Below are 72,089 nucleotides of genomic sequence, written 5' to 3'. Positions count from 1 at the left end.
CCCGGCACCCTGACGGAGGGAGGATTGACCTCCGGGAGGTTCTCCACCACCACAAACGCTTCCCGGGCGTGCCGTGAGTAGTCATCCTTGGACCATGGGTCCATGACCAGTAGCTATGTGATGTCTTCTCTCCAATCTTGTGCTTCAATGGTTAGTCCTTGTGAGCTGCCCTACTTGACCAAGGCATCTATGTAATTCTCTTGCTATTGCTATGCTCGGTTTGTTGGGATCCGATAGATTATGAGATTATGTTCAGATTGTTATGAGTTATATATTTGATTATCCTTTTATATTATGTTCCTTAGTGATTCATGCATGTTCTCCGTTGCTATTTATTGCTTTGGCCGAGTAGTAGATTGTAACTCCAAGAGGGAGCATTATGCATGATTGTGGGTTCATGCCCCTCGATGTCTAGCTTGAGTGACAGAAACATGAGACTAGGGGATGTGTTGTTGCCACCAGGGAGAAAACAACAGTGCTTGTGACCACGGTTGCAAGAATTGTTTACCTTACGCATAGTTCGTTAATGCAGCTGTCTGTTGCTTTGACTTTACACTTTGGATGGGGCTCGCAATTTAATACCGGAGAAATGTTCTGGATAGATATCTCAAGGTGGCTGATTAGTAAGTAGATGCTGATGAATAAACGGTCTACTTGTCTTGGCGTACTGCCCATTACTATTGAACCTCTAACTATCAAGTAGCATAATCAGCATTGCGGTGCGTTCATAATTCTGTCAATTGCCCAACTGTGATTTGTTTACCCAAGCATAGTTGTTTATCGTCTTTTGGGAGAAAGACATCACTAGTGAACATCACGTGACTCCGGTCCATATCACCATCATTATTTACACCTTCATCATTTGTCGCTTTCATTTACTTTCCCATTGCAATCACTATTACTTTCCCGCTTGTGTTTTGATCCTTTGCAAACTACAAGGTCCGAGAGATTGACAACCTCTATGTACTCGTTGGGAGCAAAGTTATTTGTTGTGTGTGTAGGTCTACGTCTTCTGCTAGCGCCAGGGTGGAAGACACCTACTTGTTGATCCGAGGAGTCCTCCTGGTTCGATAAACCTTACAATTCCCGTGTGAGGGAAAACTTGCTGCCGACTACATCTCAACCTTCCACTTGGGGTAACCAACGAGGTGCGAGAAGTATATACATCATCTCGTCATCAAGCAAAGTTTTCTAGCGCCGTTGCCGGGGACTCTAGTCTTCAAGATAGGGGAGTTGCACGCTATCCTTTACCTTTGCTTTTTAGTCTTGTTAGTTTGTTTTATAGTTTTTTTGCTTTAGAATCTTCTACCCAAACCCACAAAAAATAGTTGCTTTGTTCTTACTTTTTGCTGCTGCTATGGGTTCCACTGAGAACACTAAGTTGTGTGACTTTACTAGTTAGGCTTATGGAAAACTGCACTCTTAGTTCGCTGCTTGGGGAAGGCCGCTTTACCACACCCGTAGTAGAGAAGTCACCTCCACCTACTTAATGTATCCCATTCAAAATACCACTTGGGATAATTGAAATAATTAGGAATGATTGTTATGCAGGAGATGGAACAATCAATCATAGTATTCATTTGTTGAAACTTACATAATTTTGTGAGTTTATTAAGATTTCAGGTTTGACAAGAGATGGAGTCATGAGGAAATTATTTACCTTGTCACTGAAAGGAAAAGCATTGGAATGGTATAGGCTACTAGATGATTCTCACCAATGGGATTGGGAAGAGATTCAGTCTCTCTTTTACTGCAAGTTTTATCCTCTTCATGAAGTCCATGTGGATCATGGTAACAATGCTTTATGTGATACTTATATTGTTGAGTTTATTCATGATCCCACTGAAAATTATTATGAGAAGGGAACATATCCTTATAGATATTTCAATAATATCAAGTCCCCTCTCTTTATGTTGAAGGTTTTAAAGTTGCACTTGTTTTGCCTTCCTATGCTTATTGCTTTGTGCTTCAATGAATTATTCTATTGCAATATTTCTATGCATAGGAAGCATGTTAGACTTAAATGTGTTTGGTATTTGCTTCTTGATGCTCTATGTCGGGGGGATAACCCCGGGGTAGGCTCATCAAGCATGTTCCTTCATTTCCGGCCCAATGGACATGAAGGCGCGGAGATTCTCAAGGTCCAAGTCTTCTGACCGGCTAGACATCACCTGCCGGTTGGAAGACGAGGCGACCACCTTTCTGGCCGGCCAGGCAACCCCTGCCGGCTAGAATCCAGGCGGCCTCCCATTCAGACCCGGCCTGGTCCCGCCAGCCGAACTAAGGGGGAGGCGGCCACCCTCAAGCCGGCTGACCAAGCAGGCTAGCCGGCCGAGGATCACCAGTCACATCAGCTCGTAGGTCAGGAAAGGACCTCACGATTAAAGGTAGCTACGCGTCAGCAAAGGTACTGGATCAGGGCGCCCGACAGGTACGAGCGTCGGCGACCACGCTGCTGACCTACCCCGGCTCTGATCCATCACCTAGCATGATGCCGGACCGTTACACTCCCACTCCATTACTGCACTCGGTGTGGGGAACAGTGGAGGCGGTCGTACTGCCTGCCCATGAAGAATCTCGCGGGGCGACGCTTGACGTACAACGCGTGCTCAACGTCAACCTTACGCGAGAGCCTCATTGGCCAGCCGGCGGGTCCCACAGGCAATCGAGACCATGCAGCCGGCGGGCCCCTCATCGACAAGACAAGACCCTTGTGGGCCCCTGGCCAGCCGGCGAGGCAGCCAGTTGGGTCACACGCTTGTACCCTTTATCCATATTGTAGGCCGGTGGAATCGTCTATAAAACCCCCCGGTCGCCCCCCATGCAACGGGGTCGATCACTTACCAGTCATTCAACACTACACACTCACCAACCAACAGAGAGCGAGGTAGAGGCGAGCCGGCTGCTCCCCTCTTCCTCCTCCCAACACAGCTCCAGGAGCAACATTGTACTCTGTTCCCATACATCAAACACACCAGCAGGATTAGGGGTATTATCTCTACGGAGAGCCCTGAACCTGGGTACATCGTGCGTCCCATGCGTGTACCAACCTCGTTCCCAGCGCCCACCTTTATCCCTTCGGTTCTCACCGACTTTAGCCTACCCATGGCATATGTTGTGAGTATTCACCGACATTTGGCGCCCACCGTGGGGCCGATCGCGGCATCGGCTGGCTTCACGCGCTGGGCAGGGCCCCGCACCTACACCACCGGATGCATCGCGTCCGGATCAGTTTGCATGCCCGTGGAGCTCGCTTTCGACGAGGCGACGCCCATGATGATCGACGTCCCCGTCCGCCATGCGGATTCGGACGAAGATTCTGATGATGAGGCGCTCCCTAGCGTCGTCGTCGCTGCTATGGAGAACCTCAACGTTATCTTCAGCGACCTTCGCCTCAACGACGGCCCACACTACTTCGGCGAGGACTACGACGTTGAGGCGCTCTACGCCAGCTTCAGCAGGCTCTCTATCGTTGAGATGCCTGCCCACGACGTTTACCCCAGTAACGTCCTCATCTTCGACGGCCCTACGTCGTCGGTGGGGTTCTTCACCCCATACCACGTCGCTGCCGTCTCCAACGCCGTGGAGGTGATGGTTATCGGCGCCGGCATCAGCACGGCTCCCGGCAAGGCCTCCGCAGGCACTGGCGAGCCCGCTGCGGCCGCCGCCGACACTCTTCGGGATGCCATCGCTGGCCTGAAGACACCGGTCACCACTTCCGCCGATCCTGCAGACGCTCGAGCCTCACTGGAGGAGGCTCGCATGCGTATCTTGGAGGACGGCATCGCCGTGGCCTCGGCGTAACGTCGGTTGGAGGCTACACATCGTGAGTATAACTCCGCATACGGTCTTACTCCGATTTCCAAGGCCCCTAGTAGACTTGGATCGGTCCGCAACCGCGGACGGTTCGTCGCCGAGGTTCTAGGCGGGGACCTTCCCACCTACGAGACTCCTGCGGCCAACATGCGGGCGGCGCAGGCGGCCATGGAGGAGATGGCAAACCTGGAAGGCGAGGAGCGCGCCTTCCAGGAGAAGCGTGTCAAGGATCTCCTTGACGCCGCTAACCAGCAGCACGCTCGGTTCGACCCCGGCCAGGCTCATTCAGAGTCCCCGGGACCGAACTCGGGGGCTCGCCGCAACCCTAGCGGCCAGCACCACGCCGAAGGATCTTCCTCGCATCGCCCTTCCGGTTGGAGGGGCGAGGGAAGCCAAGGACGACGCTCGCAGCACCAGAGCGAGCACACTTCGGGCTTACGTCGCGGAGGCGACGAGGGCGACTCGGAGTACGGGGACCTTCCCCCGCGAAGAACTCACGCCTCCGGCTCCAGAGGCGCCTCCCCTCTCGCCACCGGGGCAGGCGCCCCCGCCTCCGAGGACGAGCGGGACGCCCACCGGCGTATCATCGCCCTGGCCAATTCGGCCCTCCTAGAGGAAGACAGACCCGTCGGTCCGGCTTGCTTCGGCCCCCGGATCCGAGGGGAGCCGTTCCCCCGAGGTTTCACCCTGCCTCGGGATACGCCGAAATACAACGGCACGGCCAAGCGAGAAGACTGGCTGATCGACTACACCGCGGCCGTAGGCATCGCGAGGGGCAACAAGCGCGTAGCGGTTCGCTACGTGCCACTCATGCTGGCCGGCTCGGCTCGGACCTGGCTTAACAACCTCCCGGCCGGCAGCGTCAACTCTTGGGTGGACTTCGAGGAGGCGTTCGTCTGCAACTTCACCAGCACCTACAAGCGCCCTGGCCGGCCCCGCGAGCTGGCCATGTGCATCCAGAAAGCCGACGAACCCCTCCGCGACTACGTCACCCGATGGACTGAGCTCCGCCACTCCTGTGAGCGGGTGCATGAGGTACAAGCCATCCAATACTTCATCGACGGATGCTGAGACGACACCCTCCTCAAGCACAAGCTCATGTGCGCCGAGCCCACCTCTTTGGCGGTGCTCATGGCCAAGGCGGACAAATACGCCACGGCCGACTCCGCAATGCGCATCAAGGTGACCGCCTTGGACAAGGTTGTGCCTGCACCCGCTACTCCCAAGCCGGCTGGGGACAACCGAGGCGGCCAGAACAACTACAAGCGCAAGGCGGATCAGATGGATCCCCGCTCCAACAACAAGCTAGTGGCCAATGTGGAGGGCAAGGCGTCGGCTTATCAAGCCAGCCCTCCACAAAAGCGTCGCAATCAGGGTAACCCCAACTGGCCGCCCAAGCAGTCTCTCGAGCAGCTACTCGACGCCCCCTGCAAGATACATTCTGGGGCGATGTTGTCTACCCATACCCTTCGACAGTGCAGCATCGTACGCCGGCTGTCGCAAGGGGAGGGCATGCCGGCTCCTCCGGGTGCGCATGTGGCGCCCCGTGCACCGGCTCCCAATCACACTCCGCTTCCGCCGCCACCGCCTCGCGATGACGGTCCTCACCCTGACGACTATCCTCATCACGACGGAGCGTTCGTCGTCTTCACCAGCGAAGGCGACGACAAACACAACATGCGCCAAAGACGGCGCGAGGTAAACGCCAGTGTCCCCCCGGTTCCCCAGTACATGCATTGGTCTGACAAACCAATCACATGGAGCCGGGTGGACCATCCTGCGGTGATGCCCAACCCGGGGTCATACGCACTCGTCCTCAACCCCACCTTCGCCTCCAAAAGGCTCACCTGCCGATTCTCCCGGGTGCTGGTCGATGGCGGCAGCAGCATCAACACCCTCTACCTCGACACTCTCCGCAAGCTCGGGCTCAAGGAGACGGGCGTCCTGCCCACCAGCACTGTCTTCCATGGCATCGTGCCCGGGCAGTCATGCTCGCCCATCGGCAAGATCCAGCTGGACGTCCTCTTCGGTGACAAGGCCCACTTCCGCCGAGAGTCCATATGGTTCGAGGTAGTGGACCTCAGTAGCCCGTAGCACGCGCTGCTCGGGAGACCGGCTCTGGACAAGTTCATGGCTATTCCGCACTACGCCTACCTGAAGATGAAGATGCCGGGTCCCAAGGGCATCATCACTGTTGTTGGCGATTACAAGAAGTCGCTCGAGTGCGCCCAAGATAGCAGCCGCCTCGCCGACGCCTTGGTGATTGCTGAGGAGAAGCGGCAGATCGACCGGCTCGTGGCCCAGGCTACCGAGCAGCCGGCGATTCCTTCTACTCCGTCCCAATCGGCCGGCAAGGGCTCTTTCAAGCCGGCTAAAGAGACCAAGCAGGTCCCACTCGACCCTGCCAACCCGAAGCAGTGCATCACCATCGGGGCTGGCCTCAGCCCCAAATAGGAAGGCGAGCTCGTCGACTTCCTTCTTGAGAATCGGGACATCTTTGCATGGTCCCCCAAGGACATGTCGGGTGTTCCGAGGAAGTACGCCGATCACAAACTTCACGTGCGATCGGATGCAAAGCCGGTGAAACAACCTTTGCGCCGCTTCACCGAGGGGAAGCGATGCACAATCGGAGAAGAGATCACCCGGCTCCTTGCAGCCGGATTCATCATGGAGGTTTTCCACCCGGACTGGCTGGCGAACCCAGTACTGGTGCTGAAGAAGAACAACATATGGCGAATGTGCATCGACTACACTAGCCTGAATAAGGCCTGTCCGAAAGACCCTTTCGCGTTGCCTAGGATAGATCAAGTGATCGACTCCACAGCAGGCTGCGAACTGCTGTCGTTTCTGGATGCTTATTCAAGCTACCATCAAATGAAGCTGGATCCATGTGATCACCTGAAGACCTCCTTCATCACGCCCTTCGGGGCCTACTGCTACACCACCATGACGTTTGGTCTGAAGAATGCAGGTGCAACATTCCAACGCTGCATGCAACAGTGCCTGCTGCCACAGATTGGCAGAAACATCCACGTCTATGTGGATGACATCATCGTCAAGACGAAGCAGCACTTCAGCCTCCTCGACGACCTACGGGAGACATTCGCCAATCTGCACGAATACAAGATCCGGCTCAACCCTGAGAAGTGCGTCTTCGGGGTCCCAGGCGGCAAACTCTTGGGGTTCTTCGTATCCGCCCGCGGCATCGAAGCGAACTGTGAGAAGATCAGCACCGTCGAGCGGATGGTGCGGCCGGCTCGGATCCTCGACGTCCAGAAGTTCGCCGGCTGCTTGGCATCCCTCAGCCGGTTCGTCAGCCGGCTTGGCGAGAAGGCCCTTCCACTCTACCAGCTCATGAAGAAGAAGACGAAGTTCGAGTGGAACGACCAGGCAGATGAAGCCTTCCGCGACCTCAAGCGGGTAATCTCAAGCCTGCCAATCTTGGCAGCCCAATCTGAAAGGGAACCCATACTCATATATATCGCGGCAACCACTCGCGTGGTCAGCATAGTGTTGGTAGTTCAGCGCAAAGAGGAAGGCAAGGCCCTGCTAGTACATCGCCCTGTCTACTACGTTAGCGAGGTCTTGTCCACCTCTAAGCAGAACTACCCTCATTATCAGAAAATGTGTTATGGTGTTTAACTTGCTGCAAATAAATTAAAACAATACTTCCAAGAGCATGTCATCACTGTGGTGAGCACTGCTCTACTCTCAGAGATCATGGGCAACCGTGATGCCACGGGCAGAATTGCCAAATGGTCCATCGCCATGGCAGACCATGATATTCGGTACGAGCCTCGCACCACCATCAAATCACAGGTGGTGGCCGACTTCTTAGTCGACTCGGCCGAGACCCAGTTCGAGCCACCACCTCCAGACTCCACGCATTGGCGGATGCACTTTGATGGCTCGAAGATGCGGACAGGGCTGGGAGCCGGTATCATCTTGACGTCTTCAAAAGGGGACCAGCTCAAGTACGCTCTCCAGATCCATTTCGCCGCCTCCAACAATGTCGTCGAGTATGAAGCACTGGCTCACAGCCTCCGGCTTGCCAAGGAGATCGGCATCCGGCGGCTCATATGCTTCGGCGATTCAGACTTGGTGGTGCAGCAGGTCTCTAGCGAATGGGACGCCAGGGACGCCAACATGGCGAGCTATCGCTTCCTCATCCAACAGCTTAGCGGCCCCTTCGAGGGTTGTGAGTTACACCATGTTCCCACGGCGGAAAATGAGGCGGCCGATACGCTGGCAAAGATCGGCTCCACGAGACAGGCCATCCCAGCCGGCGTCTCCCTCGAGCAACTCGACAAGGCGTCTATCAAGCCGTCTCCTGAGTCGGCATCAATCTTTGTACCGGCCGACTCTACGATACAAGCACCGTCGGCTCCGCCAGTTATGCCGGCTATGGACCCCACGCCGGCTGCACTAACGGCACCGGCTCCAAATGCGGCACCGACTGAGTCTACGGTGCAAGCGCCGTCGGCTCCACCAACTACGCCGGCTTCGGATCCTAATCCGGCCCCATTGGTCCAACCGACTCCAATAGCAGCACCAGCTACAACGACAACCCCGGCTTTGTCCGGGCTCGAATCCTCCCAGTGGGTGGACGTCATGGAGATAGATGGTGAACCGGCTGCAGCAATAGCACCGGAGACACCATCAAGCCCGGGGGCTGCAGAAGCCCCCAACAGTCAAGACGAAGCTGAGGCGACCCTTGTGTCGGCTCCATCATGGGCTCAGGCCATTCTGGCCTTCCTTCTTCGCGGCAAACTTCTTCAGAACAAGGCGGAGGCAAGACAAACCCAGCGCAGGTCCGCCGCCTACGCCATCATCAATCGCGAACTGGTATGACGCAACACGACCGGCGTGTTCCAACGCTGCGTCGAATCAGAAAAAGGGCAGGAGATCCTCAGAGACATCCACCAGGGGGAGTGTGGGCATCATGCCGCCTCCAGAACCCTGGTGGCCAAAGCATTCCTCCATGGATTCTACGGGCCCACAGCCCTCGAGGAGGCTGTGGATCTGGTGGACAAATGTGAAGGCTGCCAACGCTTCAGTGCACAAAGCCATATGCCGCCTTCAACACTGAAAACCATTCCCTTATCATGGACATTCGCCGTCTGGGGACTGGGCATGGTTGGGCCCTTCAAGACGACTCGCGGAGGGATGACACATCTTCTGGTAGCCGTCGACAAGTTCACCAAGTGGATCGAAGCCAGGCCTATCAAGAAGCTTGACGGCCCCACTGCTGTCAGGTTCATCACAGACATCTCTGTCCGATATGGCGTTCCCCACAGCATCATCACCGACAACGGCACCAATTTCGCCAAGGGCGCCGTGGCGCTCTACTGTTCCAAGGTAGGCATCCAGCTCGACTTGGCCTCACTGGCACACCCTCAGTCAAACGGCCAAGCGGAGAGGGCCAACGGCCTGATCCTAGCCGGCATCAAGCCAAGACTGGTGGCACCACTGGTCAGGTCAGCCGGCTGCTGGATTGAAGAACTGTCGGCTGTACTATGGAGCCTCCGCACCACGCCCAACCGGTCGACCAGCTTCACTCCATTCTTTCTAGTATATGGGTCCGAGTCTATTATCCCCACGGATGTCGAGTTCGACTCGCCTCGGGTCACCCTATACACAGAAACAGAGGTGAAGGAGGCCAGAGAAGACGGTGTGGATCTCCTCAAAGAAGCAAGGGACTTGGCTTTGAGCCGGACGACCATCTACCAACAGAAGCTGAGATACTACCACAGCAAAAAGATCAGGACTCTCTCTTTCACGGAGGGAGACTTGGTCCTCAGAAGAATCCAGCGCACTGCCGGCCAGCACAAGCTCTCACCCCCTTGGGAGGGACCCTTCATCATCAGTAGGGCACTGCACAACAACACTTACTACCTGATTGACGCCCAGAAGCCAAGGAAGCGCAAGAGGGACGACTCCGGCCAGGAAACAGAGCGCCCATGGAACGCGGCATTGCTTCGCCCGTTCTATTGCTAAAAGGCAGAAGACAAGCAAAGGAAAGAGCATGCACATGTATCTTCCTCCCTCTTCAGGGAACAACGAAGGCAATAAAAAGAACATGCTCCATGCTTCTTTTTGTCAAGAGTTTTCACTCAGTGTACAGGCTACACAGCGTACCACCTCTTGCCGGCTTAATCAAGCTCGGAGGCTACGCAGCGCGGCCCCTTGCTAGATCTAAACAAGCTCGGGGGCTCGCCAGCCGCCTGAACGTTCCACCCTTGTAGTCGGGCACATAGTGTACCGGCTGATCCCTGGTCCTTCGCTCGAACCTGCGGGTGGCTCCGGTCGCTCGGTTCGCGAACTGACGCCAGGTCAGGTCGAATACATGCACAGTCCGGCTATACTTGGGACGACCGGCTCGGGCTGGCTCGATTGTATATACGATCTCCTTCAAGACTCAAGACGGCCTCTGATTGCCGAGACTCAAGACGGCCTCTGACTGCCGGGAACAACAAACATGATAAAAAGAGCATGCTCCATGCTTCTTATTGCTAAAGAGTTTTCACTCAGTGTACAGGCTACACCACGTACCACCTCTTGCTGGCTTAATCAAGCTCGGAGGCTACGCAGCGCGGCCCCTTGCTAGCTTTAAACAAGCTCGGGGGCTCGCCAGCCGCTCGGACGGTCAATCCTTGTAGACGGGCACATAGTGTACCGGCTGACTCCTGGTCCTTCGCTCGAACCTGCGGGCTGGCTCCGGTCGCTCGGTTCGCTATGTGACGCGAGGTCAGGTCAAATACATGCATAGTCCGGCTATACTAGCGACGACCGGCTCGAGTTGGCTCATTCAAGCCGGCCTCTCATTGGCTTATGTCTTGTTCTTTATGTCTTGATGGCTTCGGATAAAAGAAATCAACAAGGAATCAAAAGACGGGATCATAAGACAACACGCTTGGTAACGAATATAATGCTGAATATCTACATTCATGAAAGCATTGGCCCACAGCCCACGTTCGTTACATCCCTCCGGCGGTAGAACCAAAAACACAAAAGGACACCCGTTACGGGACAGCGGCCTGAGTGGTCGTCCCGGCTACTCCTCCTGATGTGGTGGCATCGCCGCCTCCGGATCCTCCCGAGGTGGTTGCGCCGTCTCCCCCGTTGCGCCCCCGGCTCCGCTAATCCCGGAGTCGGCATACGCCCCACCGCTGGAGGCGGCTGCAGATTCCGCAGCCTGGACCGCCTCGTCGGAGTTGCCGTCGGCGTCATAGGGCTGAAGGCCGTGCAGATCTTCAGCGATCACGCCGCCGTCTTCACCCCGCTCCAAGACGAAGTCGTCCCAGGCTGCGTACTCGGCGACGGCGCTAGCTCTCACCCGGAGCTCCTCCTCCATGCCTTGCAGCTCCGCCTCTGAGCCGTCGCGCTGGGCAGCCAGCTTGCCCAAGTTCAGGTTATGATACCATGACTTGGCCAAGCGCAGGGCCATATAAGCCCCAGACCGCGTTGCGGAGGCACGCCAGGCGTCCAGGCGCTCTCCACCCGCTGCGAGCCAGCGGGCAAGCCGACTCATGGTCGTCGGCTCCACACCCTCCGGCCACAGGGCCGCCACCATCGACGAACCTGCAACCTGGAGCCGAGTCACAGACTCGCCCAGGACGTGCAGGCGGGCCCGAAGGCCCACCCCGATCTCCTCTACGCTCCAGCTGGAGGTAGTATCCACCTCCTGCCCGGCCGCGCGGCGCTCCTCACGGCACACCTCACCGACGGTGTCGGCTGCGACCTGGGTCTCGGGGAAGAGATCTGGGGTAAAGACAGCCAGGACGTAAGAACACAGCAAGAGGAGGAGACGGCAAAAAGACCAAACACAAAACAAGGAAAAGAGACCCACGCTGGAAGGCGCCGTCGGTCTCATGAAAGACCTCGAGGACCTCGCGCTCCCGCACCTCACTCGCATGAGTGAGGCGGGCGATTTCCTCCTGGAGGGTCGCGGCGGACTCCAGCGCCTTGGCCAGCTGCCCTTGCTTCCGGGTAAGGGCTTCGTCCTTCACCCTCAAGGCGGCGTCCTTGAGGTTCACCTCCTCAAGATGAAGCGACGCGAGGCGGTCCACGTCGGCAGAGTAGGAGGCCTCCTTCTCCTGCAGCGTGGCCTGCAGCCGCTCCAACTCGACCCGACCGGCCGCCTCGAGCTCCTTCTTCTCCGCCTGAAGAAGGTCCAGTTGCCCTTGGAGCCGGCCGCCGGCGTCGCGCAGGGCATCACGCTCCCGGCAACCTCGCCCAGCCGGGCTTCAAGATCGGCGATCCAGCTATCAGCCCCCAGGTGTTGGTCCCGAAGCTCGTTGTATGCCTGTACCTGAGCATCGTAAAGCGCCTGCCAAGGGGGAGAGAAAGGGAGCAAGATTAAGATTCGACCTGGTTAAAAGCCTAACCAGCCCGATTCTCGGGGGCTACACCCAGTGGGTGTGCTTGCACGCTCCCACTGAAGAAAATTGTGCAGGGAAAAGGGCCTCCAAGAGATTCAGACCGGTTGGCAATCAACCCGCCCGATTTCGGGGGCTACACCCGGTGGGTGCGCTGTCGCGCCCCCACTGACGTCAAGAGAAAAAAGCGCAAATAAAAACCAAAAAAGGCAAGGCCTACCTGGGTGCGGGCTTTCAGGCGCTCCATGTCGCCGCATACCACGCGGGCCCCCTGCTCCACCTTCGACCGGCCGCTCGTAAACAGCGTCACCAGCTCCGGCACGCCGGAAAGAACGGCGCCGATGGGCATTCGCAGGCAGGCCAAGCTCACTGCCCGCCATGACTTCATGGGCCGGCTCCCAACCCGACCCCCTACCCTTGGCGCAACAGGGCCCTGCTGGGACACGACGATGGCGCCGACTCCTGGTGCCGGCTCGACGGCCGGCTCGGGCACCGTCCCAGCCGGCGCTACCTCCTCCGCAGGAGGCGGATGAGCTGCGTCCGGCGCATCCATGGTCGCCCCTGGGGCATCAGGGGCCGCGTCCAGCGCGGTCAGATCTAGCACCGGCGCGTCAGGAGCTGCTTCGGCCCGGGGAGAAACCGGGATCGTCTCCAGGTCCACCTGCTCCGGGGCTGCTGGCTCAGGTGGCTGGGCCCCTTCGGTCCTCGGGGCCGGCCTGGAGGCGGCCTCGCTAGGTGGCTCCTCCACACGGGCATGTGCGGAGGGATCCTCTCTAGCCTTCGCACGCTTCTCCGCCGGCCTCTCGACCCGGCTGGGGCGAGGCTGACCCACGGCGGTCTTCCCTGCAGCCGTGTCCCACCGGCGCTTGGATTCTATCTCGAGCTCCCTCTCGGCAGCATCAGCTGCTGCCCAGCCGGCCCGCTCCGCCGCGGAGGCGGTGTATTCATCCGCATCCTCCGCCTCCCTGTCAAGCCAAGCTTCTCAGGAACAAAGCTCATCTCAAGATATGGAAGGGAGAAGAGGAGGAAACCATACCCTGCAACTACCGGGACCTGCCTTTGGCCACCGCCACAGCGCCTCTTGGCGCCGTCTGCTCGCTGCCTGGCTCGGGGACCCGGCGCCAGTTGCTTAGAGGCCGGTAGGGAAGCTGTGGCACCCTTGCCCTTCTTCCCGGCTGCCTCGTCAGCAGCGGTCGCTCCGCCACCTTGACGCCGGCCGCGCGTCAGTAGTGGGCTGGTGACCTCCTTCATCTCGTCGGAGCTTTCCTCGAAGGCTACATCAGAACAGAATGAGGCTTCCTCATCGTCGTCCGTCCAGTCTGCTATGGCGTGCCGCGGGTACTCACCAGACGGCTCGGTCCCTTCCGACTCCAGGGGATCTTCCGAGCAAGCGGAGGAGTCTGAGCGGGGCTCTATCGCATCCTCGTCCTCCATCTCGGAGGCGTCGGACACCTCCACGTCAGGAGCAGGCGGACAGAGGGACCCCTGCAGGGTCTTGAACATCTACAAGAAAGGAGTTCAACCAGGCTCAGCAAACGCCACCGGCTTCAAGACAAAACGACAGAAAAGAAGAGAGTAAGGCTACCATCGGAGGCGGATGAGCCCGGTTGAACGGGGACATCCCCCATGTCCATTCCCCGCCCTCATACATGCGGGCGGTGGAGTTCAGGTTCACCCTTCGCGCTACAGCACCCGGGGTGAACCTCTTGGTGGACAGCCGACATGGATCAAGCCGGCCGCTCATCTGGCAGACCAGATGCGCCCGCCTGTGCAGAGGCAGAATCCGGCGAACCACCATGGCGGCGAGAAGGTCGCGGCCGAGGAGGCCGCTCTTCCCCAAGATATCAAGGTGGGCGCGGATAAGCACCACCTCAGGATGCGGCTTGGGAGTATTCGCGTCCCAGTTCTGCCGTGTCGAAGGAGCGATGGCGAATGGGGGCATGTTGAGGGCGTCCTGGGCCGGGTCGGTGCTCCTCACATAGAAGAACCCCTTCTGCCAATGCTTGATGGAGTTTTGCAAAGGCATTTGGGGGAAGCCGGACTTCGGGCGGTGATGCACCAACGCGGCCCCGCACGGCGTCATGGGGCGCGGCCCCTTGAGCTTCTCCACCTCGGATTTCTCCATGGCGATGGATTGCTGCTTAAAGAAGAACAGGCTGCGCCACAGATCGACGCGAGGCTCGATCCCCACGAAGCCCTCGCACAAGACCACAAAGGCGGCCAGCTGTAGTATGGCGTTCGACGCCAGATGATGCGGCTGCAGGCCGAAGAACTGGAGCCACTCGGCGAAAAAGGAGCTAGCCGAGAGCCCCAAACCCCGGTAGAAGTGCTCGACGAAGACCACAACCTCTCCCGCGACATGTGCGGGAGAGGTGTCAAAGCTAGGAAGGCGCACCGACGCTTGGGAGGCCGGGGGCAGCAGTCGATGATGACGGAGCGCATCGATGAGCCCCTCGTCGATGTTGCTACCCAGCCAGGCCCCCTGCAAGGACGCCTGCTGCACCGACGACTTCTTCGAAGAAGATCCACCAGCCATGGCTGCGGGTGGCGAGAGCTCGAAGCGGTCGACGGAGGTCTCGGCGGCGAAGAAGAAGGAGACGAAGGGCGTGAGCTCTTCTTCTCAGGACGCAAGGAGGAAGAAAGCACGGAGCAGGACGAGAAGAGGGGGCGAATGGCCTCCTCGAAACCCTCGCGTCCCATTTAAACCCCCACGAAGCATCGTGGGGAGGGGATCCGGTGCGCGCCGGGCCCCATTAATTCCGTGTATTACGGGCGGTAATGCCCCCCTAAGCCCAACCGTCGCGGAGTAAAGCCGCAGAGGATCTCCCACGCGGAGGCCGAGGGGGCGTCGTGGCGGGACCCAGGGCCTCGGCCCGGTCCCGTCAGCAGTAATCACCATCATTATGCCAGGCGGGGCCTGGCACGTGGCGTTCTCCGGACCAGTTACGATTGGACCGAGGCATCGCTTCGAAGCTACCCAGCTTCGAAGCCGGCGTCCTTCGCCGCAAACAACAGCCAAAATATCAAGACAAATCAACAAGCCGGTGAGGCTACCCGCCAACAGGCGGCAGACCTCGCCAGCTTCGGGGACTACTGTCGGGGGGGATAACCCCGGGGTAGGCTCATCATGAAGTCCATGTGGATCATGGTAACAATGCTTTATGTAATACTTATATTGTTGAGTTTATTCATGATCCCACTGAAAATTATTATGAGAAGGGAACATATCCTTATAGATATTTCAATAATATCAAGTCCCCTCTCTTTATGTTGAAGGTTTTAAAGTTGCACTTGTTTTGCCTTCCTATGCTTATTGCTTTGTGCTTCAATGAATTATTCTATTGCAATATTTCTATGCATAGGAAGCATGTTAGACTTAAATGTGTTTGGTATTTGCTTCTTGATGCTCTCTGTCGGGGGGATAACCCCGGGGTAGGCTCATCAAGCCTGTTCCTTCATTTCCGGCCCAATGAACATGAAGGCGCGGAGATTCTCAAGGCCCAAGTCTTCTGACCGGCTAGACATCACCTGCCGGCTCGAAGACGAGGCGGCCACCTTTCTGGCCGGCCAGGCAACCCCTGCCGGCTAGAATCCAGGCGGCCTCCCATTCAGACCCGACCTGGTCCCGCCAGCCGGACTAAGGGGGAGGCGGCCACCCTCAAGCCGGCTGACCAAGCAGGCTAGCCGACCAAGGATCACCAATCACATCAGATCATAGGTCAGGAAAGGACCTCACGATTAAAGGTAGCTATGCGTGAGCAAAGGTACTGGATCAGGGCGCCCGACAGGTACGATCGTCGGTGGCCACGTTGCTGACCTACCCCGGCTCTCATCCATCACCTAGCATGATGTCGGACCGTCACACTCCCACTCCATTACTGCACTCGGCGTGGGGAACAGTGGAGGCGATCGTACTGCCTGCCCATGAAGAATCTCGCGGGGCGACGCTTGACGTACAACGCGTGCTCAACGTCAACCTTACGCGAGAGCCTCATTGGCCAGCTGGCGGGTCCCACAGGCAATCGAGACCATACAGCCGGCGGGCCCCTCATCGACAAGACAAGACCCTTGTAAGCCCCTGGCCAGCCGGCGAGGCAGCCAGTCGGGTCCCACGCTTGTACCCTTTATCCATATTGTAGGCCGGTGGATTCATCTATAAAACCCCCCGGCCGCCCCCATGCAACGGGGCCGATCACTTACCAGTCATTCAACACTACACACTCACCAACCAACAGAGAGCGAGGTAGAGACGAGCCGGCTGCTCCCCTCTTCCTCCTCCCAACACAGCTCCAGGAGCAACATTTTACTCTATTCCCATACATCAAACACACCAGCAGGATTAGGGGTATTATGTCTACGGAGAGCCCTGAACCTGGGTACATCGTGCGTCCCATGCGTGTACCAACCTCGTTCCCAACGCCCACCTTTGTCCCTTAGGTTCTCACCAACTTTAGCCTACCCATGGCATATGTTGTGAGTATTCACCGACGCTCTCTTTTGTTCTACAAATCTTATTCCTACGAGAGCATCATTAAAGTCTTAAGCCTATCTTTATGGCTATAAAGAAAGAGCTCTAGGGAGACAACCCTTGTCTTTACTTTGAGTTTTTACTTTTTGTTTTAGTGGTCTTGATGCTTGTTATTACTGTAGCAACATCACTGTATCTTTATTTTTAAGCTTTGTGCCAAGTTATAGTCTCCGTTTGCAAGAAAGTTCAAAAATTGTGACATGTTGTCCAAAAACAGATTATGTCTGCTTGACGGAAAAATTCGCCAAACATCACGAGATCATCTTTTTGATCTGATTTTTTATGACAGAATGCTCTATATAATTTCCTTTCTAGAATATGTTCTGAGTTTTTTTATTTTAGTTGCAAAAGTGCCCCGAATAAATTATTTACTACGTGTTGTTCTGTTTTTCACAGATTCTGCCATGTTTTGCGTTTCCATTGTTTTGCCAATCCTAAGCTTACTTTTTATTTGAAGAAACCTTTTCAAAATCATGAGAAGCAGTAGATTTTTATGAAAATCTTTATTTACAGCAGGTAATGAATTATTTTATTAAGGGTACTAACCACTCTAATCAGCTTATGATGAGTTTCGTATGAAGGGAGTTTTCAAGTATGCGATGGGAGATGATGAAAGGAGATACATGAGTGTCAAACGCTCAAGATTGGGGATGCCCCTGTGCACACCAAGAAATATTCAAGGAGACTCAAGCGTCTAAGCTTGGGGATGCCCTCGTGCATCCCCTTCTCTATCAACAATCATCAGTTCATCCATCTCCATGCTATATTTTTATCACTTCATATGTTATGCGCTATGCTTGGAGCGTCCCGCTATTTGCTTTTTAGTTTGTTTTAGTTTTTCTTGCTGTTCATAACAAGTCGGAACCTAGCCTACCTTGTTTGGGAGAGATACACGCTTCATTCCACTCTAGAACACAACATAGGTTTTCACGCTTATCTTTTTTGTGTGTTCATCATCTTTCCATAGCTACTGTCATGCTTAGCTCTTAGTTTTCATGCTTATATTTTTTAAGAGCTTTTATTTAGGTTGATTTTGGAACTCTCTTGAGTTATCATGCTTATCTTGTTTAGAGAGTTGGCTCGTTGCACTGAGTTGTGTGTCTTGCATGAGTAGGTAACTGAGGTTGCTATTTAAGTATAGTAGTAACTTGCAATAGTTTGAGGTACTGATTTGAGTAATGTTTAGACTATTGGTGCCAAGAGCTTGAGCCTGTTAGTGATAGGTGTCGTATTTTAGGAAATCCGTGTGTTTTTCAAAAACTAAAAAATAGTTGAGAACTCTAGCTACTAAATTGACCGCTAACCTCTCGAGGGGTTGGAATATATAGAGTACCCTCACGTTACCATGAGTCGAGGATGTACAAGGATAACCAAACCCCCAAAAACTCCTCCTCGGGGTACTTGTCTCTTTGTGAATTTCCTAACTAGATAGAGAGTTACCGATAATAAGTGTATGAGTTCTTCAGACTAATGTGAGTATTCGATTGTTGGCACTTCCACCATCCATAATTTGCTAGCCTCTTCGGTACCGTGCATTGCCCTTTCTCACATTGAGAGTTGGTGCAAACTACACAGGTGCATCCAAACCCATGACATGATACGCTCTGTCATACATAAGCCTCATTATATCTTTCCTCAAAACAACCACCATACCTACCTATTGAGGCATTTTCATAGCCTTTCCGAGATACATTGTCATGGAACATCCACCATCTCATGACTTGATCTTCATGTCAAACATGCTTTTGCTTGATCTTAGAGCCGCATGATAGTTGGGCCTTGCCCCAATTATTTCTACATGATGTGCTAGTATCATTGAATATCCTGCTACACTCGCAGATGCATACATTTGCATACATCATGATAGTTTCCACTTGTCTTTATGTTGAGTACTTCTTATAAAGTGTGATGATCTTCTTTTTATTCATGTAAAACACAGAGTGTTGCCCTTAAGTGAGGAAAAGATCCCAAAGAGGACACACAAAAGATCCTAAAGAGGACAAATGAAAGATAAAAAGAAAGAACCAAAGAGGCCACAAAAAAAAGAGAAAAAAAGAGAAGGGGGCAACACTACTATTCCTTTGAAAGATCCACACTCGTACTCCATTGCTATATTTGTACTACATAGAGGTTATCATTCATGCATGACTATGTGGGGACCCTTACACTATAGAACTTGGTTTGCATATTCCAATGATGAGCCTCCTCAAATGATCTCTAGGTCTTCATGAGCAAACAAGTTGGATGCACCCCCACTAGTTCCATTGGAGAGCTTACCTCAGCTCATATGTGCATCCGTTATGGCAATCCCTACTCCTCATATCATATCTATCATGTGGCTTTCTCTTGCCTATGGTTGTCCTCAATGATGTGAGCCTTTCACATATTTTTGTCTTCCTTACCCATCATTATTCTATTTGTCATCCTAAGTACCAACATATCTTGCTTACGCTCATCCATTGCATGAGTGCTCAAAGTCAAAAGAGAGAGGATCATTTTGACTTGTGCCTCTGCAATTACAGTAGCCTTACTCAAAGTCTCTGGAAGAGTCAAAATAAGATTCTGAAGGAGACTAAGTGTAAAGTTTAGTAGATTGAGTTCTCAATTGAAAAACATTATATTTTATGATCTCAACCCATCTCCCACTTTTTGCATGCAAGCACCATTTGGAGACATTCGAGTCATGGACAACGAGAGCTCTTGCACCTTTATGTTCTTACTTTGCTAAATTCAATACTAGATATAGACTATTGCTTGATATTGTGTTGACTTGAATTGCATATCTCATTTGCTTTACTTCCAAGTTCTTATATGTGTGTTAGCATGTCACCACATAAATTATTGTGTTATCATTTATCTACTCGAGGATGAGCAGAAATTAAGCTTGGGGATGTTGATACGTCCCAAACGTACTTATAATTTCTGCTTGTTCCATGATCTTTTGGGTGACATTGTTATATGTTTTGCTACACTTTTATATCATTTTACACATATTTGGACTACCCGACTAACTCAGTGCACACAGTGCCAGTTACTGTCTGCTGATGTCTATTTTGCAGGGGCTTTTACCCAATTTTCTGAAGCCCGAAAATTCCAGCAAAATACATAAAAATCAGCGAAACAGAAGCTTCCGGATCACCGAAGATGGGCCAGAGGGGGGCCAGGGGCTGCCCAGGCGACCTGCTGGCGCGGCCAGGCCCTAGGCCGCGCCAGGAGGCCACCTGGTGGGCCCACCTCCTCCGGTGCCCTCCTTTGGCCTATATTTAGAGTCCCGAGAGGAAACCCTTCCACAACTTCCAGAATCGCGAATTTCTCCATCGTTCCGTTGCCGCAACGCTTCCGATATCGGGAGCGTCAGGAGACCTCTTCCTGGCACCCTGACGGAGAGAGGATTCACCTCCGGGAGCTTCTCCATCGCCATGGACGCTTTCGGGACGTGTCGTGAGTAGTCCTCCTTGAACCATGGATCCATGACTAGTAGCTATGTGATGTCTTCTCTCCAATCTTGTGCTTCAATGGTTAGTCTTTGTGAGCTACCCTACATGATCAAGGCATCTATGTAATTCTCTTACTATTCTATGCTCGGTTTGTTGGGATCCGATGGATTATGAGATTATGTTCAGATTGTTATGAGTTATATATTTGATTATCCTTTTATATTATGTTCCTTAGTGATTCATGCATGTTCTCCATTGCTATTTATTGCTTTAGCCGAGTAGTAGATTTTAACTCCAAGAGGGAGGGTCATGCATGATTGTGGGTTCATGCCCCTCGATGTCTAGCTTGAGTGACCGAAACATGAGACTAGGGGATGTATTGTTGCCACCAGGGAGAAAACAATGGTGCTCGTGACCATGGTTGCAAGGATTGTTTATCTTACGCATAATTTGTTAATGCAGTTGTCCGTTGCTTTGAGTCTACACTTTGGGTGGGGCTCGCAACTTAATACCGGAGAGATGTTCTGGATAGATATCTCAAGGTGGATGATTAGTAAGTAGATGCTGATGAAGAAACGGTCTACTTGTCTTGGCGTACTGCCCATTACTATTGAACCTCTAACTATCAAGTAGCATAATTAGCATTGCGGTGCGTTCATAATTCTGTCAATTGCTCAACTGTGATTTGTTTACCCAATCATAGTTGTTTATCGTCTTTAGGGAGAGAGACATCACTAATGAACATCATGTGACTCCGGTCCCTATCACCATCATTGTTTACACCTCCATCATTTACCGCTTTCATTTACTTTCCTGTTGCAATCACTATTACTTTCCCGGTTGTGTTTTGATCTTTTGCAAACTACAAGGCCGGAGAGATTGACAACCTCTATGTACTCGTTGGGAGCAAAGTTATTTGTTGTGTGTGTAGGTCTACGTCTTCTGCTAGCGCCAGGGTGGAAGACACCTACTTGTTGATCCGAGGAGTCCTCCTGGTTCGATAAACCTTACAGTTCCCGTGTGAGGGAAAACTTGCTGCTGATTACATCTCAACCTTCCACTTGGGGTAACCAACGAGGTGTGAGAAGTATATACATCATCTCGTCATCACTTCCCCATGGCAACTCAGTGGAACTGTCGTGCCCGCATGCCTATCAGTTGCGATGTCTTCCCCATGGTAACTGCGTGGAACTACCGTGCCCGCATGCTTGTCAGTTGCCTTGTCTTCCCCATGGCAACTGGGTGAAACTACCGTGTCCGCATGCGTGTCAGTTGCCATGTCTTTCCAGTGTTACATGGAAACTGAATGAAACTAGACGTGCCTACATGCCTTTAGTTGCCATGTCTTCGCAGTGTTACATGGCAACTGAGTGGAACTGGTCGTGCATGCATACCTCTCAGTTGCCATGTCTTTCCAGTGTTGCATGGCAACCGAGTGAAACTGTCATGCGGGGGCACACGGGACCATGAGGTGGCAGGCCGGATGTACGGGTCGTGATGCACGAGCCCGGATGTGTAGGCTTTAGCTGTTTTGTCCACACGCAGGCATGTGTGCTATTTTGCTTACACACCATACGAGGCGTGTGGGCAATACCCCTTAACACCCTCACGTGTGGCCGTTATGAGGACCCTTGAACAATGTATGGTTAAAAAGAAAAAATTTGGACATAAATCAAATTGCGAGCTTTTTTTGTGAGCTTCTAATTTTAAATACAATTTTCCTTTTGAGGGTCGGGCATCGACTAGCAAAGCCCAATCACTTGCTAAATTTTCTCACTCATTAGGTTAGGGCGTCAAATCTGGTTAGGTTAATCTCATGACCCTATTTGTATCCCAAACATTGTGAACTTTCAGTAATAAAGCGATATGATCTCTTGGATATTAAAAATACATAAGTTAGGGGTGTCCCCTATGGAGTGCCCTCGGCGCGGTGCTTCAAGTGGTGTGTACCAGTTTCGTCACTAGGGATAGTATCCGTCGAGTTTGGGTATGGGTGGAGGCATTCCATACCCTTATCCGTCGTCTCAAACCTTACCCATCACTTGTATCCATACATGTCGATAGGTACAATTTTTTTCCATACCCATCGCCCGTAAGGGTAAATGGATGCCGTGGATAAAACTATCCAGATTTGCAACATATGAGTTCATCGTAGGAAGCACAATAGTGTGCTCGTTTGGAGCACATACACATAGGAACCACATGTTGGTGCAAGTTTGGAGCAAAGTTTAGTTCACATAGGGAGCCCAGCTTAGTTCCATCTAAGAGCATAGATTAGTTAATGTTGGAAGCACATGTTAGGGCATTTACACCCAGACCTCTCAAACCCGTCTCAAATGTCCGAGCAGGTCGTCCGATCACTCATCGGTCACAAAAAGGGACCGAGACGGGCGTCGTAAATAGGGGTAAAACGCACGGGCTAACCGTCACCCCTCATATCTAGCCCAAATATGGGGTGGATATGGGGGCGCCCGGGCGTGCCAAGGTGCGTCTGCCACATTGGACTAGAGGGCATGATCCCCCCCGCAAATTGCACCAAATCCACCCCCTTGACCTAACACATCCATTTGCTCTCTCCTCTCTTCTTCCTCCTATGTCTTGCCCATATCATAGCTCCGTCGCCACACACGCTCCACAACCATTTCTACTGTTTGCACCACCAACATTGACACATCATTCATGTCTCCCGTCTTGATCGCCAGGAACGTCGTCGCCGGCCAGGATGCCATTGCGGTACGCCCGACAACTCTTGAGCTCCTCTTGCACTCTATGTGTTCGACACATTATCCAACCTAGATTTTGTTTGATCTATTTAGGGGAAATGATGAATTTAGATGCTTAGTTGGACGATGAGTATGGATCAACGGAGCTTGATCGAATGATTCAAGATGAGTTCTTCAACTCCTCAAACTCGGGCGAAGAAGTGGATATGATCATGCTCATGAGCATGCAAGAAGAAATGGACTGGCATGATCAAAGGGGGAAGGGTGGTCAATTGGGATAGATTATCCGGAGCAAAGCTACTCTAAAGGGAATACTTTGCTCTGAACCCGACTTTCTTGGACGATCAATGGTTTCGTCGACGTTTTTGCATGCGACAACCATTGTTTTTGCACATTATGGAGGGAGCGGAGGCACATGATGACTACTTCAAGCTCACAAGGGATTGTTGCGGTCAACTTTCTTTCTGTACTAACCAGAAGTGCACGAATGCTCTAAGGATGCTTCCACTTGGTATTATCGTAGATGTCGTTGGTGAAATGGTGAGGATGGAGGAGAGCACATGCCTAAAGACTACTGTCAAATTTTCCCGCGTCATGGTGCAGGTGTTTGGAGCAGAGTACGTGAGAGAACAAAATGCGCAAGACATGTAGAAGTTGTTGGCTATTGGAGAGGCTAGAGGGTTTCCGGGAACGCTCGGATCAATTGATTGCATGCATTCGCAATGGAAGAACTGTCCCAAAGGTTTGCGAGGAATGTATCAAGGACGCACCAAAGAGGCCACTATCATATTAGAAGTGGTGGCATCACATGGCTTATAGATTTTGCATGCTTTGTTTGGAATGTCGGGTTCTCACAATGACATAAACGTGCTTCAACAATCTCCGGTGTCCACGAGGCTTCGCAATGGGAAATCACCACCGTGCAACTACACCGTCAATGGTTATGACTACAACATGGGATACTATCTTGCCGATGGCAACTATATTGAGTGGGTAGCATTTGTCAAGACCATACCAAACCACATGGGAACAAACAAAAGCACTTCACATCAATTCAGGAAGCAACTAGGAAGGATGTGGAGAGGGCATTCAAGAGTGCTCCAAGCTCATTTTGGAATTGTTCATGGAGCTGCAATGATGTGGGAATCAGAAACTTTGTGGCACTTGATGACATGTTGTGTTATTCTGCACAATATTATTGTCGGAGATGAGGGTGATGATGGTGCACAAACCAATGATTTTGAAGCGCCGCGAGAACAAGTTCAAATCCCGAAAGATCAAGATGCAGCTCAGCTTATGAACTTTCTACAGGTGCATCAGAATTTTCGAGATCATCATGTGCACGCGCATCTACTCAAATGACCTTGTGGACCATGTATGTACCTACAATGGAAACCAAAGAGATGATGATTGAGGTGCGCACTTTAAATAAATTTATGTAGACGCTATTTATTTTTGCTAGCAAACATTTGTTATTTATGTGAGACATTGACGTGTATGATGGATGCACATGGATTTGTGAGTATAGATTTGAGATATGTGGATGATGGGAGCAAGATTTCAGGGGTCGTATGGATGTGCCCATGGGCATGCCCGGGTGCGTTCGCGGATGTATAGGGGGTCAGATTTGCCAAGTCCGGCTGTAGATGCTCTTAGTGCTAGTTGAGACCACATGCACGTGGGAAGTACATGTTACTCCCACTTGGGAGCATATGTTAGTTCCCTTAGAGAGCACAAATTAGTGTTGATATGGAGCATATATTGGAGGCATGGAGATTAGTACTACTTGAAAGTACAACTTGGGGACTACATATTAATACTCATAGGAATTACATGTTAGTTCTTATTAAGAGCACATGTTACTGTAGTTGTGAGTACAGTTTGTCTAAAAATTCATTAAAACCTATTAACATGGTATCTCATGTCAAAGACGTCAATGTGAAAAATGCAACGATGATTTAGACCCCTAGTTGACTATCCATTGTAGCCCTAGGTACCTTCAATCTAAAACACCAAAAACCTTCTGCTTTCCAGTTCAAAATTTTCAAAATTTGCTTGACTGAAGTTTAACCAGATTTGATGTTTTTGTTAGAAACCCATCTTATCCATCTTCAAAATTTGTGAGAAAATTCAGGCAGTCTCTAGGGCCAAAGAGAAACTCCTCCAAAAAATTTCAGCCCCAAATTCATTGCCCTCATGTGTAGCATTTCGTCGAACAGGTGGTATGCACAGACCCTGTGGATGTCGAGTCGCGGTGATGGATGTCAAATGTTTTGGGACATACATTCACGAGTATAGAAACATAATGTGTTCGGTAGGAATCCATCACAGGTCCCATGGTTACGAGCTAAAGGAGCTAAACCATGTTGCAGTCACGGTGGACGGATGAGGAGGTGGATGAGGGAGGTGTTGGGCCAGCGCTAATTTTATGAGAGAGGAAATGGGTTGAGGAGGAGGTGGATGAGGGAGATGTTGGGCCAGTGCTAAGTTTACAAGAGAGGAGATGATTATGGATAGAGGATGGAGGATGGATATAACATGTGGAGCATGTATGCCACTCGAGAGTATATTGTAACCCCGGGCCAGATGAATCTTTTCCCACTACACCAAATGCGTCTAGATTTCAGATTGGTTGGGATCAATGAGTACATGTGTCTATTTCAGGGATCGAGAGGTTATGGTTTAATTCTGATTGACCGTATAAATTCAAGGTTTAAAATATACTTCAAACGATTTCCAAAGTATATGCCCACAATTGCAACACTTCGTTTGGTCCCACATGTAAAGGATAGACAGAGGGGATTGAGAGAGTTTTATTGTTGTTTTTATTTCCCTAGGGAAGGATCCTACATGTAAGTGGCAGAATGAGATAGGGGCAAAATTGTCCAATAAACATCCATAGACTGTCAAAGACCTTTGATCGAACGAAAACGTCACAAAAGGGTATTTCTATAGGGATGCATGATAGAAGATGGGTATATCTGAGCAGAAAGTACATGGTAAATTTAAATAGTGAATTCGAGTTAAGGATGGAAATAAAGTTGTACCTAATTAATAAGTTATGTTAATTACCGTAAGGAAAAAAACATACTGCAACCATTTAACTTATTTTGATGCACCAACGTATATAAGTTTAATAAGGAAATTGTATTAGTTCTTTTATTGTTCAAAAATGTCAAATGCGTGGAAAACATAATGCGTCCAGTGGGATCTATCCCAAGTCCCATCAGTGACAAACCTAGATCTTGATCATGTGGTGTCAACTTTGTCACACATAATAGAAATATCATGTATATGTATCATAAATTATACTCCCTCCGTTCCTAAATATAAGTCTTTTAAGAGATTTCACTAGGAGTATACATATGGAGCAAAATGTGTGAATCTATAATCTAAAATATGTCTATATGCATCCGTATGTAGTTCACTACTAGAAGCTTTAAAAAGACTTATATTTAAGAATGGAGGGAGTAGTTTAGCATTTCTATAGGGTGTGCCACGCTACTCATGTCACCCCTGCTAGATCCTTCTTGGATCTTGTGCTACTAGCCAAAGAAGCTAGACCATGTCCATTGGCCATTATAGCCCATACTAAGGGTCAATTCTTTTGACAGTTTGAAAAATAAGTCGTCTCCCTCCCTAGCTTTTTTTTTCATGAGCCATCTCTCTTATTTATTTACGGGATAACTAATTGAAAAGTCTCTACAATTTAGAGAGCGGTTTTTCTTAAGCTAAGAAGAGACAGATTAATTGTTAAGCTGCCTGGAAAAATTGGCCCTAGCTTGTGTTAAAATAAAAGGAAATGCTCCGTTTTACCATCCATCTCCAAGAAGAAAAAAGTTGCACCTATGAAATCGACGAATCGGCGGTTCATTCGGTTAACCGACAGGCTCATCGGTAAAAACTATGCACACCAGAAGATCATACATACAGTGGTTCGAGGAGATCTCCAGTTATAGTAGGATTTTTGTTTTCTCGATGACTCTGGAAACATAGAAGACCAGACAACGATGTGTGTTCGGGTAGAAGGGTCAAATGTACACACGAGTTCGGGAACCCACCCACAGCCAGAGACAGATGCGGCTTTGAGGAAAGATCAGATGCTGTTGAATCTCATCCGCTGGGCTCGCCAAAACCAACGCCGTCCGCTCCCTGTGCGCTGGTAGCCGTAGAAGTAGAACGAAGCGGAAAGCAGAGAGATCGAGCAAGCTTCCCGCTGCCGGCAGGAAAGAAGAAGGAGAAGGCCGAGCGAGCTGTCGTGTCCCCGGTAATGCCTACCACGCCACCTCACCCCCGTTCGTTGGCCCGCTCGCGCTTTCTCGTGAGCCGCCAGCCGCATCATTGCGAGGGTCACGACGAGGACGTGCTGCTGGCTTAGACCAACCACCACTTAATTGTCATGAACTTAGTCTAAAAGTTGTCTTTATAAATATTGTAGATGTCCAACGTCAACCTCAACTTCAACGCATTCCTAGAGAAAACAAGCGAAAGATGATGGTAGCAACTATGCGGACTGGGTTCGCAACTTGAAGCTCATCCTTGAAGCAGCTAAAAGGCTTATGTCCTTAATGCACCGCTAGGTGACCCTCCGCTCCGCGAGCAGCCCGGGACATTCGACGTCGCAACGCGGAGTGATGACTACTCTCTAGTCGGTGTGGCATGTTATACGTTTAAAAACGGGCTCCAAAGGCGTTTTGAGCAACACGGGGCATATGAGATGTTCAGAGCTGAAGCTAGTTTTTCAAGCTCATGCCCGTGTCGAGATATGAAGTCTCCGACAAGTTCTTTAGTGAAGATGGAGGAGAACAGTTACTCGTGAGCACATACTCAAAATGTCAGGTTACACGGCGACGACTTCACTTGGAGTCGAACTTCCGGATGATGCTATAATTGAGGAATTCTCAGCTCTCCCACCAAGCTACAAAGGCTTTGTGCTTAACTACAACATGCAAGGGATGGAGAAGACCATTCCCGAGTTGTACTCGATGCTCAAGTCTCAGTAGAAATCAAGAAGGAGCATCAATGTTGATGGTCAACAAGACCACTAGTTACAAAAAGGCAGGGTAAGAAGAACTTCAAGAAAGACGGCAAAGTTGTTGCCGCGCCGTAAGCCGATGCCGGGAAGAAGAAAAAGAACGGACCCAAGCCTCGGACGAGTGCTTCTATTGCAAGGAAAGGGTCATGAAGCGGAACGCCCCCAAATACTTAGCGGACAAGAAGGCCGGCAACGTTAAAGGTATATGTGATATACATGTTATTGATGTGTACCTTACCAGCGCTCGTAGTAGCTCCTGGGTATTTGATACCGTCTGTTGCTCACATTTGCAACTCAAAGCAGGAACTGCGGAATAAGCGGAGACTGGCCAAGGACGAGGTGACGATGCGCGTCGGGAATGGTTCAAAGGTCGATGTGATCGCCGTCGGCACGCTACCTCTACATCTACCGTCGGGATTAGTTTTAAACCTTAATAATTGTTATTTAGCACCAGCTTTAAGCATGAACATTGTATCAGGGTCTTGCTTAATGCGAGACGGCTACTCATTTAAGTCAGATAATAATGGTTGTTCTATTTATATGAGTGATATGTTTTATGGTCATGCTCCGCTGGTGAATGGTTTATTCTTGATGAATCTCGATCGTGATGTTACACATATTCATAGTGTGAGTACCAAAAGATCAAAGTTGATAATGATAGTCCCACATACTTGTGGCACTGCCGCCTTGGTCATATCGGCGTTAAGCGCATGAAGAAGCTCCATACTGATGGACTATTAGAGTCTCTTGAATTTGAATCATTTGACACATGCGAACCGTGCCTCATGGGCAAGATGACTAAGACTCCATTCTCAGGAATAATGGAGAGAGCAACCGACTTATTGGAAATAATACATACTGATGTGTGTGGTCCAATGAACGTTGAAGCTCGCGGTGGTTATCGTTATGTTCTCACTCTCACCGATGATTTGAGTAGTTATGGGTATATCTACTTGATGAAGCACAAATCTGAGACGTTTGAAAGGTTCAAGGAATTTCAGAGTGAGGTTGAGAATCAACGTGACAGAAAAATTAAATGTCTACGATCTGATCGTGGAGGAGAATATTTGAGTCACGAGTTTGGCACACACCTAAGGAAGTGTGGAATCGTTTCACAACTGACGCCGCCTGGCACACCCCAGCGCAACGGAGTGTCTGAACGTCGTAATCGCACTTTATTAGATATGGTACGATCTATGATGTCTCTCACCGACTTACCACTATCATTTTGGGGATACGCATTAGAAACTGCAGCATTCACTTTAAATAGGGCACCGTCTAAATCCGTTGAGACGATACCGTATGAACTATGGTTTGGCAAGAAACCTAAGTTGTCGTTTCTTAAAGTTTGGGGCTGCGATGCTTATGTGAAGAAACTTCAACCAGAAAAGCTCGAACCCAAAGAGGAGAAATGCGTATTCATAGGATACCCTAAGGAAACTATTGGGTATACCTTCTATCTTAGATCCGAAGGTAAAACCTTTGTTGCCAAGAACGGATCCTTTCTAGAGAAAGAGTTTCTCTCGAAAGAAGTAAGTGGGAGGAAGGTAGAACTTGATGAGGTAATTACACCCCCTCTCGAACAAGAAAGTAGCGCAGCGCGGGAAGTTGTTCCTCTGGCGCCTACACTGACTGAAGAGGAAGTTAATGATGATGATCATGAAGCTTCGGATCAAGTTACTACTGAACCGCGAAGGTCCACAAGGGCACGCTCCGCACCAGAATGGTACGGCAACCCTGTGATGGAAATCATGTTGTTAGACAACGGTGAACCTTCGAACTATGAAGAAGCGATGGCGGGCCCGGATTCCAACAAATGGCTTGAGGCCATGAAATCCGAGATAGGATCCATGTATGAGAACAAAGTATGGACTTTGGTGGACTTGCCCAATGACCGGCGAGCCATAGAAAATAAATGGATCTTCAAGAAGAAGACTGATGCCCAATGACCGCCCACAAAAACTTTTGTGTTCTACTCGAGAAGACATCTACGCATGTACCTAGCTCATGATGCCACTGTTGGGGAACGTCGCATGGGAAACAAAAATTTTCCTACGCGCACGAAGACCTATCATGGTGATGTCCATCTACGAGAGGGGATGTGTGTGTTGGAAATATGCCCTAGAGGCAATAATAAAATGTTTATTATCATATTTCCTTGTTCATGATAATCGTCTATTGTTCATGCTATAATTGTATTAACAGGAAACAGTAATACATGTGTGAATAAATAGATCACAATGTGTCCCTAGCAAGCCTCTAGTTGGCTAGCTCGTTAGTCAATAGATGATCATGGTTTCCTGATCATGGGCATTAGATGTCATTGATAACGGGATCACATCATTGGAAGAATGATGTGATGGACAAGACCCAATCCTAAGCCTAGCACTAGATCGTATTGTTCGTATGCTAATACTTTTCTAATGTCAAGTATCTTTTCCTTCGACCGTGAGATTGTGCAACTCCCGGATACCGTAGGAGTGCTTTGGGTGTATCAAACGTCACAACGTAACTGGGTGAGTATAAAGGTGCACTACGGGTACCTCCGAAAGTATCTGTTGGGTTGGTACGAATCGAGATCGGGATTTGTCACTCCGTATGACGGAGAGGTATCTCTGGGCCCACTCGGTAGAACATCATCATGAGCTCAATGTGACTAAGGAGTTAGTCACACGATGACGTGCTACGGAACGATTAAAGAGACTTACCGGTAACGAGATTGAACAAGGTATAGGTATACCGACGATCGAATCTCGGGCAAGTTCTATACCGACAGACAAAGGGAATCGTGTACGGGATTGATTGAATCCTTGACATCGTGGTTCATCCGATGAGTTCATCCTGGAGCAAGTGGGAGCCACCATGGGGTCCAGACCCCGCTGATGGTTATTGGCCAGAGAGGTGTCTCGGTCATGTCTGCCTCTCTCCCGAACCCGTAGGGTCTACACACTTAAGGTTCGATGACGCTAGGGTTATAGGGAATTGTTATACGAGGTTACCGGAAGTTGTTCGGAGTCCCGGATGATATCCCGGACGTCACGAGGAGCTCCGGAATGGTCCGAAGGTAAAGATTGATATATAGGACGGATGGTTTCGGATACCGGAAGTGTTTCGGGCATCACCGGTAACGTACCGGGACCACCGGGACCACCGGAGGTGGCCCCGGGGGACCACCGAAGGGGGGCAACGACCCCGGGAGATAAGGTGGGCCAAGTGGGGGTGGGAACCAGCCCCTAGGTGGGTTGGTGCGCCTCCCCACTCAGCCCATAGCGCAAGGGAGAGAAAGGGGGGCAAACCCCACGCCAGGTGGGCCTAAGGCCCACCAGATGGTGCGCCACCCCCTCCTCCCCCTTCTGGCCGCCGCACCTCCCATCTGGGGGGGCTGCCGCACCCCCTAGGGTGGGAACCCTAGGGGTGGCACCCCCTCTCCCCTTCCCCTATATATATCGGGCACTTTTGGCCATTGAGACACACGGTTTTTTCCCTCTCTCTCGGCGCACCCGTGTTCTCCTTCCTCCTCCTCTCCGCCGGTGCTTGGCGAAGCCATGCCAGGAGGCCTCGTCTCTCCATCGACACCACGCCGTCGTGTTGCTGGAGTTCTTCCCCAACCTCTCCCTCCTCCTTGCTGGATCAAGGTGTGGGAGACGTCACCGGGCTACACGTGTGTTGAACGCGGAGGTGTCGTTGTTCGGCACTAGATCGGAATCACCACGATTACGACTCCATCAACCGCGTTATAGCAACGCTTCCGCTTAGCGATCTTCAAAGGTATGAAGATTCTCTTACCCCTCTCTCGTTGCTGGTCTCTCCATAGGAAGATCTGAATATGCGTAGGAAAATTTTGAATTTATGCTACGTTTCCCAACAGTGTGATCTACGTACCCTTGTAGACCATACAGCAGAAGCGTTAGTGAACGCCGTTGATGTAGTGGAACGTCCTCACGTCCCTCGATCCGCCCCGCGAACCGTCCCGCGATCAGTCCCACGATCTAGTGCCGAATGGACGGCACCTCCGCGTTCAGCACACGTACAGCTCGACGATGATCTCGGCCTTCTTGATCCAGCAAGAGAGACGAAGAGGTAGAAGAGTTCTCCGGCAGCGTGACGGCGCTCCGGAGGTTGGTGATTATCTCGTCTCAGCAGGCTCCGCCCGAGCTCCGCAGAAACGCGATCTAGAGGAAAAACCGTGGAGGTATGTGGTCGGGCTGCCGTGGAAAAGTCGTCTCAAATCAGCCCTAAAACCTCCGTATATATAGGTGGGAGAGGGGGGACCTTGCCTTGGGGCTCAAGGAGCCCCAAGGGGGTCGGCCGAGCCAAAGGGGGGAAGGACTCCCCCCCAAACCGAGTCCTATTTGGTTTGGTGGGTGGAGTCCTTCTTTCCTTTCCCACCTCCTCCTTTTTTTTCTTTTCTCTTTGATTTTTCTTCCAATGTGCATAGGGCCCTTTTGGGCTGTCCCACCAGCCCACTAAGGGCTGATGCGCCACCCTCAAGGCCTATGGGCTTCCGGGTGGGTTGCCCCCGGTGAACTCCGAACCCATTCGTCATTCCCGACATTCCTAACTCCGAAACCTTCCGGTAATCAAATGAGGCCATCCTATATATCAATCTTTGTTTCGACCATTCTGAAACCCTCGTGACGTCCGTGCTCTCATCCGGACTCAAAAACATTCGGTAACCAACCATATAACTCAAATACGCATAAAACAACGTCGAACCTTAAGTGTGCAGACCCTGCGGGTTCGAGAACTATGTAGACATGACCCGAGAGACTCCTCGGTCAATATCCAATAGCGGGACCTGGATGCCCATATTGGATCCTACATATTCTACGAAGATCTTATCATTTGAACCTCAGTGCCAAGGATTCATATAATCCCGTATGTCATTCCCTTTGTCCTTCGGTATGTTACTTGCCCGAGATTCGATCGTCAGCATCCGCATACCTATTTCAATCTCGTTTACGGCAAGTCTCTTTACTCGTTCCGTAACACAAGATCCCGCAACTTACACTAAGTTACATTGCTTGCAAGGCTTGTGTGTGATGTTGTATTACCGAGTGGGCCCCGAGATACCTCTCCGTCACACGGAGTGACAAATCCCAGTCTTGATCCATACTAACTCAACGAACACCTTCGGAGATACCTGTAGAGCTCTTTATAGTCACCCAGTTACGTTGCGACGTTTGATACACACAAAGTATTCCTCTGGTGTTAGTGAGTTATATGATCTCATGGTCATAGGAACAAATACTTGACACGCAGAAAACAGTAGCAACAAAATGACACGATCAACATGCTACGTCTATTAGTTTGGGTCTAGTCTATCACGTGATTCTCCTAATGACGTGATCCAGTTATCAAGAAACAACACCTTGTTTATAATCAGAAGACACTGACTATCTTTGATCAACTCGCTAGCCAACTAGAGGCTTGCTAGGGACAGTGTTTTGTCTATGTATCCACACATGTAAATGAGTCTTCATTCAATACAATTATAGCATGTATAATAAACGATTATCTTGATACATGAATTATAATAATAACTATATTTATTATTGCCTCTAGGGCATAATTCCAACAGTTCTGGTGTTGATCATGCTTTGCCCGTGGAAGAGGTTTAGTCAGCGGGTCCTACATTCAGATCCGTGTGCACTTTGCATATATTTACGTCCTCCCCCTCGACGTAGTCGCGGTTGAGGTTGAAGCGTCGTTTGATGTTTCTGGTCTTCTTATGAAACCGTGGTTCCTTTGCTAAGGCAATGGCACCCGTGTTGTCACAAAACAAGGTTATTGGATTCAGTGCGCTTGGCACCACTTCAAGATCCGTCATGAACTGCTTCATCCAGACACCCTCCTTAGCCGCCTCCGAGGCAGCCATGTACTCCGCTTCACATGTAGAATCAGCTACGACGCTTTGCTTGGAACTGCACCAGCTTACCGCACCCCTATTAAGAATAAATACATATCCGGTCTGCGACTTATCGTCGTCCGGATCTGTGTCAAAGCTTGCATCGACGTAACCCTTTACGGCAAGCTCTTCGTCACCTCCATACACGAGAAACATCTCCTTAGTCCTTTTCAGGTACTTCAGGATATTCTTGACCGCCGTCCAGTGATCCACTCCTGGATTACTCTGGAACCTGCCTGCCATACTTATGGCCAGGCTAACGTCCGGTCTAGTGCACAACATTGCATACATGATAGATCCTATGGCTGAAGCATAGGGGACGGTGCTCATATGCTCTCTATCTTTATCAGTTGCTGGGCACTGAGTCTTACTCAATCTTGTACCTTGTAAAACTGGCAACAACCCTTTCTTGGTCTGTTCCATTTTGAACCTCTTCAAAACTTTATCAAGGTATGTGCTTTGTGAAAGTCCTATCAGGCGTTTTGATCTATCCATGTAGATCTTAATGCCTAGAATGTAAGCAGCTTCTCCTAGGTCCTTCATAGAGAAACTTTTATTCAAGTAATCCTTTATGCTCTCCAAAAACTCTACGTTGTTTCCAATCAGTAATATGTCATCCACATATAATATTAGAAACGCCACAGAGCTCCCACTCACTTTCTTGTAAATACAAGATTCTCAAACCACTTGTATAAACCCAAATGCTTTGATCACCTCATCAAAGCGTTTATTCCAACTCCGAGATGCTTGCACCAGTCCATAAATGGATCGCTGGAGCTTGCATACCTTGTTAGCATTTTTAGGATCGACAAAACCTTCGGGTTGCATCATATACAACTCTTCCTTAAGGAATCCGGTAAGGAACGCCGTTTTGACATCCATCTGCCATATTTCATAATCGAAAAATGCAGCTATTGCTAACATGATTCTGACGGACTTAATCATCGCTACGGGTGAGAATTTTTCATCGTAGTCAACTCCTTGAACTTGTGATAAAACCCTTTGCCACAAGTCGAGCTTTATAAACGGTCACATTGCCGTCAGCGTCCGTCTTCTTCTTGAAGATCCATTTGTTCTGAATAGACTTGCGGCCCTCAGGTAGTACTTCCAAAGTCCACACCTTGTTTTCATACATGAATCCTATCTCGGACTTCATTGCCTCCAGCCATTTGTTGGAATCTGGTCCCACCATTGCTTCTTCATAATTTGTAGGTTCATTGTTGTCTAACAACATGATTGACAAAACGGGATTACCGTACCACTCTGGAGAAGCACGTGGTCTCGTCGACCTACGCGGTTCGATAGGAACTTGAACCGGAGTTTCATGATCATCATCATTAACTTCCTCCTCAACCGGCATCGCAACAACAGGGGTTTCCCCTTGCCCTGCGCCACCATCCAGAGGGATGAGAGGTTCGACAACCTCATCAAGTTCTATCTTCCTCCCACTCAATTCTCTCGAGAGAAACTCCTTCTCGAGAAAAGCTCCATTTTTAGCAACAAACACTTTGCCCTCGGATTTGAGATAGAAGGTGTACCCAACTGTCTCTTTTGGGTAACCTATGAAGATGCACTTTTCCGCTTTGGGTTCCAGCTTTTCAGGCTGAAGCTTTTTGACATAAGCATCACATCCCCAAACTTTAAGAAACGACAACTTTGGCCTTTTGCCATACCACAGTTCGTATGGTGTCGTCTCAACGGATTTTGATGGTGCCCTATTTAAAGTGAATGCAGCTGTGTCTAATGCATAACCCCAAAACGATAACGGCAAATCGGTAAGAGACATCATAGATCACACCATCTCTAATAAAGTATGATTACGACGTTCGGACACACCATTACGCTGTGTTGTTCCAGGCGGTGTCAACTGTGAAACAATTCCACATTGTCTTAAGTGAGCACCAAACTCGAAACTCAGATATTCACCCCCACGATCAGACCGTAGGAACTTGATCTTCTTGTTACGATGATTTTCAACTTCACTCTGAAATTGCTTGAACTTTTCAAATGTTTCAGACTTGTGCTTCATTAAGTAGACATAACCATATCTACTCAAATCGTCAGTGAAGGTGAGAAAATAACAATATCCGCCGCGTGCCTCCACGCTCATCGGACCGCACACATCGGTATGTATGATTTCCAACAAGTCACTGACACGCTCCATTGTTCCGGAGAACGGAGTTTTAGTCATCTTGCCCATGAGGCATGGTTCGCACGTGTCAAGTGAATCAAAGTCAAGTGACTCCAAAAGTCCATCGGTATGGAGTTTCTTCATGCGCTTTACACCAATATGACCTAAGCGGCAGTGCCACAAAAACATGGCGCTATCATTGTTAACTCTAACTCTTTTGGTCTCAATGTTATGTATATGTCTATTATCACTATCAAGATTCAATATGAACAATCCTCTCACATTGGGTGCATGACCATAAAAGATGTTACTCATAGAAGTAGAACAACCATTATTCTCTGACTTAAAAGAGTAACCGTCTCACAATAAACAAGATCCAGATATAATGTTCATGCTCAACGCAGGCACTAAATAACAATTATTCAAGTTCATAACTAATCCTGATGGTAACTGAAGTGAAACTGTGCCGACGGCGATTGCATCAACCTTGGAACCATTTCCTACGCGCATCGTGTCACGCCCAAGATGCGACCCTATCCTCAATTTGGCACGAAGGCCTCGTCAGGGATAGAAGCGCATCTTGTCGTGTCGCAAGAATGGATATCGTTACAAGTACATATACTGAAAAGAAGAGTTATATATACAGAGTTGGCTTACACTCGCCACAAGCTACATCAGAGTCACATCAGTACATTACATAATCATCAAGAGTAAGAGCAGGGTCCGACTATGGACGAAAACAAACAAAAAAAGAAGAACGATGTCCATCCTTGCTATCCCAGGCTGCCGGCCTGGAACCCATCCTAGATCGATGAAGAAGAAGAAGAAGAAGCAAACCAAATGTACAATCAAAGCGCTCGCGTCAAGTAACCTTTACATGTATCTGCAACTGGTGTTGTAGTAATCTGTGAGCCACAGGGGACTCAGCAATCTCATTTCCAAAGGTATCAAGACTAGCAAAGCTTACTGGGTGAGGTATGGTTAAGTGGTGAGGTTGCAGCAGCGGCTAAGCATATATGAGGTGGCTAAACTTACGAGTACAAGGAATAAGAGGGGGAAGATCTACGCATAACGGACGAGAACTACTGATGATCAGATGAATGATCCTGAACACCTACCTACGTCAGACATAACCCCACCGTGTCCTCGATCGGAGAAGGAACTCACGAAAGAGACAGTCACGGTTACGCACACAGTTGGCAAGTTTTTAATTAAGTTAACTTCAAGTTATCTAGAACCAGTGTTAAACAAAGTTTCCACGTTGCCACATAACCGCGGGCAAGGCTTTCCGAAAGATTTAACCCTGCAGGGGTGCTCCAACTAGTCCATCACAAATTACCACAAGCCGCATAGAAATCCTCAATCACGAAGCTCGCGATCTCGTCGGATTCCCTAGTGGAAAGCTTCAACTCTGAGATTACCCAAAGCATCAACGGAATCCCGATGCACAAGATATCTCGTCAAAGGTAAAACTAATCCAGCAAGGCCGCCCGGCGTGTCGACGATCCCGATAGGAGCCGCGTATCTCGTTCTCAAGACACGACGGATAAGCGACGCGTACGAGTGCCAAACCTCGAGTTTCCTCGTGGTGGCCCCTCACAGTGCTCTGTTTTGGACCAACACTCATGAGGAGCACTGGCCCGGGGGTTGATTAAATTATCCTCGGGGCCTGGGAAGTCCCTATGCAATTTTTATTAGGTGATTAGGCAAATGTAGTACCAAAGTTGGGCCTTGCCAGACCAGCTTTAATATAGAACGAATTATCAAGGGGGTCCCCATAACAACCCCGATCGTGTTAGGAGCGCTCAATTATGGAACATAACACCGGTAGCCGGAAACTAAGGGGGCAAAGGTGGAACAAAACACCAGGCTAGAAAGGCCGAGCCTTCCACCTTTTACCAAGTATATAGGTGCATTAACTTAAATAGCATTTAAATATGGCGATATAAGAAGGAACCCATGCTTTCACATGGAAGCAACTGCACCTGCAACTAGCAACGCTAACACAGGGTTAAGCAAGCGGTAACATAGCCAATCAGTGGTTTGCTAGGTCGAACAGGTTGAAGGTTTTCATGGCATTGTTGAGAGGCTGAAATTTAACATGTGGTAGGCAACGAGACATAAACGATAGAAGCGGTAAACTAGCATGGCAATGATAGTAATGGTATCTGGGGAAATGATCATCTTGCCTGAGATCCTGCTTGGAAGAAGAACAACTCGGAGAACCAGATGAACGGACGTAGTCAAACGGGTCCTCACATACCGACACGCTTGCGGAACTCTATCGGAACAGAGCAAACTGGAAACAAACATCAACACAAATATTCACCACACGATGCACAACATGATGCATAACGCTCTCTATGCGGCAACCGCGGGGGAGCACTCCCTATGTCATGTAATGAGCGCTTCACACACAATGAATTTTTGTTCAGTTTTTGTGTTTTCGCTTGTTTTTTTTTTTCCTTTTTCCTGTTTTTTCTATTTCCTAGTTCTTTTCTGGAACAAGGTTGTAGTGTGCATTGTATCCCTATGATGAATCACTAGTTAAAGGGAGCCACAAGTGTGCTTCACGGGCGACTACGAGTATGCCCTGCGTTGAATCACTAGTTAATGAAGAACACAAATGTGCTTCACGAGGAATCACATACACGCTCTCAGGGAAAGCATAAGTGTATTACACGGGGAAGCTCAAAAGTGCTCCATGGAAAAAAGCACTAGTTAAAAGGAAGGGCAAAGTCCACTACACACGAAGCACACAATGTAAGTTTGGGGAGCACACGATGTACTACATGGAGAGTACAAAATGGAATACATGTAAAGAACAAATGCATTGCATTTGAGAGCATAACTACATTAACACGAGAAATACAATTTTAATACATGGGCCATGGGGCCTATATACTTTTAGGCCTTCTTTGATTCATAGGATAGGATTATCTAGGAATAGGAAATTTGTAGGAAATGAGATGACATGCATCTCAAATCCTATCAGTAGGATTAGGAAAAGAGATGCCATTTGGTTCACATCATAGGAATTTTTCCATTGAGTCTAGGCTCTTTTTTTTTTCCTATGAAATGTGGAGGATAGGAACCAATCCTACGTACGAATAGGAATGCATTCCTATGAACCAAAGGGCTCTAAAGAAAAAAATTCCTACAAGAATTCTATCCTATAAAATTCCTATGAAAATACTCTAAACCAAAGAAGGCCTTAGTGGAGTATGGGGTCTAATTTAAACATCACGACAAAACAAAACAAAAAAGTCACGGTTCACAATTTGTACCACTGTTCAAGAGGTATTTCATTTTGAAAAAAAATCCCAAAAAACATGCACCCAACCCTCCAGTCAGCTCCCGTGGAAAAAAATGTCATCGAAGCTCTATGGGGAGGATGATCAGTGGAGTAATGTTTGTCCTCACTAAAGGCGTTTGAGACTAACCTATGCAAAAGGTACCCATCCTTTTTACCGTTGTTTTATTTCAACCTTGAGAATCCTATTCTACCACGGATTCTCACCAACTAGATAATTCCATGCACGTTGCTATGGATTTTTTTTCATAAATTTTCTGATGAAGGTGAGGATCCAAAGTAAACTAACAAACTGGACAACTAACTTCACATTCTAAAGAGCTAGAAATCTACATTAAGGTAGTTCAAGAGGCTAACATATGAATCAAAGTGAAAGTTTGCAGAAGAAAACGTGTAGGTGATGTTGAGAGTTGTGGCGGGTAAATATAGTCCCACATCATAACATATGTTTAGTTTTGCATCGCTAACATACATGTATAAGTATGAGAGTGTTTCTCACTTAGAATAGGAAAAATATTCAGGACACAGAGTGTAATGCCGCTAGGATAATGCTGTACTATAGAGGTAACTAGTATGGAAGGCAGTTAAGCACGTATCTTAATTGTAACAAAGCCTGTTATGGCCCTGCATGGTGCACAATTTGTAACATCGTTATGAAGGTATTAAGTGGATAGAATGGTGAACATTTACATCCTAAAGAACTGGTTCAATCTGCTAGATCTATGTGGTGCATAATACCTTGATATTTTTTTCCTAGTGGCATTACTCCGCCTGTCCTAAAAAATTTCTTGTGTTCTTTTTGTTTGTACTGCAACATAAAGACGTATGATGTCAACTGTCCTTCCCCTTTGCAACGGCACCAGAATAATGTTGTTAGCACTCTCCGGCAATCGAAACTAGAAGAATGTTGTTGACGCCCACCAGCGCGTGGGATCGTAGCAATTTTCGAGGGTAGAGTATTCGACCCAAATTTGTTGATTCGCACGACGGGAGGTGAGAGAATATTCTCAAGTATTAGCAGCTGAATTTATCAGATTCAACCACACTTGAAAGATTAGTATCTGCAAGCAAAGTAGTAACAACAAAGTAGCGAGTAACGACAGTGGCAAGGAACAGCGGTAGTGATAGCAGTAGCAAGTAGCAACAATAGCAAGCGACAGTAGTAGCAGCAGCAGAGCAAAACAAGTAACAACAGTAGTAGCAGCAGTAGCAACAGTAGTAGCAGCAGTAGCAACAGTAGGACAAACTCGTAGGCAATGAGTCGGTGATTTGTTTGGATGATATTCATCATGCAACAGCTATAACACGGAGAGATATGTGGCTAGCTCCCGTTCGTCAATGTGATGTAGGCATGCATTCAGTGTGTCTTTATACGTGCTTAGGGAAAAGAACTTGCATGACATCTATTGTCCATCCCTCCTGTGGCAGCGGGGTCCAAAAGGAAACTACGGGATATTAAGGTTCTCCTTTTAATAAAGAACCGGACCAACGCATTAGCACTTGGTGAACACATGAACTCCACAAACTATGGTCATCACCAGGAGTGGTTCCAGTTATTGTCACTCCGGGGTTGCCGGATCATAACACATAGTAGGTAACTACAACTTGCAAGATCGGATCTAAAACACACATATAGTGGTGACAACATAATAATTTCAGATCTGAAATCATGGCACTCGGGCCCTAGTGACAAGCATTAAGCATGGCAAAGTAGTAGCAACATCAATCTAAGAACATAGTGGATACTAGGGATCAATCCCGATCAAAACTAACTCGATTACATGATAGATCTCATCCTACTCATCACCGCCCAGCGAGCCTATGAATGGATTACTCACGAACGACGAAGAGCTTCATGGAATTGGAGAGGGAAGAAGGTTGTGTTGGAAATATGCCCTAGAGGCAATAATAAATTAGTTATTATTATATTTATTTGTTCATGATAATCGTTTATTATCCATGCTATAATTGTATTGATTGGAAACACAATACTTGTGTGGATACATAGACAAAACATTGTCTCTAGTAAGCCTCTAGTTGACTAGCTCGTTGATCAAAGATGGCCAAGGTTTCCTGGCCATAGGCAAGTGTTGTTACTTGATAACGGGATCACATCATTAGGAGAATCATGTGATGGACTAGACCCAAACTAATAGACGTAGCATGTTGATCGTGTCATTTTGTTGTTACTGTTTTCTGCGTGTCAAGTATTTGTTCCTATGACCATGAGATCATATAACTCAGTGACACCGGAGGAATGCTTTGTGTGTATCAAACGTCGCAACATAACTGGGTGACTATAAAGATGCTCTACAGGTATCTCCGAAGGTGTTTGTTGAGTTAGTATGGATCGAGACTGGGATTTGTCACTCCGTGTGACGGAGAGGTATCTCGGGGCCCACTCGGTAATACAACATCACACACAAGCCTTGCAAGCAATGTGACTTAGTGTAAGTCACGGGATCTTGTATTACGGAACGAGTAAAGAGACTTGCCGGTAAACGAGATTGAAATAGGTATGCGGATACTGACAATCGAATCTCGGGCAAGTAACATACCGAAGGACAAAGGGAATGACATACGGGATTATATGAATCCTTGGCAGTGAGGTTCAAACGATAAGATCTTCGTAGAATATGTAGGATCCAATATGGGCATCCAGGTCCCGCTATTGGATGTTGACCAAGGAGTCTCTCGGGTCATGTCTACATAGTTCTCGAACCCGCAGGGTCTGCACACTTAAGGTTCGACGTTGTTTTATGCGTATTTGAGTTATATGGTTGGTTACCGAATGTTGTTCGGAGTCCCGGATGAGACCACGGACGTCACGAGGGTTTACGGAATGGTCCGGAAACGAAGATTGATATATAGGATGACCTCATTTGATTACCGGAAGGTTTTCAAAGTTACCGGGAATGTACCAGGAATGACGAATGGGTTCCGGGAGTTCACCGGGGGGGGGGGGGCAACCCACCCCCGGGAAGCCCATAGGCCTTGGGGGTGGCACACCAGCCCTTAGTGGTTTGGTGGGACAGCCCAAGAAGGCCCTATGCGCCATAGGAAGAAAATCAAAGAGAAAAGGAAAAAAAAGAGGAGGTGGGAAAAGGGGGAAGGACTCCTCCTTCCAAACCTAGTTGGACTCGGTTTGGAAGGGGAGGGTTGCCCCCCTTGGCTTGGCCGAAGCCCTTGAGGGTCCTTGGACCCCAAGGCAAGGCTCCCCCTCTTCCCCCTATATATACAGAGGTTTTAGGGCTGATTTGAGACGACTTTTCCACGGCAGCCCGACCACATACCTCCACGGTTTTTCCTCTAGATCGCGTTTCTGCGGAGCTCGGGCGGAGCCCTGCTGAGATAAAATCACCACCAACCTCCGGAGCGCCGTCACGCTGCCGGATAACTCATCTACCTCTCCGTCTCTCTTGCTGGATCAAGAAGGCCGAGATCATCGTCGAGCTGTACGTGTGCTGAACGCGGAGGTGCCGTCCGTTCGGCACTAGATCGTGAGACTGATCGCGGGACGGTTCGCGGGGAGGATCGAGGGACGTGAGGACGTTCCACTACATCAACCGCGTTCACTAACGCTTCTGCTGTACGGTCTACAAGGGTACGTAGATCACACATCCCCTCTCGTAGATGGACATCACCATGATAGGTCTTCGTGCGCGTAGGAAATTTATTGTTTCCCATGCGACGTTCCCCAACAGTGGCATCATGAGCTAGGTTCATGCGTAGATGTCTTCTCGAGTAGAACACAAAAGTTTTTGTGGGGGGTGATGTGCATTTTTCTGCCCTCCTTAGTCTTTTCTTGATTCCGCGGTATTGTTGGATTGAAGCGACTTGGACCGACATTACTCGTACGCTTACGAGAGACTGGTTTCATCGCTACGAGTAACCCCGTTGCTCAAAGATGACTGGCAAGTGTCAGTTTCTCCAACTTTAGTTGAATCGGATTTGACCGAGGAGGTCCTTGGATGAGGTTAAATAGCAACTCATATATCTCCGTTGTGGTGTTTGCGTAAGTAAGATGCGATCCTACTAGATACCCATGGTCACCATGTAAAACATGCAACAACAAAATTAGAGGACGTCTAACTTGTTTTTGCAGGGTATGCTTGTGATGTGATATGGCCAACGATGTGATGTGATATATTGGATGTATGAGATGATCATGTTGTAATAGATAATATCGACTTGCACGTCGATGGTACGACAACCGGCAGGAGCCATAGGGTTGTCTTTATACTAACGTTTGTGCTTGCAGATGCGTTTACTATTTTGCTAGGATGTAGCTTTAGTAGTAATAGCATGAGTAGCACGACAACCCCGATGGCGACACGTTGATGGAGATCATGGTGTGGCGCCGGTGACAAAGAAGATCGTGCCAGTGCTTTGATGATGGAGATCAAGGAGCACGTGATGATGGCCATATCATGTCACTTATGAATTGCATGTGATGTTAATCCTTTTATGCACCTTATTTTTCTTAGAACGACGGTAGCATTATGAGGTGATCTCTCACTAAAATTTCAAGACGAAATTGTGTTCTCCCCGACTGTGCACCGTTGCGACAGTTCTTCGTTTCGAGACACCACGTGATGATCGGGTGTGATAGACTCAACATTCACATACAACGGGTGCAAAACAGTTGCACACGCGGAACACTCGGGTTAAGCTTGACGAGCCTAGCATGTGCAGACATGGCCTCGGAACACATGAGACCGAAAGGTCGAGCATGAATCGTATAGTTGATATGATTAGCATAGAGATGCTTACCACTGAAACTATTCTCAACTCACGTGATGATCGGACTTGAGATAGTGGATTTGGATCATGTACCACTCAAATGACTAGAGAGATGTACTTTTTGAGTGGGAGTTCTTAAGTAATATGATTAATTGAACTAATTGTCATGAACATATTCTAATGGTATTTGCGAATTATGATGTAGCTTGCGCTATAGCTCTACTGTTTGTATATGTTCCTAGAGAAAATTTAGTTGAAACTTGATAGTAGCAAACTTTGCAGAGGATTGTCCTCGTTGCTGCGCAGAAGGCTTATGTCCTTAATGCACCACTCGGTGTGCTGCACCTCAAGCGTCGTCTGTGGATGCTGTGAACATCCAACATACACGTTTCTGATGACTACACGATAGTCCAGTGCAAAATACTTAATGGCTTAGAAGCAAGGCGCCGAAGACGTTTTGAGACGTCACAGAACATAAGTGATGTTCTAAAGAGATGAAATTGTGATTTCATGCTTGTGCCCTTGTTAAGAGGTATGAGACCTCCGACAAGATTCTTTGTCCACAAAGTAAAGGAGAAAAGCTCAATCATTGAGCGTGTGCTCAGATTGTCTGAGTACGACAATCGCTTGAATCAAGTGGGAGTTAATCTTCCAGATGAGATAGTGATGGTTCTCCAAAATCACTGCCACCAAGCTGTGAGAGCTTCGTGATGAACTATAACATATCAAGGATAGATACAATGATCCTTGAGCGATTCGCGATGTTTGACACTGCGAAAGTAGAAATCAAGAAGAAGCATCAATAATTGATGGTTAGTAAAACCACTAAGTTTCAAGAAAGGCAAGGGCTAGAAGGGATACTTCATGAAACGACAAAACAGTTGCTGCACTAATGAAGAGACCCAAGATTAAACCCAAACCCGAGACTAAGTGCTTCTGTAATGAGGGGAACAGTCACTGAGGCGGAGCAACTCTAGATACTTGGTAGATAAGAAGGCTGGCAAAAGTCGAAAGAAGTATATTTGATATACATGATGTTGATGTGTACTTTACTAGTACTCCCAGTAGCACGAGGGTATTGGATACCGGTTCGGTTGCTAAGTGATTAGTAACACGAAATGAACGCTACGGAATAAACGGAGACTAGCTAAAGGCGAGGTGACGATACGTGTTGGAAGTGTTTCCAAGGTTGATATGATCAAACGTCGCACGCTCCCTCTACCATCGGGATTGGTGTTAAACCTAAATAATTGTTATTTGGTGCTTGCGTTAAGCATGAACATGATTGGATCGTGTTTATTGCAATACGATTATTCATTTAAAGAGAATAATCGTTACTCTATTTTCTTGAATAATCACCTTCAATGGTTTATTGAATCTCGATCGTAGTGTTACACATGTTCATGATATTGGTGCCAAAAGATACGAGGTAATGATGATAGTACCACTTACTTGTGGCACTGCCGCTTGAGTCATGTTGGTATAAATTGCATGAAGAGGCTCCATGCTGATGGATCTTTATACTCACTTGATTTTGAATCACTAGTGACATGCAAATCATACCACATGAGCAAGGCCTTGTTTTCATTAAGATGAAATAAGATAGTAACTTGTTGGAAGTGATACATTTTGATGTATGCAGTCCAATGGGTGCTGAGGCACGCAGTGGATATCATTATGTTCTTACTTCAATGACAATTTGAGTAGATACTAGAGTATTTGCTTAATGAATCACAAGTCTGAAATATTGAAAAGTTCAATTCTGTTCCGGAGTGAAGTTCGTCGTAACAAGAGGATAAACTGTCTACGATATGATCATAGAAATGAATATCTGAGTAACGAGTTTTGGTACGCAGTTAAGACAATGTGGAAATTGTTTCGCGGTTCATGCCACCTAGAACATCATAGTGTGATGATGTGTCTGAACGTCATAGCCACACACTATTTGGTATGGTGCATGCTATGATGTGTCTTATCGAATTACCACTATCGTTTATGGGTTATGCATTAGAGACAACCGCATTCACTTTAAATAGGGCACCGCGTATTTCCGTTGAGATGACACAGTATGGACTGAGGTTTAGAGAAATCTAAACTGTCATTTCTTGAAAGTTTGGGGCTTCGACACTTATGTGAAAAACTTTCAGTCTGATAAGCTCGAACCCAAAGCGGATAAATGCATCTTCATAGGATATCCAAAACAGTTGGTTACATCTCCTATCTCAGATCCGAAAGCAAAGTGTTTGTTTCTAGAAACGGATCCTTTCTCGAGGAAAGGTTTGTCTCGAAAGAATTGAGTGGGAGGGTGGTAGAACTTGATGAGGTTATTGAACCATCACTTCAACGAGTGTGTAGCAGGGCCCAGGAAGTTGTTCCTGTGGCGCCTACACCAATTGAAGTGGAAGCTGATGATGGTGATCATCGAGCATCGGATCAAGTTACTACAAGCCTCGTAGGTTGACAAGGTCACGTACTACTTCAGAGTGGTACGGTATCCCTGTCTTGGAGGTCATGTTGTTGAGCAACAATGAACCTACGAGTTATGAAGAAAGCAATGGTGGGCCCGGATTCCGACAAATGGCTGGAAGCCATGAAATCCGAGAGAGGATCCATGTAAGAAAACAAAGTGTAGACTTTGGAAGAACTACTTGATGGTCATATGACTATTGAGTAAAGATGGATCTTTAAAAGAAGACAGACGATGATGGTGATAAGTCACTGTTAAGAAAAGCTCGACTTGTCGCAAAGATGTTTCCGACAAGATCAAACAGTTGACTATGATGAGACTTTCTCACTCGTAGCGATGCTAAAAGTCTGTTAGAATTATGTTAGTAGTTGCTGCATTATTTATGAAATATTGCACACAGGATGTCAAAACATTGTTTCCTCGACGGTTTCCTTGAGCAAACATTGTATGTGATACAACCAGGAGGTTTTGTCGGTCCTAAAGATACTAGCAAGTATGCAAGCTCCAATGATCCTTCAATGGACTGGTGCAAGCATCTCGGAGTTGGAATATACACTTTGATGAGATGATCAAAGATTTTGGGTTTGTACAAAGCTTGTGAGAAACTTGTATTTCCAAAGAAGTGAGTGGGAGCACTATAGAATTTCTGATAAGTATATGTGGTTGACATATTGTGGATCAGAAGTAATGTAGAATTTCTGTAAAGCATACAAGGTTGTTTGAAAGGAGTTTTCAAAGGAATACCTGGATTGAGCTACTTGAACGTTGAGCATCAAAGATCTATGGAGATAGATCGAAAACGCTTAATGGAAGTTTCAACAAGATGCATGCCTTGACAAGTTTTGAAGGAGTTCAAAATAGATCAGCAAAGAAGGAGTTCTTGGTTGCGTTGTAAGGTGTGAATTTGAGTAAGACTCAAAACCCGATCACGACAGAAAAAAGAGAATAGACGAAGGTCGTCTTCTATTCCTTAGCCGTAGACTCTAAAGTATGCCATGCTGAGTACCGCACCTGATGTGTGCCTTGCAGCAAGTCTGTTGAGAGGTACAGAGAGTGATCCATGATTGAATCACTAGCAGCGGTCAAAATTTATCCTTAGTAACTGATGGACTAAGGAATTTTTCTCGATTATGGAGGTGGTTAAAGAGTTTGTCGTAAAGGGTTACGTCGATGTAAGCTTTGACACTAATCCGAATAACTATGAGTAGTGAAACGGATTCGTATAGTAGAGTAGATATTTGGAGTATTTCCGAATAACACATAGTAGCAGCATCTATAAGATGACATAAAGATTTGTAAAGAACACACGGATCTGAAAATTTCAGAACCGTTGACTAAAACCTCTCTCATGAGCAAGACGTGATCAGACCCCATAACTATATGGGTGTTGGATTCGTTGGAATCACATGGTGATGTGAACTAGATTATTGACTCTAGTGCAAGTGGGAGACTGTTGGAAATATGCCGTAGAGGCAATAATAAATTAGTTATTATTATATTTCTTTGTTCATGATAATCGTTTATTATCCATGCTATAATTGTATTGATTGGAAACACAATACTTGTGTGGATACATAGACAAAACACTATCTCTAGTAAGCCTCTAGTTGACTAGCTCGTTGATCAAAGATGGCCAAGGTTTCCTGGCCATAGGCAAGTGTTGTTACTTGATAACGGGATCACATCATTAGGAGAATCATGTGATGGACTAGACCCAAACTAATAGACGTAGCATGTTGATCGTGTCATTTTGTTGCTACTGTTTTCTGCGTGTCAAGTATTTGTTCCTATGACCATGAGATCATATAACTCACTGACACCGTAGGAATGCTTTGTGTGTATCAAACGTCGCAACGTAACTGGGTGACTATAAAGATGCTCTACAGGTATCTCCGAAGGTGTTCGTTGAGTTAGTATGGATCGAGACTGGGATTTGTCACTCCGTGTGACGGAGAGGTATCTCGGGGCCCACTCGGTAATACAACATCACACACAAGCCTTGCAAGCAATGTGACTTAGTGTAAGTCACGGGATCTTGTATTACCGAACGAGTAAAGAGACTTGCCGGTAAACGAGATTGAAATAGGTATGCGGATACTGACGATCGAATCTCGGGCAAGTAACATACCGAAGGACAAAGGGAATGACATACGGGATTATATGAATCCTTGGCAGTGAGGTTCAAACGATAAGATCTTCGTAGAATATGTAGGATCCAATATGGGCATCCAGGTCCCGCTATTGGATATTGACCAAGGAGTCTCTCGGGTCATGTCTACATAGTTCTCGAACCTGCAGGGTCTGCACACTTAAGGTTCGACGTTGTTTTATGCGTATTTGAGTTATATGGTTGGTTACCGAATGTTGTTCGGAGTCCCGGATGAGACCACGGACGTCACGAGGGTTTACGGAATGGTCCGGAAACGAAGATTGATATATAGGATGACCTCATTTAATTACCGGAACGTTTTCGGAGTTACCGGGAATGTACCAGGAATGACGAATGGGTTCCGGGAGTTCACCGGGGGGGGGGGGGGGGGCAACCCACCCCGGGGAAGCCCATAGGCCTTGGGGGTGGCACACCAGCCCTTAGTGGTCTGGTGGGACAACCCAAGAAGGCCCTATGCGCCATAGGAAGAAAATCAAAGAGAAAAGGAAAAAAAAAGAGGAGGTGGGAAAAGGGGGAAGGACTCCTCCTTCCAAACCTAGTTGGACTCGGTTTGGAAGGGGAGGGTTGCCCCCCTTGGCTTGGCCGAAGCCCTTGAGGGTCCTTGGACCCCAAGGCAAGGCTCCCCCTCTTCCCCCTATATATACGGAGGTTTTAGGGCTGATTTGAGACGACTTTTCCACGGCAGCCCGACCACATACCTCCACGGTTTTTCCTCTAGATCGCGTTTCTGCGGAGCTCGGGCGGAGCCCTGCTGAGATAAGATCACCACCAACCCCCGGAGCGTCGTCATGCTGCCGGATAACTCATCTACCTCTCCGTCTCTCTTGCTGGATCAAGAAGGCCGAGATCATCGTCGAGCTGTACGTGTGCCGAACGCGGAGGTGCCGTCCGTTCGGCACTAGATCGTGAGACTGATCGCGGGACGGTTCGTGGGGCGGATCGAGGGACGTGAGGACGTTCCACTACATCAACCGCGTTCACTAACGCTTCTGCTGTACGGTCTACAAGGGTACGTAGATCACACATCCCCTCTCGTAGATGGACATCACCATGATAGGTCTTCGTGCGCGTAGGAAATTTATTGTTTCCCATGCGACGTTCCCCAATAGGTTGATGATGACGATGGCGACGATTTCCCCTCTCCGGAGCCCAAGATGGACTCCAGATCTGCCCTCCAGATGAAGAACGGGTGGTGGCGGCGCCTCCGTATCGTAAACGTGGCGAAAACTTCTCTTTTTATTTTTTCTGGGACGACAGGGGACTTATAGACCTGAGGTTGGGGGCGGCAGAGCCGTGTGGGCCCCAAAAGCCTGCCCACCGCCACCATGGGGGTGGTGGCGGAGCCAGGGCTTGTGGCCCACTGGCCCACCCCCTCAGGTGGAACTTGGCGCATATATTTTTTATATTTTCCAAAACTGCTCTCCGTAGATTTTGAGGACGTTTGGAGAACTTTGATTTCTGCACAAAAATAACACCAAGGCAATTCTGCTGAAAACAACGTCAGTCCAGGTTTGTTCCATTCAAATCATGCAAATTAGAGTCGAAAACAAGGGCAAAAGAGTTTGGAAAAGTAGATACGATGGAGACGTATCAACTCCCCCAAGCTTAAAACCTTGCTTGTCCTCAAGCAACTCAGTTGACAAACTGAGAGAGAAAGAAAAACTTTGACAAACTCTGTTTGATCTTGTTGTTGTAACTATGTCTAACTCATAACCAGAATTTCAGCAAGATTACAAGTTAACCACATAAGCAAGTGACACAAAGGTCTCACGGTAAACTAATATCAATGGCATAATCAGCTAACGAGCAAATAATAATAAGTTTCAAATACCAACACTTCAATCAAAACAAGCATGAAGCAATATGAATAGGTGGTAGCTCGCTAGCTCTTTCTGAGACCGCAAAACATAAATGCAGAGCACTTTCAAAGATCAAGGGCTGACTAAACATTGTAATTCATAGCAACGAATATCCAGTCATAGTCATACTCAATATCAATCAAAAGCAAAGCATAAAAATGACAGATGTGCTCTCTAATTGGTGCTTAAATAAGAGGTGGATGACTCAACAGGAAAATAAATAGACAAGCCCTTCGCAGAGGGAGCATTGATTTGCAGAGGTGCCAGAGCTCAAGCTTTGAAAACTGAGATAATAATTTTGGGTGGCATGCTTTCATTGTCAACGCAATGACCAAGAGTTCTCAATATCTTCCATGCTACTCATGCTATAGGCGGTTCCCAAACAGAAAAGTAAAGTTTTAACTCCCCCACCACCAATCAATCACACTCCACGGCTAGCCGAATCCTCGGGTACCGTCCATACTAACATCAATCCGGGGGGAGTCTTGTTTTACAGTTATGTTTTCGATTTAAGCATGGAACTGGGCATTCCAATTACCGGCCCCTTTCTCGTGAATGACAGTGAATAAACACATGTCGAGGATAACACTCCTAGCATGGAAGATACCAATAGCCCCCTGTCACCACATGAGCGGTTCGGGCATGCAAAACAGATTATTTCTTGAAGGTTTAGAGAGTGGCACATGCAAATTTACTTGGAACGGCAAGTAGATACCGCAAATAGGTAGGTATGGTGGAATCTCATGGAAAAACTTTTGGGTTTATGGAAGTGGATGCACAAGCAGTATTCCGCTTAGTACAAGTGAAGGCTAGCAAAAGACTGGGAAGCGGCCAACTAGAGAGCGACAACAGTCATCAAGATGCAATGAGTTTGACTAACATTGAATACAAGCATGAACAGGATATTAATCACCATGAACACGAACATCATAGAGGCTATGTTTATTTTGTTTCAACTACATGCATGAACATGCACCAAGTCAAGCCACTTGAAACATTCAAAGGAGAATACCATCTTATCATACTACATCATAGTCATCTCAAAATCTATGTTGGCATTCAAGACAAACCATTATAAGCTCTCAGCTAAATAAGCATGGCATCAGAAACTATGATCTCTAAGTTGTCATTGCAAACATGGTTCTCTCACAACAAAGCTAAATCTGGGTCGACAAGCTAGTCATATTTACAAAAACAAAATAGATAGAGTTCATACCAGCTTTTCAGTCTCAGTCACTTCATCATATATCATCATTGTTGCCTTTCATTTGCACGATCGAACGATGTGAACAATAATAAGCGCATTGGACTAAGCTGAATCTGCAGGCAAACACAAAGGAGAAGACAAAGTAATATGGCTCTTTTGAAAGCTAAACAGGTAAGCATGCAAGAACCAATAAACACTGTAACCAATATCTTCTACCTTGACCCAAAGAAAAAGAAAACTATTTACACGGGAAAGCTCCCAACAAGCAAAAGAAGAAAGAAAAATCTTTTTGGGTTTTCTCAAAAGGACACAAAACAAGAAAACGAAAATAAACTAGCATGGATAATACAGTGGCAAAGTGTAAACACCGGCTAACAAAGTGAAAGCATAAGCATGAATGTAAAGTAGTTGAGAACACGTACTCCCCCAAGCTTAGGCTTTTGGCCTAGCTTGGTCTACTCCCAAGGTGGGAAATCACCAGCTCTAGGATACTCCGGAGCAGACTGTGGATGCCACTGCTGTGTGAGCTCCTCTGGCTCCCACTGATAAACTGACGTCTGGTACTCGACTGGCGGCTCGGGCACGGGCGCCTGTGGTTGGACCAAGCCCCAATATGCGTAGATGTCCGCGGGCATAATACTGTACCTGCCTGCATGAAGATCGAACAAAGAAGGAGCAGGCAAAGTAATAGTCTCTCGAGTACCCTGACTAAACACCAGGTTATAAATCATCCGTCTACTAGCATCTCTATCCAGAAAATCATGGCGAACCATGCTGTCATAATCTAGATATTTCTCAGAGAGAAGCATCTCTCCTTCCTCTCCCAGTCTAATGGGTATCTCAAAGTGTGTGGAAAGACGGGTAGCATAGATAGCTCCATAGACGACTCCTTTAGAACGGTTCAGGTTCAACCGTTGAGCTACTATAGCGCACAAGCTATAAGTCTTATCGTTATAAAGGCCTTCGCGCAAAACTGCAAGGTCTGGAGAACTAAGTGATCCAGCCTTCCCACGGCCAATCAAACATTTTCCCACAAATAGTGAGAAGTACCAAAGCACAGGAAAATGTATGCTAGCAATTCTAGCGTGAGACACTCCTCTCTCCTCTCCAACAGCAATAGAACCAATGAAATCCTCCAAGTCCCGTGGACGAGGGTCACGGATATCCCCAACATAAGGTAATTTGCATACATTGCAAAAGTCCGGCAGCGTCATGCACTGGGGGACATCGTATATCATGAACTCAACCATGGGAGGATTCTTCCTCGGATAAAAGTTGAAGCTTTGAATGAAAATATTGGTGAGGAGGAGGTATTGTGGGCACTTATCTTCAACGAACGCAGTAAGACCTGCGTTCTCCACCAAGTAATAAAAGTCTTCATAAAGTCCGGCGGCGCGCAAAAATTCATCACTTGGCCACTCGCACGCTCGAACTTCTGTGACTCGAGGAACTACGTACTTGGGGTGGTTCTTCTCATCCTCCTTGGGGTTACGGCTTGAAGAGCCTGTCAAGAACCTCCTCATCTTTTCCTTTTTCTAGCTCTGAAAAATTCTGAAATTTTTAGAGACTTCAAAAGAAAAGTGAATAAGGATTAACCCAACTTGTAGCAACTACTCCTACTAGTGCCTAGAGACCGTATCACGCGCTAAAACTACTTGGGACCAGCTAAAATCAACATTTCTAGGTCAAGAATAGGGTCACCAAGGTAGCAAGAATATGCGAAGGATAAAGCACTAGAGCAAAAACTAATTGGACCAGTGGAGGAGTCACTTACCAAGGAGTAATGTCCCCAAAATGGTTCGGAGAATGGTGCTTTGAGAAAGGAGATCGAAAATCACAACCAAATGAGCAAGAACGCGGGTTTGAGCTGCGAAACAATTTTTTCTAGAGGTGGAAGAAGAGGCTGAGAGCTGGAATGAGTGGAGGGGGTGCCTGTGGGCCCCACAAGCTTGCACCCCGCCACCAGGGGGGTAGGTGGCGGTGGCAGGGCTTCTGGCCCACTGGTCTGGCCCCCCAGGTCAGCTCTCAGGCCGAGAAATTTTCAAAAATTCCAGAAAAAATCATACTAAATTTTTAGGACCATCGGAGAACTATTATTTTCGAGGTATTTTTCTCCGGGACGATAAAACAGAAAACAGGAAAAGCTAAACTAATTCTATCATTGTTCTTCTAAGCAACAGAAAATGAAAGCTTAAAACAGAGGTATGTGACTCTTTAATTCATCCGTTTCATGGTCATCGAAAGAAATCGGTCAATGGGTTGATCAAGTCCTCATGACAAAACCTTCTCGAATCTCAAGAAAGAACGAAGAATTTTCTTATAGCCATTAAGTCACCTCAATGGGGATATGTATCTCCCCAACAAGCAAATCATACTTCATCTTGACACGAGGAATAGGGCATTCAAAGCTCCCAATAAGAATCGATGAAGTCTTTTCGATAGCATTGATGCAATGTACTTGATATCGTTTCTTCGGAAGTGCACGGTGTGCTCATTACCGTTGACATGGAAAGTGACATTGCCTTTGTTGCAATCTATAACAGCCCCTGTAGTGTTTAAAAATGGTCTTCCGAGGATGACAACCATGGCATCATCCTCGGGAATATCCAAGATAACAAAGTCTGCTAAGATAGTGGTGTTAGCAACCACAACAGGCACATCCTCGCAAACGCCGATAGGGAAAGCAGTTGATTTGTTGGCCATTTGGTGAGAAATTTCAGTGGGTGTCAACTTATCCAATTCAAGTCTACGATAAAGAGAGAGCGGCATAACACTAACACCGGCTCCAAGGTCACATAAGGCAGTTCTTATGTAGTTTCATTTAATGGAGCAAGGTATTGTGGGCACTCCGGGACCACCAAGTTTCTTAGGAGTTCCACCTTTAAAAGTGTAATTGGCAAGCATGGTGGAGATCTCAAGATCTGGTATCTTCCGTTTATTAGTCACAATATCTTTCATGTACTTGGCATACGGAGACATCTTGAGCATATCAGTTAACCGCATCTGCAGAAAGATGGGTCTTATCATCTCAACGAAGCGCTCAAAATCCTCATCATCCTTTTTCTTGGATGGCTTAGGAGGAAAGGGCATAGGTCTCTCAACCCATGGCTCTCTTTCTTTACCATGCTTCCTAGCAGTGAAGTCATTCTTATCGTATCTCTTAGGTTGTGGGTTATCAGGATTAACCGTAGGTTCAATCTCCACATCCTCATCATTGCTAGGTTGAGCATTATTATGAACATCACTGTCCATATTGTCACCAGGTTCATGTTCATCACCAGATTGTGTTTCTCCATCAGACGCAGAAATATCATTAGGTTCTTCAGGTGTGACAGTATTTGGTGAAATGGCATGTAGGCTTCTATCATCCTTCTTCTTCTCCTTAGGATGACTGGGTGTATCAGCATTGATTCCTTGAGAATGTTGATCAATTCTCTTAGGATGACCATCAGGGTACAAAGGTTCCTCAGTCATTTTGCCTCCTCTAGTAATGACTCTGAAAGAGTTGTCATTTAATTCATTGAGCAAGTCATTCTGAGCTTGAAGTACTTGTTCTACCTGAGTAGTAATCATAGACGCATGTTTACTCAGAAGCTTCAGATCATTGACATTTCTGTCTACACAAGCACTTAAATGCCTAAGCATACGAGTACTTTGTTCCAAATGTCTGCTAACATAATCATTGAAACTCTATTGTTTGGCAACAAAGCTGTCAAATTCATCAAAGCATAGGCTAGCAGGTTTATCAAAAGGAATATCACTCTCATCAAACCTACGCAGAGAATTCACTTCTGCTACTTGTATCGGGTTATCGAGACCATGGATCTCTTCGATAGGTGGTACATTTTTGACATCTTCGGATCTAATGCCTTTCTCTTGCATAGATTTCTTCGCTTCTTGCATATCTTTGGGACTGAGGAATAGAATACCTCTTTTCTTCGTAGTTGGCTTAGGTGGTGGTTCGGGAATAGTCCAAGCATTATCGTTGATCAAGATGTTATTCAGTAGAGTCTCAGCTTGTTCTATAGTTTGTTCCCTAAAAACACAACCGGCACAACTATCTAAGTGGTCTCTAGAGGCATCGGTAAGTCCATTATAGAAGATATAAAGTATCTCGTTCGTCTTACGAGGGCGATCAGGCAAAGCATTCTGTAGCTGGACGAGCCTCCCCCAAGCTTGTGGAAGACTCTCTTCTTGGAGTTGAGCAAAGTTGTATATTTCCTGCAAGGCAACTTGCTTCTTATGGGCAGGGAAATATTTCTCACAGAAGTAATAGACCATCTCCCGGGGACTACTCACACATCCAGGAGCAAGAGAGGTGAACCAGGCTTTAGCATCATCCTTTAGAGAGAAAGGAAACAACTTAAGGATATAGTAGTGGCGGATCTTCTCCTCATTAGTGAAAAGGTTGGCTATTTTGTGTAGTTTGGTGATACGTCTCCAACGCATCTACTTTTCCAAACTCTTTTGCCCTTGTTTTGGACTATAATTTGCATGATTTGAATGGAACTAACCTGGACTGACGCTATTTTCAACAGAATTGCCTTGGTGTTATTTTTGTGCAGAAATCAAAGTTCTCCAAACGTCCTGAAAATTTACGGGGAGCAGTTTTGGAAAATATCAAAAATATCTGTGCCAAGTTCCACCTCAGGGGTGGGCCAGTGGGCCACAAGCCCCTGCTCCGCCACCACCCCCTGGTGGCGGTGGGCAGGCTTGTGAGGGCCCACAGGCACCTGCCGCCCCCAACTCTAGCTCTATAAGTTGCCTTTCGTCCCAGAAAAAATAAAAAAGAGAAGTTTTCATCGCGTTTTCGATACGGAGGCACCGCCACCTCCTGTTCTTCATCTGGAGGGCAGATCTGGAGTCCGTCTTGGGCTCCGGAGAGGGGAAATCGTCCCCATCGTCATCATCAACCTTCTTCCCTCTCCAATCCCATGAAGCTCTTCGTCGTTCGTGAGTAATCTATTCGTAGGCTCGCTGAGCGGTGATTAGTAGGATGAGATCTATCATGTAATCGAGTTAGTTTTGATGGGGATTGATCCCTAGTATCCACTATGTTTTGAATTTGATGTTGCTACTACTTTGCCATGCTTAATGCTTGCCACTAGGGCCCGAGTGCCATGATTTCAGATCTGAAATTATTATGTTTTCACCAATATATGTGTGTTTTAGATCCGATCTTGCAAGTTGTAGTTACCTACTATGTGTTATGATCCGACAAACCAAGAGTGACAATAACCGGAACCATTCCCGGTGATGACCATAGTTTGAGGAGTTCATGTGTTCACCAAGTGCTAATGCGTTGGACCGGTTCTTTATTAAAAGGAGAACCTTAATATCCCGTAGTTTCCTTTTGGACCCCGCTGCCATGGGAGGGATGGACAATAGATGTCATGCAAGTTCTTTTCCCTAAGCACGTATGACGACACACGGAATGCATGCGTACATCACATTGACGAACGGGAGCTAGCCACATATCTCTCCGTGTTATAGTTGTTGCATGACGAATATCATCCAAACAAATCACCGACCCATTGCCTACGAGTTTGTCCTACTTTTGCTGCTGCTGTTACTTGTCTTGCTCTGCTGCTGCTGCTACTACTGTAGCTACTGCTGTTACTTGTTTTGCTCTGCTGCTACTGTTGCTACTTGCTACTGCTGTCACTACTGTTGTTCCTTGCCACTGCTATTGCTCGTTACACTGCCATTACTCGCTACTTTGCTGTTACTACTGTGCTTGTAGATAGTAATCTTTCAGGTGTGGTTGAATCTGACAAATTCAGCTACTAATACTTGAGAGTATACTCTCACCTCCCGTCGTGCAAACCAACAAATTGGGTCGAATACTCTACCCTCGAAAATTGCTGCGAGCCCACGCGCTGGTGGGCCATCAACAACATTCTTCCTGTTTCATTGCCGGGGAGTGCTAGCAGCATTCTTCTGGTGCCGTTGCAGGAGAAGGTTCGTTGTCATAAGCATTCGTCTGGCTAACACCAGAGATTGCAGGATCAGCCCTTTTCTGGAGCCATTGCCAGGGAAGCACAGCTGACGTCAGCACTTTTCTGGCGCCGTTGTCGGGGAGGTGTTGCTATATTCTCCGAGTCACTTGGGATTTATATCTGCTGATCACTATGAAGAATCTTTAGGATCCGAAGATCAAAGTCTTGCTCTCAACTACGAGGGGAGGTAAGGAATTGCCATCTAGCTCTGCACTTGATTCACCTTCAGTTATGAGTAAGTTTGCGACATCACCTCCTGCTAGAAATCTTGATATGTCGCATGTGCTTGATGATGCTTATGATACTATTGCTAGAGATGCTATGCTTAATACTATGTCTGATGATGCTATGCTTGATACTATGCCTGATGATGCTATGCTTGATACTATGCTTGATACTGCTTTGCCTGATGATGCTAGAGATGCTATTTTGCCTGATGATGCTATGCTTGATACTGCTAGAGATACTGCTTTGCCTGATGTTCCACTAGGAGTGTTCCTTGATGCTCATATTGCTAGAGTTAGTGCCAATGCTCGTGATGCTTCTGAAACTACCGATACTATTGAGATATAACCTACTTTTGCTCCTGCTAGATCTAGCTCTCCTAGATATGAATTGCCTGATATACCTCAGGGTTACGTTATGGAGGGAGAGATAGCTGAGGATTTTCTTGCGTGTTAGGATGCCTATGACGCTAAGAAATTACTTCTCAAGTGGAAGGAAAAATCTCGGGACGCTAGGATGAAAAATGACCCGAAGTTTGCCACTTCACCTATCTTTGTCACCGATAAGGATTATGAATTCTCTGTCGACCCTGAGATAATCTCTCTAGTTGAATCTGATCCTTTTCACGGTTATGAGTCTGAGACGGTCATAGCCCATCTTGCCAAACTATCCGAAATAGCCAACCTTTTCACTAATGAGGAGAAGATTGTTGGGGAACGTCGCATGGGAAACAAAAAATTTCCTACGCGCACGAAGACCTATCATGGTGATGTTCATCTACGAGAGGGGATGAGCGATCTACGTACCCTTGTAGATCGTACAGCAGAAGCGATTAGAGATCGCGGTTGATGTAGTGGAACGTCCTCACGTCCCTCGATCCGCCCCGCGAACAATCCCGCGATCAGTCCCACGATCTAGTACCGAACGGACGGCACCTCCGCGTTCAGCACACGTACAGCTCGACGATGATCTCGGCCTTCTTGATCCAGCAAGAGAGACGGAGAGGTAGAAGAGTTCTCCGGCAGCGTGACGGCGCTCCGGAGGTTGGTGATGATCTTGTCTCAGCAGGGCTCCGCCCGAGCTCCGCAGAAACGTGATCTAGAGGAAAAACTATGGAGGTATGTGGTCGGGCAGCCGTGAGAAAGTGGTCTCAAATCAGCCCTAAAACCTCCGTATATATAGGTGGGAGGGAGGGGAGGAGGCAGCCTCAAAACCCAAAGGTTTGGCCGAAATTGGAGGTGGAGGAGTCCTACTCCAATCCTACTTGGAGTAGGATTCCACCTTCCCACTTGGAAACTCTTTCCACCTTGTGTTTTTTCCTTCTCAAACCTTATGGGCCTTAGTGGGAACTTATTCCAGCCCACTAGGGGCTGGTTTATCTCTTCCCATAGCCCATGAGACCCCTTGGGGCGTGACACCCCTCCCGATGGTCCCCGGCACCCCTCCCGGCACTCCCGGTACACTACCGATGAGCCCGAAACTTTTCCGGTAATGCCCGGAAACTTTCCGGTAACCAAATGAGGTCATCCTATATATCAATCTTCGTCTCCGGACCATTCCGGAAACCCTCGTGACGTCCGTGATCCCATCCGGGACTCCGAACAACATTCGGTAACCAACCATATAACTCAAATACGCATAAAACATCGTCGAACCTTAAGTGTGCAGACCCTGCGGGTTCGAGAACTATGTAGACATGACCCGAGAGACTCCTCGGTCAATATCCAATAGCGGGACCTGGATGCCCATATTGGATCCTACATATTCTACGAAGATCTTATCGTTTGAACCTCAGTGCCAAGGATTCGTATAATCCCGTATGTCATTCCCTTTGTCCTTCGGTATGTTACTTGCCCGAGATTCGATCGTCAGTATCCGTATACCTATTTCAACCTCGTTTACCGGCAAGTCTCTTTACTCGTTCCGTAATACAAGATCCCGCAACTTACACTAAGTTACATTGCTTGCAAGGCTTATGTGTGATGTTGTATTACCGAGTGGGCCCCGAGATACCTCTCCGTCACACGGAGTGACAAATCCCAGTCTTGATCCATACTAACTCAACTAACACCTTCGGAGATACCTGTAGAGCATCTTTATAGTCACCCAGTTACGTTGCGACGTTTGATACACACAAAGCATTCCTCCGGTGTCAGTGAGTTATATGATCTCATGGTCATAGGAATAAATACTTGACACGCAGAAAACAGTAGCAACAAAATGACACGATCAACATGCTACGTCTATTAGTTTGGGTCTAGTCCATCACATGATTCTCCTAATGATGTGATCCCGTTATCAAGTGACAACACTTGCCTATGGCCAGGAAACCTTGACCATCTTTGATCAACGAGCTAGTCAACTAGAGGCTTACTAGGGACAGTGTTTTGTCTATGTATCCACACAAGTATTGTGTTTCCAATCAATACAATTATAGCATGGATAATAAACGATTGTCATGAAGTAAGAAATATAATAATAACTAATTTATTATTGCCTCTAGGGCATATTTCCAACAGTCTCCCACTTGCACTAGAGTCAATAATCTAGTTCACATCACCATGTGATTCCAACGAATCCAACACCCATATAGTTATGGGGTCTGATCACGTCTTGCTCGTGAGAGAGGTTTTAGTCAACGGTTCTGAAACTTTCAGATCCGTGCGTTCTTTACAAATCTTTATGTCATCTTATAGATGCTGCTACTACGTGCTATTCGGAAATACTCCAAATATCTACTCTACTATACGAATCCGTTTCACTACTCATAGTTATTCGGATTAGTGTCAAAGCTTGCATCGACGTAACCCTTTACGACGAACTCTTTAACCACCTCCATAATCGAGAAAAATTCCTTAGTCCATTAGTTACTAAGGATAAATTTCGACCGCTGCTAGTGATTCAATCATGGATCACTCTCTGTACCTCTCAACATACTTTGAGTCAAGGCACACTTCAGGTGCGGTACATAGTATGGCATACTTTAGATTCTATGGCTAAGGCATAGAAGACGACCTTCGTCTATTCTCTTTATTCTGCCGTGGTTGGGTTTTGAGTCTTACTCAAATTCACACCTCACAACGCAACCAAGAACTCCTTCTTTGCTGGTCTATTTTGAACTCTTTCAAAAACTTGTCAAGGCATGCATCTTGTTGAAACTTCTATTAAGCGCTTTCGATCTATCTCCATAGATCTTTGATGCTCAACGTTCAAGTAGCGTAATCCAGGTACTCCTTTGAAAACTTCTTTCAAACAACCTTGTATGCTTTACAGAAATTCTACATTACTTCTGATCCACAATATGTCAACCACATATACCTATCAGAAATTCTATAGTGCTCCCACTCACTTCTTTGGAAATACAAGTTTCTCATAAACCTTGTACAAACCCAAAATCTTTGATCATCTCATCAAAGTGTATATTCCAACTCCGAGATGCTTGCACCAGTCCATTGAAGGATCACTGGAGCTTGCATACTTGTTAGTATCTTTAGGATCGTCAAAACCTTCTGGTTGTATCACATACAATGTTTGCTCAAGGAAACCGTCGAGAAAACAATGTTTTGACATCCTACATGCAATATTTCATAAATAATGCATCAACAACTAACATAATTCCAACAGACCTTTAGCATCGCTACGAGTGAGAAAGTCTCATCATAGTCAACTGTTTGATCTTGTCGAAAACATCTTTGCGACAAGTCGAGCTTTTCTTAATAGTGACTTATCACCATCATCGTCTGTCTTCTTTTAAAGATCCATCTTTACTCAATAGTCTTATGACCATCAAGTAGTTCTTTCAAAGTCTACACTTTGTTTTATACATGGATCCTCTCTCGGATTTCATGGCTTCCAGCCATTTGTCAGAATCTGGGCCCACCATCGCTTTCTCCATAACTCGTAGGTTCACTGTTGCTCAACAACATGACCTCCAAGACAGGGTTACCGTACCACTCTGTAGTAGTATGCGACCTTGTCAACCTACGAGGCTTGTAGTAACTTGATCCGATGCTTGATGATCACCATCATCTGCTTCCACTTCAATTGGTGTAGGCGCCACAGGAACAACTTCCTGCACCCTGCTACACACTGGTTGAAGTGATGGTTCAATAACCTCATCAAGTTCTACTACCCTCCCACTCAATTCTTTCGAGAGAAACCTTTCCTCGAGAAAGGATCCGTTTCTAGAAACAAACACTTTGCTTTCGGATCTGAGATAGGAGATGTACCCAACTGTTTTGGATATCCTATGAAGATGCATTTATCCGCTTTGGGTTCGAGCTTATCAGACTGAAACTTTTTCACATAAGTGTCGAAGCCCCAAACTTTCAAGAAACAACAGTTTAGATTTCTCTAAACCTCAGTCTATACTGTGTCATCTCAACGGAAATACGCGGTGCCCTATTTAAAGTGAGTGCGGTTGTCTCTAATGCATAACCCATAAACGATAGTGGTAATTCGATAAGAGACATCATAGTATGCACCATACCAAATAGTGCGTGGCTATGACGTTCAGACACATCATCACACTATGATGTTCCAGGTGGCATGAACTGCGAAACAATTTCCACATTGTCTTAACTGCGTACCAAAACTCATAGCTCAGATATTCATTTCCATGATCATATCGTAGACAGTTTATCCTCTTGTTACGACGAACTTCACTCTGAAACGGAATTGAACTTTTCAACATTTCAGACTTGTGATTCATTAAGTAAATACTCCTGTATCTACTCAAATCGTCAGTGAAGTAAGAACATAATGATATCCACTACGTGCCTCAGCACCCATTGGACTGCATACATCAAAATGTATCACTTTCAACAAGTTACTATCTTATTTCATCTCAATGAAAACAAGGCCTTGCTCATGTGGTATGATTTGCATGTCACTAGTGATTCGAAATCAGGTGAGTACAAAGATCCATCAGCATGGAGCCTCTTCATGCAATTTATACTAACATGACTTAAGCGGCAGTGCCACAAGTAAGTGGTACTATCATCATCAACTCGTATCTTTTGGCACCAATATCATGAACATGTGTAACACTACGATCGAGATTCAATAAACCATTGAAGGTGATTATTCAAGAAAATAGAGTAACCATTATTCTCTTTAAATGAATAATCGTATTGCAATAAACACGATCCAATCATGTTCATGTTTAACGCAAGCACGAAATAACAATTATTTAGGTTTAACACCAATCCCGATGATAGAGGGAGCGTGCGACGTTTTGATCATATCAATCTTGGAAACACTTCCAACACGTATCGTCACCTCGCCTTTAGCTAGTCTCCGTTTATGCCGTAGCTTTCATTTCGCGTCACTAATCACTTAGCAACTGAACTGGTATCCAATACCCTCGTGCTACTAGGAGTACTAGTAAAGTACACATCAACATCATGTATATCAAATACTTCTTTCGACTTTTGCCAGCCATCTTATCTACCAAGTATCTTGAGTTGCTCCGCCTCAGTGATTGTTCCCCTCATTACGGAAGCACTTAGTCTCGGGTTTGGGTTTAATATTGGGTCTCTTCATTAGTGCAGCAACTGTTTTGCCGTTTCACGAAGTATCCCTTCTAGCCCTTGCCTTTCTTGAAACTTAGTGGTTTTACAAACCATCAACTATTGACGCTCCTTCTTGATTTCTACTTTCGCAGTGTCAAACATCACGAATCGCTCAAGGATCATTGTATCTATCCTCAATATGTTATAGTTCATCACGAAGCTCTCACAGCTTGGTGGCAGTGTCTTTTGGAGAACCATCACCATCTCATCTGGAAGATTAACTCCCACTTGATTCAAGTGATTGTCGTACTCAAACAATCTGAGCACACGCTCATCGATTGAGCTTTTCTCTTTTACTTTGTGGACAAAGAATCTTGTTGCAGGTCTCGTACCTCCTAACAAGGGCACAAGCATGAAATCACAATTTCATCTCTTTAGAACATCACTTATGTTCCGTGACGTTTTACAACGTTTTCGGCGCCTTGCTTCTAAGCCATTAAGTATCTTGCACTGAACTATTGTGTAGTAATCAGAAACGTGTATGTCGGATGTTCACAGCATCCACAGACGACGCTCGAGGTGCAGCACACCGAGTGGTGCATTAAGGACATAAGCCTTCTATGCAGCAACGAGGACAATCCTCGGTTTTACAGACTCAGTCTGCAAAGTTTGCTACTATCAACTTTCAACTAAATTTTCTCTAGGAACATATAAAAACAGTAGAGCTACAGCGCAAGCTACATCGTAATTCGCAAATACCATTAGACTATGTTCATGACAATTAGTTCAATTAATCATATTACTTAAGAACTCCCACTCAAAAAGTACATCTCTCTAGTCATTTGAGTGGTACATGATCCAAATCCACTATCTCAAGTCCGATCATCACGTGAGTCGAGAATAGTTTCAGTGGTAAGCATCTCTATGCTAATCATATCAACTATACAATTCATGCTCGACCTTTCGGTCTCATGTGTTCCGAGGCCATGTCTGCACATGCTAGGCTCGTCAAGCTTAACCCGAGTGTTCCGCGTGCGCAACTGTTTTGCACCCGTTGTATGTGAACGTTGAGTCTATCACACCCGATCATCACGTGGTGTCTCGAAATGAAGAACTGTAGCAACGGTGCACAGTCGGGGAGAACACAATTTCGTCTTGAAATTTTAGTGAGAGATCACCTCATAATGCTACCGTCGTTCTAAGCAAAATAAGGTGCATAAAAGGATTAACATCACATGCAATTCATAAGTGACATGATATGGCCATCATCACGTGCTTCTTGATCTCCATCACCAAAACACCGGCACGATCTTCTTGTCACCGGCGTCACACCATGATTTCCATCATCATGATCTCCATCAACGTGTCGCCATCGGGGTTGTCGTGCTACTCATGCTATTACTACTAAAGCTACGTCCTAGCAAAATAGTAAACGCATCTGCAAGCACAAACGTTAGTTATAAAGACAACCCTATGGCTCCTGCCGGTTGCCGTACCATCGACGTGCAAGTCGATATTTCTATTACAACATGATCATCTCATACATCCAATATATCACATCACATCGTTGGCCATATCACATCACAAGCATACCCTGCAAAAACAAGTTAGACGTCCTCTAATTTTGTTGTTGCAAGTTTTACGTGGTGACCGGGGGTATCTAGTAGGATCGCATCTTACTTACGCAAACACCACAACGGAGATATATGAGTTGCTATTTAACCTCATCCAAGGACCTCCTCGGTCAAATCCGATTCAACTAAAGTTGGAGAAACCGACACTTGCCAGTCATCTTTGAGCAAAGGGGGTTACTCGTAACGATGAAACCAGTCTCTCGTAAGCGTACGAGTAATGTCGGTCCAAGCCGCTTCAATCCAACAATACCGCGGAATCAAGAAAAGACTAAGGAGGGCAGCAAAACGCACATCACCGCCCACAAAAACTTTTGTGTTCTACTCGAGAAGACATCTACGCATGAACCTAGCTCATGATGCCACTGTTGGGGAACGACGCATGGGAAACAAAAAATTTCCTACGCGCACGAAGACCTATCATGGTGATGTCCATCTACGAGAGGGGATGAGTGATCTACGTACCCTTGTAGACCGTACAGCAGAAGTGTTAGAGAACGCGGTTGATGTAGTGGAACGTCCTCACGTCCCTCGATCCGCCCCGCGAACAATCCCGCGATCAGTCCCACGATCTAGTACCGAACGGACGGCACCTCCGCGTTCAGCACACGTACAGCTCGACGATGATCTCGGCCTTCTTGATCCAGCAAGAGAGACGGAGAGGTAGAAGAGTTCTCCGGCAGCGTGACGGCGCTCCGGAGGTTGGTGATGATCTTGTCTCAGCAGGGCTCCGCCCGAGCTCCGCAGAAACGTGATCTAGAGGAAAAACTATGGAGGTATGTGGTCGGGCAGCCGTGAGAAAGTCGTCTCAAATCAGCCCTAAAACCTCCGTATATATAGGTGGGAGGGAGGGGAGGAGGCAGCCTCAAAACCCAAAGGTTTGGCCGAAATTGGAGGTGGAGGAGTCCTACTCCAATCCTACTTGGAGTAGGATTCCACCTTCCCACTTGGAAACTCTTTCCACCTTGTGTTTTTTCCTTCTCAAACCTTATGGGCCTTAGTGGGAACTTATTCCAGCCCACTAGGGGCTGGTTTATCTCTTCCCATAGCCCATGAGACCCCTTGGGGCGTGACACCCCTCCCGATGGTCCCCGGCACCCCTCCCGGCACTCCCGGTACACTACCGATGAGCCCGAAACTTTTCCGGTAATGCCCGGAAACTTTCCGGTAACCAAATGAGGTCATCCTATATATCAATCTTCGTCTCCGGACCATTCCAGAAACCCTCGTGACGTCCGTGATCCCATCCGAGACTCCGAACAACATTTGGTAACCAACCATATAACTCAAATACGCATAAAACATCGTCGAACCTTAAGTGTGCAGACCCTGCGGGTTCGAGAACTATGTAGACATGACCCGAGAGACTCCTCGGTCAATATCCAATAGTGGGACCTGGATGCCCATATTGGATCCTACATATTCTACGAAGATCTTATCGTTTGAACCTCAGTGCCAAGGATTCGTATAATCCCGTATGTCATTCCCTTTGTCCTTCGGTATGTTACTTGCCCGAGATTCGATCGTCAGTATCCGTATACCTATTTCAACCTCGTTTACCGGCAAGTCTCTTTACTCGTTCCGTAATACAAGATCCCGCAACTTACACTAAGTTACATTGCTTGCAAGGCTTATGTGTGATGTTGTATTACCGAGTGGGCCCCGAGATACCTCTCCGTCACACGGAGTGACAAATCCCAGTCTTGATCCATACTAACTCAACTAACACCTTCGGAGATACCTGTAGAGCATCTTTATAGTCACCCAGTTACGTTGCGACGTTTGATACACACAAAGCATTCCTCCGGTGTCAGTGAGTTATATGATCTCATGGTCATAGGAATAAATACTTGACACGCAGAAAACAGTAGCAACAAAATGACACGATCAACATGCTACGTCTATTAGTTTGGGTCTAGTCCATCACATGATTCTCCTAATGATGTGATCCCGTTATCAAGTGACAACACTTGCCTATGGCCAGGAAACCTTGACCATCTTTGATCAACGAGCTAGTCAACTAGAGGCTTACTAGGGACAGTGTTTTGTCTATGTATCCACACAAGTATTGTGTTTCCAATCAATACAATTATAGCATGGATAATAAACGATTATCATGAACTAAGAAATATAATAATAACTAATTTATTATTGCCTCTAGGGCATATTTCCAAAAAAGATCCGCCACTACTATATCCTTAAGCTGTTTCCATCCTCTCTAAAGGATGATGCTAAAGCCTGGTTCACCTCTCTTGCTCCTGGATGTGTGCGTAGTCCCCAGGAGATGGTCTATTACTTCTGTGAGAAATATTTCCCTCCCATAAGAAGCAAGGTGCCCTGCAGGAAATATACAACTTTGCTCAACTCCAAGAAGAGAGTCTTCCACAAGCTTGGGGGAGGCTCGTCCAGCTACAGAATGCTTTGCCTGATCACCCTCCCAAGAAGAACGAGATACTTGATATCCTCTATAACGGACTTACCGATGCCTCTAGAGACCACCTAGATAGTTGTGCCGGTTGTGTTTTTAGGGAACGAACTGTAGAACAAGCTAAGACCCTGCTGAATAACCTCTTGATCAACGATAATGCTTGGACTATTCCCCAACCACCTCCTAAGCCAACTCCTAAGAAAAGAGGTATTCTATTCCTCAGCCCCGAAGATATGCAAGAAGCCAAGAAATCTATGCAAGATAAAGGCATTAGATCTGAAGATGTCAAAAATCTACCACCTATCGAAGAGATCCACGGTCTCGATAACCCGATACAGGTAGTAGAAGTGAATTCTCTGCGTAGGTTTGACGAGAGTAATATTCCTTTTGATAAACCTGCTAGCCTATGCTTTGATGAATTTGACAACTTTGTTGCCAAACAACAGAGTTTCAATGATTATGTTAGCAGACATTTGGAACAAAGTGCTCGTATGCTTAGCCATCTAAGTGCTTGTGTAGACAGAAATGTCAATACTCTGAAGCTTCTGAGTAAACATGCCTCTATGATTACTACTCAGGTAGAACAAGTACTTAAAGCTCAGAATGACCTGCTCAATGAGTTGAATGACAACTCTGTCAGAGTCATTACTAGAGGAGGCAAAATGACTCAGGAACCTTTGTATCCTGAAGGTCATCCTAAGAGAATTGATCAAGATTCTCAAGGAATCAATGCTGATACACCTAGTCATCCTAAGGAGAAGAAGAAGGATGATAGAAACCTGCATGCCAGTTCGCCAAATACTATCACACCTGAAGAACCTAATGATATTTCTGTGTCTGATGCAGAAACACAATCGGGTGATGAACATGAACCTAGTGACAATGTGGACAGTGATGTTCATAATAATGCTCAACCTAGCCATGATGAGGATGTGGAGATTGAACCTACGGTTAATCCTGATAATCCACAACCTAAGAGATACGACAAGAATGCCTTTACTTCTAGGAAGCATGGTAAAGAAAGAGAGCCATGGGTTCAGAGACCTATGCCCTTTCCTCCTAAGCCATCCAAGAAAAAGGATGATGAGGATTTTGAGCGCTTCGTTGAGATGATAAGACCCGTCTTTCTGCAGATGTGGTTAATTGATATGCTCAAGAGTCTCCGTATGCCAAGTACATGAAAGATACCATGACTAATAAATGGAAGATACCAGATCTTGAGATCTCCACCATGCTTGCCAATTACACTTTCAAAGGTGGAACTCCTAAGAAACTTGGTGATCCCAGAGTGCCCACTATACCTTGCTCCATTAAAGGAAACTACGTAAGAACTGCCTTATGTGACCTTGGAGCCGGTGTTAGTGTTATGCTGCTCTCTCTTTATCGTATACTTGAGTTGGATAAGTTGAAACCCACTGAAATTTCTCTACAAATGACCGACAAATCAACTGCTTTCCCTATCGGCATTTGCGAGGATGTGCCTGTTGTGGTTGCTAACACCACTATCTTAACAGACTTTGTTATCTTGGATATTCTCGAGGACGATGCCATGGCTATTATCCACGGAAGACCCTTTTTAAACACCGCAGGGGCTGTTATAGATTGCAACAAAGGCAATGTCACTTTCCATGTCAACGGTAATGAGCACACAATGCACTTTCCGAAGAAACGATATCCAGTACATTGGATCAATGCTATCGAAAAGACTTCATCGATTCTCATTGGGAGCTTTGAATGCCCTATTCCTCGTGTCAAGATGAAGTATGATTTGCTTGTTGGGGAGATACATATCCCCATTGAGGTGACTTAGTGGCTATTCGAAAATTCTCCGTTCTCTCTTGCGATTCGAGAAGGTTTTGTCATAAGGACTTGATCAATCCCATTGAGAGATTTCTTTCTATGACCATGAAACAGATGAATCAAAGAGTCACATACCTCTGTTTTGAGCTTTCCTTTTCTCTTGCTTAGAAGAAAAATGATAGAATTAGTTTAGCTTTTCCTGTTTTCTATTCTAGCGTCCTGGAGAAAAATATCTCGAAAATAAAAGTTCTCCGATGGTCCTGAAAATTTAGTATGATTTTTTCTAGAATTTTTGAAAATTTCTGGGCCTGAGAGCTGGTCAGGGGGCCTGACCAGTGGGCCACAAGCCCCCCCACCGCCACCTACCCCCTGGTGGCGGGGTGCAAGCTTGTGGAGCCCACAGGCACCCCCTCCACTCATTCCGGCTCCGAGCCTCTTCTTCCACCTCCAGAAAAAATTGTTTCGCAGCTCAAACCCGTGTTCTTGCTCATTTGGCTGTGATTTTCGATCTCCTTGCTCAAAGCACCTTTCTCTGAACTGTTTTGGGGAAATTGCTCCTTGGTAAGTGACTCCTCCATTGGTCCAATTAGTTTTTGCTCTAGTGCTTTATCCTTCGCGTATTCTTGCTACCTTGCTGACCCTATTCTTGAGCTATAAATGTTGATTTTAGTTGGCCCAAGTAGTTTTAGCACGTGATACGGTCTCTAGGCACTAGTAGGAGTAGTTGCTACAAGGTGTGGTGGGTCTTTATTCACTTTTCTCTTGAACTTCAAAAATTTCAGCATAAGGAAATTATGTTCAGGAGGAAGTTTCATGGTGGTTCCTCAAGTAAGAAGGGTCCTCGTCTATCCTTTCGGGAGCCCGAACCTTTTCAACTAAGGGACGCACCGGTGCAACCATGTGAATGGCCTTCCGATGAGTTCATGATCAAAGCAGGCTTCAAGGATGAGTTTGATGCACTCGTCCCCAATGCCGGGTTAGAAGAATTCCTCTCAGATAAATGTGAACAGTATGCTATGCTCACTGCCTCTTTCGTGCGTAGATTTAAATTTTTAGCTGGCCGTGAATCATCCATACTGTTTGATCTGTACGATAAATCATATACCGTGGATCTGGAGGATTTCAATAGGATTTGCAAGATACCCGATGGAGGTAGTGTTATTGATCCTCCTAAGTCTTCGGTCGAGACTTTGTCTCCAGTATAACTGTTGGAGAAACTAGAGATATCACGCAAGCCACCATAGGAAGCATCCATTTCCCTGCCTTGCACTACCTTGCCCTCTTCATAGGTAGGTGCATTAACGGCAAGGGTGCACATTGTCACCCATGCGCTTCCGACCTTAGTATCCTTAAGAGCGCAGTAATAGGTGACATGAGCTTCAATATGGGAGCTATTATAGCAAGGAGGCTGAATAAAAATGCCAATGAGGGGGATTTCTTTGGTGGAGTTTATGTTACACGCTTAGAAAATTTTCTTGGAGTATCCATCCGTCCAGAAGACCCTCCTCTCCGTACGGCCTACCTTGGTCGTGTCGCTCTAACACGCTACCAGTTCCTTGAGAGAGATCATGGATCCCTCCTATACCGCTTGATATTTAACCGGCAACGTGTTTTCCATATTACCCTTCCTGCTCCTGCTTTCTTTGACTTTCAGGTTAAACGAAGATACTACATAACCATAGGAGAGGCAGAGGAGTATGAGAGGGAGGCGACTGCTGCTCGACTTTGTGAGGTAGCTATTCAGACAGTGGCTGCAGCACTCTCGTATAACACCCATTATGACTTTGGGTTTCGCCAGGATCATCCATGGGAGTAGACCAAGCTAGGCCAAAAGCCTAATCTTGGGGGAGTACGTGTTCTCACCGACTTTACATTCATGTTTATGCTCTCGCTTTGTTAGCCGTTGTTTACACTTTGCCACTGTATTATCCATGCTAGTTTCTTTTTGTTTTCTTGTTTTGTGTCCTTTTGAGAAAACCCAAAAAGATTTTTCTTTCTTCTTTTGCTTGTTGGGAGCTTTCCCGTGTAAATAGTTTTATTTTTCTTTGTGTCAAGGTAGAATATATTGGTTACAATGCTTATTGGTTCTTGCATGCTTACCTGTTTAGCTTTCAAAGAGCCATATTATTTTGTCTTCTCCTTTGTGTTTGCCTGCAGATTCAGCTTAGTCCAATGTGCTTATTATCGTTTTCATCGTTCGATCATGCAAATGAAAGGCAACAATGATGATATATGATGAAGTGACTGAGACTGAAAAGCTGGTATGAACTCTATCTATTTTGTTTTTGTAAATATGACTAGCTTGTCGACCCAGATTTAGCTTTGTTGTGAGAGAACCATGTTTGCAATGACAACTTAGAGATCATAGTTTCAGATGCCATGATTATTTAGCTGAGAGCTTATAATGGTTTGTCTTGATTGCCAAAATAGATTTTGAGATGACTATGATGTAGTATGATAGGATGGTATTCTCCTTTGAATGTTTCAAGTGGCTTGACTTGGCGCATGTTCATGCATGTAGTTGAAACAAATCAACATAGCCTCTATGATGTTCGTGTTCATGGTGATTTATATCCTGTTCATGCTTGCATTCAATGTTAGTCAAACTCATTGCATCTTGATGACTGTTGTCGCTCTCTAGTTGGTCGCTTCCCAGTCTTTTGCTAGCCTTCACTTGTACTAAGCGGGAATGCTGCTTGTGCATCCACTTCCATAAACCCAAAAGTTTTTCCATGAGAGTCCACCATACCTACCTATTTGCGGTATCTACCTGCCGTT

Source organism: Hordeum vulgare, chromosome 3H (genome assembly GCF_904849725.1).
Source record: "Hordeum vulgare subsp. vulgare chromosome 3H, MorexV3_pseudomolecules_assembly, whole genome shotgun sequence".
In the NCBI taxonomy this organism is placed as follows: domain Eukaryota; kingdom Viridiplantae; phylum Streptophyta; class Magnoliopsida; order Poales; family Poaceae; genus Hordeum; species Hordeum vulgare.
The sequence above is the reverse complement of the archived record's forward strand: the minus strand, read 5'-3'. Positions refer to the sequence as shown.